This window comes from Culex pipiens, chromosome 2 (genome assembly GCF_016801865.2).
Source record: "Culex pipiens pallens isolate TS chromosome 2, TS_CPP_V2, whole genome shotgun sequence".
In the NCBI taxonomy this organism is placed as follows: Eukaryota; Metazoa; Arthropoda; class Insecta; order Diptera; family Culicidae; genus Culex; species Culex pipiens.
The window spans coordinates 115,898,827-115,970,915 of NC_068938.1; the positions used below are offsets into that span (position 1 = coordinate 115,898,827).

The window sequence follows — 72,089 nt, forward strand, 5'->3', positions numbered from 1 at the left end:
TTTTTAGTGTTGTCCATATCCATACCTACAACTTTGCCCAAGACACCAAATCGATCAAAAAATTCCTTCAAAAGATACAGATTTTTGAATTTTCACATATCATAGTTGTATGGACAGCTGCTTTGTATGGAAAATTATATGTACGAACTAATGTTGCAAAATGGCTTCTTCGGGCATACCGAAGGCACCAAAAAAGTTTCAGCAGGATTAAAAAATACAAAAATTAAAATTAAAGAAAAAATACCGATTTCGTAGAGATCTGCTCAACTGTGTATGTATTTATTTTTTTATTCATTTATTTATTTATTTATTTATTCAATTAAGTAACGTAAGACTTCATGTCTTTTAAAATGTTACAATGTTTCAAACTGAGTGAGGTGGTTTTTGTGTTAGCTTCTTGCTAATTTTGCGTTGCTCTCATTCCCTAACTAATTAGTCTAAACGATTGTCTAAACGATTGACGATATTAGACTAGTTCATAATTTAAAAAATAATTAAATCAAGCCAGAGCAAAGTTTTTTTACTGCCTTTGGGGCCTTAAAACAACCCCCTTAAATTTGAAACCGATTGACTGCGTCCAAGAAAGTATGGAGCTATCTTGCTCCTTTCAAAGATGCAGCGTCCTCAAAACTGGTCTAAAATGTATTATTTGCTCAAAAATCGCGTTTAGACCAGTTTTGTTTGTTTGTTTATTTATTAGTAGCTAAAGAGAAACCCTTTTAAGTTGCTACTTTCGCATTTGTCCCAGAACGACTGATGAACCCTTTACTGCCCATTTTTTTCTCAGCTTTTCAAAAATATATATTACATTTTTAAAAACATTGGCAATGTCACATAAAACAAGTAAAACTTCAAACCCTAAAATTTCAAGAGTTCTTCTTTCCTATGTTTTTTATGAGTTCTTCTATCCAATGCTTTTCAAAGATCAAAAATCGGTTGAAAAATTGAATTAACGCTATTGTTGGTTTAAAAAGTTTTGTGGAAAACAAAAATGATACAATTCAAAATGTAAAAATAAAGGTTATTCAAGAAAAATTAAAATGCAATGCGCAAAGTGTTGATGCAACCAATCACAGCAACCGAAATCCTTGTTCTGAAAAATCGACCATCTCGAGCCACCCTAGTATGTATATTCGAGTGTAACAAAAATTAATTTACGGCGGGCATTTGGGCGCTTGTTTCGGTAGGCGTAGGGGAGAGTGGGGAGACTTGATCCCCGGGGACACTTGATTCCAAGCCTGTATCTCATCAGCATGTGGGTAAAACAATTAGCTTTGTTCTAGAGAGTTGTGCAAAATTAACTAAAACTCATTGTAGAAAACAAAGATAAAAATTGAAAAAATGTTTAGATTGAGTTACACACATTTTTCTAAAACGAGCTGCCAAAAACTTCCAAGAGATCTTTTTTCTTTGTTTTAGTATGTATAGAAAACACTCAAAAATTATTCAAAAAAATATTTTTTATACATGAATTGTTTGATAAACTTATCAACTCCAAAACCCTTACGCATTTGATGTTAAATTTATCGTCATACTATTTTTACAATCAATTGTTTAAAAAAGTGCGTTTAGGGAGACTTGATCCCTGCATTTTTACAGTCACTGGAATCAGCCTCAAGATTAATTAATTGGGCTGGGTTTTCATACATAGTTTCCTTTAGTATAGTTGTACATAACTAACTGCAGTTTGAACCTTTTTTCAAAAGTTTTGTAAACAAAAATTTCCAGCTTTTGTAAACATGCTTAATTTTGGTCTAAAAAATAATATTTTAAGTTTTCAAATATTTTACATACTAAACTTGTTATATTTTGAACACAAACGTACAGGTTTTATGTTAAATTGCTGTAACTTATAGAAAATTAAAAGTTTGGATGAATAAGAAACATTTTGCTTAAGATTTCTTCAAAATGTTGAAAGAGGGATCAAGTTACCCCTAACATTTTTAAAATGCCGGTTTAAAATATTTTTTTAAAACGCTTGGCATGATTCGAAGAGTTCATCTGATGAAATACCCTTATAAGCCAAACATATATGAATGTTTAAGCTTTCAATTCATGCAAAAAGTTTATAGTTTTGTGATAAATTGACAGAGTTATGTGCGATACAAAAAAAGGGGATCAAGTCTCCCCACTCTCCCCTACTGAGCCAGAATCCAAAATATGAGCTTGATTTGCCTCAACAGGAGCTGGACATTGCACTTGAAATTTAAATGGGATTCAACCCGAAAAAAAATATTTTTAATAAATATTTATCTGGGTGATGAATAGAGAGAATGCGTAACGTAATTTTTGAATGATCTCACTTTGTTTACATCTACAAAATAGGAGGCTGTTCGAGCACAAGCATGACTTTTTTCTTACTGATAAATGGTTTTTTTTATAATCAGTGGTATGTGTTTTATTTTGTCTCGTTTGGACATTTTTTTGCTGGTAAATTGTGTGTGTTTTCAAGTTTCGATCGGTTAGAAAAGGTTTTACTTTTTTACGGGTGACGAAGAACTGCGGCTAGAGTGTCATTCTGCGATGTTGCAGATGTCTGATTTTGGAATCCTGCAGCTCTTTCTGGTCCAACGAAAAAACATCGCTAATTATAGCGAAGCTGATCCAACAAACAGAGTAGATTTTCACTAAACCAGTAGGTTTTCAAACGGAATCAAACAATTAAGACAACTTATAGATGGATTCAACCGCATCGACTCCATAATTATAAAAATGACGATCTTGCTTTCAACTTTCTTAAAATTTCTTGACTTCAACTCCAGGCCACAATCTTTTCATTCTTGCAAAAAAACGAAACAATCTTAATGATCGATTACAATACTCTCTACATTTGGCGAATAGTAAATTGGTTCCACTTTGACAGTTCAAAATTGAGGCCTTTTTGCGAACCACTATTCAGCACCCAGATATTTATGTTTGAAGCACTTTGGCAACGCGTGTTTACTTTCAACATCATTGGCGTGTAAGCCAAGTTGCGCAAGTTTTGGTATGTATAACATTGAAGTTTTGAGCACCGTGGAGCTCGGCAAAAGCCTTCAAATATCATTTTTTTAATTGTTTTGCTGGGGCCAATTTTTTCAAAAAAAAAAACTAAACGTTTTTCCGTTCCGTTTTTCTACCTTTTATGTGTAGGAAAAACTTCTCTCGCGTTATGATTCGGTCATATCTCGATTTAGTTTCACTTCAAATGATATTTTATTTGCGAAATTCTAAATGACTATTTGGCGGACATTCAGAGGTTTGTTCCGGTGGGCATTTTTTCGAAAAATTGGTCCCAGCAAAATCAAATGACGTCTCGGGCGTCGCAAGGTGCGACGCATATCTTTTTTGTCGGAGACGATTTTTTGAAAAAAATGCCATAAATTGAAGGTCTGTACCGAGCTCCAGGGTGCTCCAAACTTCAATGTTATATATAGGGGCAGGGGGCAGAATGGCCCGCCTAAGTAAAATGCGCCAAAAACCATAGAAAAACATACAAATTTATGAATTCGATGTAGTAGGCTTATGCTTTGGGATGTTCCCTTCATTGTTGTATACTTTTGGCTGATGAACATTGTTTTTCGACTACTTTTCAAGGGTGCGGGTCAGAATGGACCACCCTGTGGGACAGAATGGGCCACCTTAGAAAACAAGCCATTTTGTTTAATACAACATTGAAGGGAGATAATAAATGAGTTAAGGGACCTTTATAATATAGTTTCCATGAAGTTAGACTACTTTTATGAAAAAAGTCACTTACCAAAACAATCATTTTTGAAAATAGTTTTAGTATGTTGAAATAAGACACTAATTTTAAAAATAAACATCAAAACAACCAAAAAATCAAGAATTGTCATTTTCGAAAAAAAAATACTTTTTTCACGTGTAAAATCCCATTTAAAATTCAAATGCAAGGCGCCTGCTCCTGTTGCGTCCAATCAAGCCCATATTTGGGATTTGGGCTCAGTATGCCCACCGGAACAAACCCTTGAATGCCCGCCAAAAAGTTATTTTTGTTACACTCCAATAATATACTTACAGACGTTGACGTTAATTATTTACAAAGTCAGAAATGATATTGCATCGAACGCCTTCAACCCAAAACGTTGTGCCCACAGTCTGATTGACATCGACGATTTGACCATGCAATCCCTGTAGATTATCGAGCTAACCGACCTAGGGGGAAAAAACTTGCGAAACGTTCCATGTTCATCGGTGTGTTCGACGCAGTATCGTGCTTGACCCTTTAATTTTCTTTGCCGGGATTCACCCTCATAACACAAATTACATTGCAGGACGATGAAGCAATTTGAAGAATTTGAGATGTACGAAAGAATTAAAAAAAAACAAAAACCGTCTTCAATTATTCATATTGAACTGTTTATTTTGTGCATATGTAAGGCCAATACAAATTTTATTTAAATGTTATAATCAAATTTGTAATGGTCTTATTAAGTTTCGAATGGCATAAATACTTTTGGTAAAATAACGTTCATAGTCCCTGAAATACAAACCATTCCCTTTACGTCCTTTGCTATGTTGACTCATTGAACTGTGAATTTATTTAAGTAAAAATTTAGCTAAATTGAAAGCTAAAGCCGGTCGCAATAACTCATAGCCCTAAGGACATCTAGAAAAAAAGGTGACTAGCCTAAGTCCTCATCTCACGTGTCCGCGATAATTCCGTAAAAAGGATAAGCAAAGATGAGATCACATACAGTAAAAGTTGACGTACATCGAGTAGCAGAAAATTAGGTTAGTACATCTCATCTGGTCACTGAAAAAGACGAATAAATTTCCAGCGCCAAAATCATCTGGCACCACCACTGCTGGCTACCTCGCGTGATGGGGAAGAGCTCGGGTCGGCACTTCCTTCGGCAAACTTTTCCCTTTGAGCGTTGATTTCGTTCACAATGTTGATCACCAGCGGGTGGGAAAATTTTCCCTTTGTAGAATCGAAAAACTCCTGATGCTTCATAGGACAGTTGTCTCGCTTTTCATACTCGAAAGCTTGCATCACCATGTCGAGACGGTCCAGATCTTTAACAAACTTAGCCTCGGCAGTTTTACCTGCTTCGTATTCCTGAAATTAAAGAAACAGAGGGAAGGAAATGTAAACTCAAGCATTGTTCAATGTTTACTCAAGAATTTAATTTACCTTGCATCTAGATCATCCCTGCTCATCGTTTTTGGGTCAATTTTCACATTTTAGATCGTCGAAATATGAATTGTCCATTTTTGCATGGTTTATTTGATTGCGGTTATCCGCGCTCCATATAAAGTTTTTTTTTGCATGGAAAATTGTCCACGTGGTTTATAGATGAGAACCTGAGAACCGATTCCATCAAATAAACCATGAAAAAAATAACAATTGTTATTTAGGCGATCAAAAATTTGAAAATTGAGCCAAAAAGTTTGGGCAGGCCTGATCTAGATAGATTTTCTTTAGAAGAAATAAGTCAATAATATTAATTTGATTTAAAAAAAATTGCTAAAAACAATTTTTTAAGCGTAATATTTAAACTTAAGAGACAATCATGCTGCCTCATACTTCCTAAATTAATAAAAATGTTTGCCCTCTTGTCAAAATAAAATTGTTCGCTCTACAGCATTACCTTGGCGTTCCCTTATTGCGGGATCTACTCTAAACAAGGTGTTGGAAGGCTTGAAACGGTGAGGCAATCCAAACCACTTTTTATACCGAACCTCCCATCCGCCTTGGGATTCGAACTGACATCTACTTCTCCGTCCGACGGAGACGTGATCAGACGAATCTCGTCTCGAAAAATGTCTCCGGGCCGTATTTCGAGTAAATCCGTAGTAACAGTTCAATAGGGCGAATCTGCGGTTGTAAACAAGCAGTTTATCCCTTTTGCACAAATGACAGTTCACGTAAAGTAAGAGGGGGATACAAACGCAGATTCGCCTTATTGAACTGTTACTGCCGAAATGCTATTATGCCGTTCTCCGCATAATTGTCCCATCTGTTCGTATTCACCCTATACGTCCCTATTTTTAACGATTCTTCCTTACAACGATGGCACTTTTCCACTCTTGCACTTAAAAAACCAGATGGCAGCACGATGTAACGCCACGTCCCTATTGGAAATACTGTTACGGAGAGCGAGTTGTGGCGCTTTAACTATAATAGTGTCCAGGGCATTCGTGGAAATACAATGTGCCATCCCAGAGGGTCCCGGAGTACCAAATCAAACCTTATTATTAAGGGAGCGTTCTTTTAATATCTTAGAAATAAGGTGCAGGTGTTTATGTACTACATGACCAATATTACAAAGAACTTTGTATAACACTCTGGAAAATTATTCTATTTTTATTTATATTTTTTTATTCTTTGCCAATTTATTTAATCCTGAATAATTAACTCTAATGTAATGTTTTCAATTATTGGCACCTCTTTGGAAATAAATTGCCAAAACAACCAAATATTACCAAAACAAGTAGGGTTCGGAAAATGTCCAACAGTTCCACGAAAGCAGGGTGGTGGTGGTAGTTAATTTATTGTCATTCGCTGCCTACGAAAGCAGGAGTCAAGGCAAAATTGGCTAAGTGCTCTCATCCAATCAGCAGCCGTGATTTTTCCTGTATTCATTTTTTATGTTCATCTTAACTTTTGAATACTTTAAAAAAGTTTTATCCACTACTAGTCTACTTCCCCTTTCGTTTGGTGGATAAAGCATGCAGGTTGCTTGATTGGGGTGGAAGATATAAGCGCTTAAACAATCACACAAATCGTTACACTTTCGCTTCGCGAAATTTTGGATTGACACACGTACAAAGTGCTTTGTCAAAATCCATATAATTTATACTCGGGTTTGAGCATGAGCATGAGAGCATGAGAGACCACCCATGGTTGTCCTTCTCCGTTGCTGAACAGGACCGTAATATCCCATCAGCACAACCGGTCACACGCTTCAACGATCAAATGATGTTTCCCTTATCAACAGCATGCATGAATGCGCTGAAAAGATAAAACATCACGATCATCAAAACTAGAACCGGTGCGAATAGGAAACAGTCGTTGGCCACCAACGGCGCCCGCCATGTCAGTTTGTAGATCTCGAGGGGATGGGACGGGAATGTTAGTTAGCACAGGCTGCTACCAAGGGTGGGTTCTATACGATATCCACACCCCCGCGTGTGCCGGAAAACTACTTCTACTTGGGATTTTGTTAGTGGGAAGGGTAATGGCCAGGATTCATCATAGAGGATGATGATGTGGCCCAATAATCAATAAATTTTGTTGAATAGGGTGATGTATTATGCATTCTCAAGGAAAACAATCGGATGATGCGGATGAGACCATTCCCGGTTATTTGGTGTTGAGTTTAGCATAAATGATTCAATCTTAGACAGCCGGCTGTGGAAAGATAGAATCAAAATTATGTGTGTTTAAAAGGTGAAATATTAAACTCAGCGTTACATATTTACGTAGAGTTGACCTGAGACTATTTATACTTTTAAATTATTATAAGATGAGCGACCAATTAATGACTGATGAGTTATGATGTTATCTGAAGGACTTAAACAATCGCGTTGAAACAATATTTGTCGCCACGATTCGCGGGAAACGAATGGTCGAATTGAATGATAATTTATATTTTGCTAACGCAATTTAAAACGAATCTTCCCGTGAAACAATTGCAAATCATAGAACAAAGATACCCGGCTGTGATGTGTATCAATTGCACGTTGTATAAAAGGCTCCGAAAAACACGTTGCCGAGTAACCGCGAGGTCCCGCTACTCACAATCGAATCAAAAAATTCAAAAACGCGCGCTAATTGTCTATCCTAAATGTTAGCGTGTCTTTCGATAAACGATTCTATAGAAATGATTTTTTTTACCGTGAAAATTTAACACATTGTTTGAAAAATAATTGCACAATTTACCCGACGCCGTACCTTCTGATCAACGATGATATAGGAAGGGCTTTTAAAATCACAAAACAATTAATGTAATCTTAATACACGAAAGACGCAACTGATTTTAAAAAAAAAACAATTACGAAGAATTTGTTCGCGTATTTTTATCACTAATTATGAAGTTGATCTGAAAAACCTGGAAATAAATTGATTAATATATATCAAGCTCATTCATACCAACTCTTACACACAACTTGTTATACCTGTAAACTTATATACTTTAAAAATAGTTAATCAAACATCAGATCATAGGAACATGAGATTTTTTATGACATATTAAAAAATATTCAATTAAATAGATGATTGTGGCCACAGTTAAAATCATTTAAAATATTCATAACAGTTTGCTAATTGATCAAAATTTAATAAACGAAAAGTTGTATGATTTCTGATATCATAGGCAGTTTAAAGTGCACTGATAATCAACATTACACACTGTTCAGTTCACTTTTACACACTTGTATGGGATCCATATAATTTATACTCGGGTTTGAGTAAATATGTATAAGCCGAACTAGTTTAAGTTAACTCTGTCGATTGAAACGACTTCAGAGAGCCCATCACAAAAAGACCATGACAAAAAATTGGCCATTACTGACATTGACTTTCAAAAGTGGAGCTACGTTTTCATTCGAACGGGTGTTTCTAGGATTGTAACATTTTACTTCGCCCAAACCAGGTTCCGTTCAAGAACCTGTCTGACAATTTCATACAAACCCAGATAAAAACAAAATTTCATTCGATTTAAGTTGAAAAGCCAAAATGTTAACCACTTCTACTATTGTGCACTGCACACAAATATCTATTGCAATCAAACAAAATAGATCCAATAAATACTCTTTATCGTTATCTTTGTCGCACAAGGCCCGTCATCGTATCTATTTGATTTGAATATCACGATGACAAGGTATAACGTCTGCCACCGAGAATATGGTGGCAACTATAATATCTTTTCAATATTTATAATGGTAATTCATTATTATCAAAAACATCTTTGGTCACGAGGGCAAATAGCGATTGCACAGGGAACAAACTATTCAAACATTGCGATCGAAGTGGAAATTACGAAACAGAAAAAACACCCTATAAGGTTTTATATGCTAAAATGTTACTTACGTTGAACAGTTCCAACAGTTTGTCTTTGGAGGGTCCAAGCAGCTCCGAGATTTCCGACATGGCCGAAAACTCCCGCAGCAGTTTTTCCTCCCTCGAAATGCCACAGTAGGGCGTGATGTCACCAACGATGCTTTCGGCAAGGTCATGTACCAAAGCTAAAACAAAGAGTTCGCATAAATATCGATAAAACTTTTCAACGCAAAAATCAATGAACCTAGTTCCATGACGCGAATCCTGTCCAAGCCCTGGCTGCCGTCCAGCAAAAACGACATCATCCCCATTCGGTACATGTGACCAGATATACTTTCGCAATCCTTAACATTTCGCAGCACCCAGCCTGTTCGTTTCATATGCTGTGTAAACAGAGAAAAAATAAATGATTTACTTTAGTTAAAAAATGATCATATGATTGAGCCATCCCCGAGTAACAGCTGTTCGTGACGTATGAATCATCTCAAGGTTAGAGATAATGTACTGAAGTGGTCAGTTTGGCAAGGCTATTAGATTTTGCAAAACAATTACGTAAGCAATTACCACAATCCAGAATATTTTCATGATTCATAGTGATAACTTCCCTTTGACTCAGCTTATATTGGAAAAAAGAGAAAATTGCACAGAAAATCACTGCTCACTCACCTTGAGATTCCCCACCAACTCCAAAAACTTCACATAATCGCCGTACTTGTTCCGCACCTGTTCCGGCTCGTCACCTCCAGCTTGGCCATTCATCGAGAGCTGCTGCACTACTCCGTTTACGTGAGTTTCCCGCGACATTACTAATTTGGATAATTTCGAGCACAGATTAAACGACTGCTTTTTGAGCTTGGTCGATAACCTATAAATAGTAAGCATCTTTATGCTCAAAGTTTATGTGCAACTTTTTGCCATTACTCTGACAGATGCCTGAATGACAGCAGCTCCGTTATTGGATTGCAAGCTCTCGCGCAGAAACTTTGCTGTGGTCGAAAAACTGTTGCTTGTATTCGTGACGGCTGGTAAATTTTATGAACGAACCCCCCTCTAGCGTAAACGTCCACGGGTAGACATGGAATAGAGTTGTCTACGTGCGCATGTATTGCGTGTTTGTACACGAAGGGTTTTTAGGTTAAAATTTGTACCCGACAGCAAAAACAAATGGTAAGCTAGTGTGCGTGAGATGAGGCTTAGATAGCTCTATACTGTATAGAACGAAACTGTTATACAGGCTGTTTAACGAGATAAACGGTTGAGTTTACTGTTAAAACATTCTGTCTAGCAAAAAAATCAATGCAATAGAACACTAACAATTATCTATTGATCGCTTTGACTAAGTCTTCACTATTTTTTCTAATACCAAACTAAAGAAGTAAATTAAAATTCATGTAATTGTATTGAGAAACACATTTTATTTACCTATTTTACAAGAAGTCGCACATATCATATTTTCATTTTATTTACCTGCTCAAACATATCTAGAGTTTTCTTTTAAAAGGACCTATAAGCTATTGTCTTTCATATGTTTATATGACCTTTAAAAAACAACTCTAGATATTTGCAACATCTCGAAACGAAGTTTATGTTTTAGCTGTTGGAAACTTTTTCTAGTGATACAAAGCTTTCGCCGCCCTGAGCCATTATGTGTTAGAATGCAGATATTTTTTATGTTTATGCCTTAAGTGTCGGTTATCAGAAAATTTTGTTTATATTTTCCATGCACGTATATTTTGGTCTAGCCCACCATGCAGTGGAAGCTCATGGTATTTTATCATAATCAAGTTACTCAAACATAAGAGAATATTGTGCTAATGCAAACTTGTCATTTATATAAAATTAACAAATTAATAAAGTGATAAGTTATTCACAGCAAGTGATATCTCAACAATGAAGAATTGTCTTCAATTTTCCTCAGGTTCGATGAAAACATATCGTCAGCTGTGTGCTATCTTGTGACAACGACCATTTAGTACTATTCGAGAAAATCGATTTTCAAAGATTGATAATAAATATTTTCAAAACTATGAATGGTAGAGACAAACTTTTTGAAGCAATCGGTTCGTATACTATTGCTTAACAAACTCTCCAAGTTTCAACTAATTTGGTTACACCAGTTAAAAGATACAGTAAATTATGTGATCAAAAATCTGAAAAGCACGTATCACAAGTGTGTTTCGAAAGTAAAATTGTACTACGTGTCACAAGTGTGCACAGAATTCCCATACAAACTAAAATATACTTAAATCAATAGTTTAACCGACTTAATCAGTATATTTCCAAAAACAAAAGATTGCATTGCCAGAAAATGTGTATCAACATAAATTTGTGAAAAACAAGAAAATTTTTCTACATTTTCCAACAACATGTATGACACACAAGTGTGCACGATCATTTTGATGATAAATTGGTCTATGTCACAAGTGTGTATTGCGATATCCGGGAAACGGAAGCGAGTTTCCAAAATCTAGAGAGCCTATATGTAGGTCCCTACCAAAATCGGGTTAAAGCATCTTGTAGTGTTTGTTAAGTATAGCAAAACGTCATCATTAACTCATTTTTGACCAAAATGGTATATGTCACAAGATAGCACACAGCTGACGATATGTCACCATAACAGTCATTTCGAACTAAAATTCTTTGTCGCAAAGTGACATCTATCTATCGTACATCAAAGTAACTCAGAATAAAAACATAAACAAACCAACACATTTGCATTTCATTCATGTATCAAACATCTCAGCTGCTTTGCTGAAATTTCATAACAAGTCGTAGTCTAGTGATAGACAACTGTACCATCAACATCAGATATTCTTTCATTAATATGTACAAAATTTCAAGAAAACTTCTTTGTGATAAAATCGTTGGAATCCATCAAATCAGGTACCGAAATCGCCCTGTGCAGGATTGTTATAAGTCAAGTTAATGGCTTCTACTTTCCCTTTTTTAAGATATGCGCATCAAACAACTCATTATGAGATCCTTAAGTTGAAGTCGACATGCACACCAAAAGAAATTCGAGAAGCATTCATTAGGCTGTCCAAAGAGGTTTGATGCCCTTATTGATAGCCACAATTTGTTTATCCGGGTCTTTTTTGCAACATCCACAGCTTCATCCGGACGCAAATGTTAGCAACGCGAAACGAGCGAGCAGCGACAAGTCCTTCATTCAGCTGCTGGAAGCCTACAAAGTACTCAGTAAGCCGGACAGTAGAGCCAGCTACGACTACGAACTATCCCTGCGAGAAAGACCGTACGGGCAACAGGTTCGGTACAAGTGAGTTTGTATAACATTGAAGGTGATCTTGGGCAGAGTCCAAAATTGGCTACCAATGCAATCGTGGCAATTCTATTGATTTGCCGGTAATTTTGGTGCCGTTTTGAATAAAATATTGAAATGTGTCAGACAAAAATACTCAACTCCGTGACTCGATTATCCAAAGCATCATTTTTAAATTCGGCAATTCGGTAATTTCGGAATACACCCTTCCGGCAGCAGCTGAAGATTCATGCAGTCCCACGTCGCATGTTCGGGTGTAGACCTACGGATTATCCAAAGCATCATTTTTAAAGGTTTCAAAATAATCGAGTATGAAGAGAATGCATGAAAGAAAAGTATGATTTACTTTTCGATTCCCATTGCAGTGCCGATGAAACAAAGTAGAGGAAATCTGGAGCGACATTTGAAAAGGGCGCATAAGCATTTTGACAGCTAGAACTATTTCGCACATTCCGAAACAACAGGTAACTATTTAACAAAACCTGCAGCGTTAGAGGGTAGCTGGGAAGGTCAGTTATTGTTTAACACTTCGAGTTTTGTGAAAATTTACTTGTTGTCTTGGAATTTTCCAAAACGTTTCAGCTGTCAAAATGCTTCCGCCCTTTTCTCGTGTTGCTCCAGAAATATAGCCATTTTAATCTTTCTAAGCCGTTCTACCATTTCTCATCACTTTGCCGTTTTCCGCTATTAAATCAACATTTTCAGATGTATCAACAATTGAGAGTTGCTTGCTCACTTTTATTTGAGCTATTCATTACTTAGGAACAGTCAAGTCATTTCATGAAAGCTGTAATTCATGATCAAAGTGTTGATAGGCCGATAATAGAAATAGGCTGAAAAATGGTATAGTTCCTTTGTTGGCCATTTCGTCATTCGAGAATTAAAGGAAAGGTAAATAGTTTCTCAAAGAAACTGCAAAATAGTAGTTTATACAATATGGTTGCCTCTCACCCAGTCGGCTTGGATTCGATCCCAGACGGTCCCGGTGGCATTTTTCGAGACGAGATTTGTCTGACCACGCCTTCCGTCGGACGGGGAAATAAATGTTGGCCCCGGTCTAACCTAGAGAGTTAGGTCGTTAGCTCAATCCAGGTGTAGGAGTCGTCTCCCTGGGTCCTGCCTCGGTGGAGTCGCTGGTAGGCAGTTGAACTAATAATCCAAAGGTCGTCAGTTCGAATCCTGGGAGTGGATGGAAGCTTAAGTGTAAAAAGAGGTTTGCAATTGCCTCAACAATCAAGCGCCAAGGCAATGCTGTAGAGCGAATAATTTGATTTGATTTTTGACAACTTTTTGCAAAAAGGACTGAAAAAATCATGTTTTGAAATGAGTTTCTTACAACTTTTTTTGCAATTCCGAAAAACGCTTTTTAATGGAACGAGCATTTTGTGATTATTCTCGGAATTACCAGTACCATTGGGGTATGGCGATTGTCCACGAACCATACAAAAGGTATTTTTTGTATGTACAATTCCAAAAAAGTGTCCACGTGATAATTAAGTAGCTACACGACGGAATTGCAAAAAAAAAATATTTTGAGGAGTCTTCAAAAAATCTAAGGCTATTCTATCTATCGCAAAATAGTACTTTTCAAGATTGTTTTGATTTTTGACACAGCAAACGGTAAATTCACCAAATACGTTAGCTTTTCACTAAAAATCCCATTCAAAGGGTATTTTCCGGAATTTAAAAAAAGTTGAATTATACTCGAAGTTGAACTTGATGTATTTTCGACAAATGTACGACAAGTGCTGTTTTTTTTAAATTAGCAAATCATTTCATTAACTGCCAATTTAAGAGGTTCACCATATTATGATATAGGGGAACAGCATCTAACTCCATAAACTCTCTAATCGTCGCCATCGTGCTAACTTGTCGTACGTGCATTTTGGGCCAAATTGAGTTAAGAACGCCATTTTGTGCAGCTCACAATGCCTCACCTTTTGACCTTCACAGTTTCCCAAAATTTGATTTCAATCCTGAGATATTCAACAAAAACCGAAAAAAACTCCGTGCATTTTTGTAACTTTAGGTACATATGAAAGTAGTTTCAATCTTGACGTGCTATCTTGTCACTCCATGAAAATTGATGTAAGTGCGACAAAAGGCCAAAGGGATTTCAGGCCAGGAAAGTCAGGATGCGTTTGTCGCACGTACAAGCTAGACTACCGTAAACATTTGCAATTATAACTCAAGACTCCAGCAACCAACTTCAACCAAACTTTTGGACAATGCACAGAATGGTGAGCCAAACAAAACGTGTTTGTTTTTGTTTACATTGCGTGCTCTCGTTTTTGAATATTCAAGGTCAAACATTAAAACGCGGATCAGAAGTGCGGTGCTTCGGTGAACGCGCAGTCCTGTTTTTTCGTGATAATTTTCGTCTCTTTTGTGTCGCTCTTTGTGTGCATGGGGTGATTGGGCATAATAATTGAATAATGCCATCAGAAGTGCGGTGCTTCGGTGGACGCGCAGTCCTGTTTTTTGTGATAATTTTCGTCTCTTTTGTGTCGCTCTTTGTGTCGCTCTTTGTGTGCATGGGGTGATTGGGCATAATAATTGAATAATGCCATCAAAAGTGCAGTGCTTCTTGGGACGCGCAGTTCTGTTTTTTCGTGATAATTTTTGTCTCTTTTGTGTTGCTATTTGTGTGCATGGGGTGACTGGTTTTATGTGAGTAGGTTTTATGTGATTAGGTTTTATTTTTTATGTTATTTTCTTTCTCTCCATTTCCTCAGTTTGATTTGCGATGCCTTTCCGTCGGGTCGTGTTTTTTTTTTTCGCGTTCGTCGTCGGTGTGTTTTTTGTTTTTTTTTCGCGTGCGTGTATGTGTGTAAAAGTGCGGCTGGTTCTGGTTGTCATCGATGACAATTGAGCCAGTCTTATTTGCGATGCCTTTCGGTCGGGTCGCAGGGTTTTTTCGCGTTCGACGTCGGTGTGCAATAACAACAAAACCTTATCATACCATTTCAGCTCGATAAACATCGTAACTCGTCGTTCGCTTCGTTAATCAGTACCCCACTAAACATGAATCATGTAAAACTCGTAAAAACATCTCAATTAAAAAGTCAGACTGTTAAATTCTTCATTAATTACAAATAATTTTGGTTCTATCTTTCCACAGCCGGCTGTCTAAGATAAATCCATTTCAATTAAAAGTTAACAGCCGATAAACGGGAAATGACTCATCCGCAGCATCCGATTGCTTGCCTTGAGATTAAAACATAATACCTTTCAACAAACACTATGATTTTGGGTCGCATCATCATCTTCTATGGTGAATCCTGACCAAACACCCTATCCTACTAACAAATTTTCAGGTTCCTGGCGCTTGTGGGGTGTAAGCACAGAGTAAATCAGCTGCCCTAGTAGCAACCTGCGCTAACTAACATTCCCGTCCCTTAAAATCGAGATCTACAAACTGACATGGCGGGCGCCGTTGGTGGCCAATGACTGTTACCTATTCGCAACTGATCTAGCTTTAGCAATCATGGTGTTTTATCTTTTCAGCGCATTCATACATGCTGTTGATAAGGGAAACACCACTAGATCGTCGAAGCCTATAATGAGTAGTGCTGAAAGGATATTACGGTTCTGTTCAGCAACGGAGGGGCAACCATGGGTGATCTCTCATGCTCATGCTCATGCTCATTCAAGGTCAAACATTAAAACGCGTTTTTCTCGGAACGTCAAAATGGCGGGTGCGACAAGATAGCACGACGACGTCGTAATGTCGTAATGTTACTGTTGTACTGTTACTGTTGTACTGCCCATAATTGAAAATTCGGCTGAATTCCGAGAAAAACGCATTTAGTGTTTGTCGCCAAATCTCCGTCAAGGAAATTTCCCATTAATGAGGCATATTAGCCGTTTGGTTTTTCGCATCGGCAGTCAAATCTAAACACTATTTTAGTGAAATTCATGTTTCAGAAGATGCTTTAGAACATCCTCTGCCACCTGGTGCTAATAACTCGTTTTTGCCAAAAGTGGATATTAGCCGTTTTTTCAATGGTGGGCAGTGTAGTGTAGCCTAACTTTTATATTGAAGTGCTGAATACAAAGATCTTATTACCGACTATATTATTTGCTGTTTTTCACTTAATCTACTTTCCTACCTATTTGTCCTAGTTTTCGCTATCCCAAATTTTGCTCCCAGAGCATCCAGTATCATTTAACGATGACACAATTAAACCGTAATTGATTACCCCTAACGGATCACTGCACGGCGTAATTGGAATCATTTTCAGTTCAGTGGTTAATCAATTTGGCCCCGGGTGGTTTCAATCGTGTGCCACAAATTTCAAACCGTTTCTCGTTTCGTATCCTTGCTTTGCCGCAAAACTTCACTCATACTTTTTTGTTGTTTGCTCTCTTTTAACCCTCTCCAGCGCGTGGCAACCCCCCAATCCAGCCCACTACGCGACACCGGATCCGGATTCGTTCTATGGAATCAAAGGCATTAAAAAGGTCAGCAATAGGACAATTGTCTTCTATTGTGGCATTTTCATGCTTGTTGGAATTATTTTGCAAGCAATCGCAATCAGGTAATAGCAAGTGAATTTATGTTCAAACGCAGTTGATTAAACGTTCCGTTGTTCTTATAGCAAATCCTTCACTTTCAAACGCAAACAGTTGGACGATTTTTCGCGCAAAAATGCCCTCCAGCATGCGGAAGTTCGCGCTGAAGCGGAATCGTTGGGAAACGATGCGCAGCTGGAAAGGATGAAAGCCACGTTGAAAAAAGAAGTTATCTGGTAACAATAAATCTACCTCAAACAACGTGTACATAGTTTCTTGTGTAGAATGTAAATATACTGGAAATGTAAATAAACAAATGTCTATGATTTGTACACTCTTACGGGTTAATTAGGAGTTTTCTAATTAATTACTGACCTCCGACCGAACCATGTACACAGAAAAAAAAGTTGAATTTTGAAATGTTGAAAATTTGGTAGGCTGAATATTACCTCTTTTTTGAATAATATTACATAAAAAATGTGTAAAAATGTGAACCTGATGAATATTTATCAAAAACTAATGAAAATTCATCATTTTCTGGGATAAAATTAATATTTTTTTTGACACAAAATCTGTCATCATTTCCTGATGAATATTACCATCATTTTTTTTCTGAGTAGCCAAGAAGTAACGCTTCCACTAGCGTGGTTCACAGGTATATGACAAAGATTTAAGTGTTTAATTTCGAGTGCCACAAGCAATATGACCCTAGAAGCTAGCCGGAAATTATGAGCGCATTTGGTGAAGGTTTAGTTGTACCACCCTTGGACCAACACAAATAATGATCATTTCTGGTCCGCATTCATTTTTTTTGTATTTTCACAATCTTGTCAACCATTTTGTTTTTTTTTTAACTGTGAGTACAGGTTTTTGTATGACAGTTGCAACATAAGATTCTAGTATGGGCAGTTAATATTTTTTATTGACAATGCTCATCTTTCTTTACTCTCTAGTTCGTAAGAAAGGCTCTATCTCACCTATCGGGTGGATTGAATCGAGTTTTTATAGCTAAAATGATGCATATTATCCTATATTATCATACATAAATGATATACCCATGCTCTGATGTAATATGACCAACATTATCGAAGCAACTGAATCTGCTGTATACATTACAGTTCTTAATTCGAAGGTTGTTTTGTAACTTTTTTCCCCTTCTCTCGCTCAATTCGATCACCTTTGTACCAGTAATTACTTACCACCATTAAATTTTCTAGCTTTATCTCCCATATATCAGCTTAAGCTAATTTACTAGACCGATGTTTTGCCAAAACAACCTAAAAAATGAAAGAAAACAAATGCCTGACCATCACAAAAAATGCTTGATTCACACTTTCCTCCACATACAATTTGAGCCAAACATTTCATTAGGGCACAAAACTAAAACGTTAACATTCAGGATTATTCCACTATTCCATTCATTAGTACACTCCCTACATGCCCTCCAAGAATCGGATTGATAGCAAACCATTCCCCATTGGAAAAATGAAAAACACAAAAGGGCACATAACAATGTTCACTGCAAACCAAAAAAAAGTCCAATTGGGCCTTTTCTTTTTTGTTAGTTTTTCGTAGTTGAAGAACTTTATGTGTTATAAAGTGAACTTTTCATACATTCTTAACACTAATTCACTTAAAAATTACACTTAGTAAGGGCCCATTATGAGCAATAGTTGGAAAAAAAGAGCCTTATAACGAAATTGTTTTAAAGTTATTAGTTGTATTGCGAAAACCAACATAAATTAAATAGCATTAAAGCAGAGATGAGGATAATTATGTGTTTTATCGTATTATTAGTTGAAATACCATTATTGAAGCTTCTTTTTGCCTTCCTCACTGAGGAAAGGCTATAAAATTACTCGAAAAATGAACATCTCAATTAGACCTCCTAGACCCACCTTCATGTTTACCTATCGACTCAGAATCAAATTCTGAGCAAATGTCCGTATGTGGTGGGATGTTGATAAAAAAAATGTCACTCGATTATCTCGACATTGACTGATCCGATTAAATAGGAATTAAAGCTAGTGGCCCCCTTTTTGCCAAATTTTTTTTTGAATCGCGGTTTTTGGTATTGTGTTCTAATGAAATGTTTGGCTCGAATTGTTCATAAATTGAGTGAGATCCGTTCCAGCCTGAGAGGCCTCACAATAATTTGCTTAGTCGAAAGATTCCCGTGTTGATCTGTTCTGAACAGAACCCATACGGCTGGAGTTGACTTAATGGCACGGACTGGATTGGGTAGTCAACAATTTTGTGTGGAGGAAAATCGGTATGAAGCGGTAGTGATCATGCTGCTAAAATCTAAAAAAAATACAATGGATCAAACTTGGATCAAACATGTTTTAAGGAATAAATATTTTCACATTTATTTCGACATTCATTGCTTGTGCTTACAGTTATGCAAAATGTATTTTTCAATATCAATAAGTTACACATATATTCCCAAATATAAATAATAGTACGGTTTTGTCAGTTTCTCTAATTTAAATTAATAGGATCAGCTATGCTTTCGTTTCCATAATATCACATCTTGCATAACACTGCAGAATGACAATATCAGTTTAGCGATATTATTTTAAACAGCGACCTTTAATATGTCCTCAATTGACATTGCATACTGCTAATATTGTAAAAAGTGCGTAGCTAACATTTAAATGCATTTTTTACGTCTTGCAACTTCTTCCATCAAAGGCCCTAATATAGTTGTGCACTATCAAACTAAACCAAAAGACTACTTTAATTGATTAATGCTTTTGTCACAATTGATTTGTTCAGTTCAATTTTGTACTTCAGTTGATTCTCTTAGTCAGAATTCGAACCGCCACATGTGGCTTGGCCGGATCGAACACTTGTTCGCCGTTGACCAGATAGTCCTGATAGGGTAGATTGTACACCTCCTGAAAGTCCATTTTCTCCATGACCCGTGCCGAGAAGTGACTGCTACACAACACGTGCACCAATTTAATGTTGTTATCCTTCACGTACTGCATGGTTCGATCAGTAAGCTTTCCAGCGATTCCCAATCCTCGGTAGTTACTATCTACGGACATGATTTTAATATCCAACAAACGATCAACGTCCTGGTACAGATCGAAAATGTTGAAGTTTTCATCCACATGGTCCATCAGTGCCATGATCTTCTTGAACTTGGGATGAGCACAAACATCTGCCAGCTTCGCCGGAGGTTCGTCAGTTTCCTTCTGCAATAAGATAATGTCTATAAATAAACGCCACTTGAACGCACGGATGATTTGATGAACTTACCGGACGGTTGATCAAGCCGTTGATGTTAACTCCCACGATTTCTCCTCGAGAGTTTACTGCTTTGAACGAGCAATGCTCGTGAAGACTTTTGGTGGAGTATTTCTCAAGTTCCTTACATTCACCCAGATCAACGAAGGTGTTCAAAGGCTCGTCCTAAAAAAAATAACAAATTAATCTTCAGGAAGCATGAGCTAAATTCATTCAACTTAAAAATCTTTAAATAGGGATATAATTTCAAGTAAAGTGAATTTCATCTTTCTTTGAAATCTCAGTTGCGAGATTGCATGCTTAAGTTTCCCACTGAGATTTTCCACCGAGGCGATAAATTTATTCCAGACTTAATCTCTTCAGCATGCATAATTTGATACATGCTCATGAATTATTCAGGAGGCATCGCACCTCCAATATCTCCTGGGAAAATCCTGCTGGTTTTCCTTCCTTGTACCTATGTACAATGTTACTGAATCTCGGTTTTATGACTACAGTTAGAACTCGTGCAATATGGAGCCAAAAAGATTTCAATTAAATTAACCGGAGCTGTGCCAGTCCTGACTGTATTCTTCCCTACACCTGTATCCACACAAGCACGCCGGTGCCGGTTAGTGGTTTCAACAAGACCGCCGCTAATGAGCACCGATGATTGCCGTTCGAATGGAAGGAAGAAGTCGTGCAAGTTAATGCCATGGGGAGGTAGAAACAGGAAAATCCTGGCCCAGCGTCTTTTATCTCACCTTGAAGAAAAACTTTTTGAGCATTTTCAGGACCTCCTCGGCGTCGTCCTCCGTAATTAACTCAATCGAGATGTTGGTGTCAATCTCGTCCGTCGGGCTGCTGACAAGTTCGGCCGAGTCCAGCTTGGCTAGGGAAGACTTTTCCGTTGTTCCCGAAATGCCGGTCGACATCTTGGAAGCCATACGACCGAGAGGGGGCAGCAGCTCCGAAAGCTGTTGGAAGGGAAAATCAAATTATATTTCTCACACTCCTCGGTTTTGATTTGCTTGGTTCTTTTGTGAACGTTTTTCTAGTTTAGTGGGAAAGAAACGTGTTAAAAAATATAATCGAAGCCATGCAAACTCAAGGGAACTAGTAAGTAGCACATATTCTTTAAGTATAGATTAGTTTGGAACAATTCTAGTTTTAATACAATATATGTTTCAATCAAGTCTAACAGAATGGGGTTTAGTGATGTATGATTATCTTCTAACTAATAATAATAGCAATAAAGTCATGGTTTGAAATTCAAGTGGACATACATCATCAAAAGTATATCACTGATTACCATATCGTCAATACTCTTTGATATCGTTTTTGCTATAGCTAGCAAAAAAACCCTTACTTTAAAAATATAACCAGGATTTCATAAATAAATAAAATTAATTGAATTGAAAAAAATACTTCTTGTGCTTGGAATCCCGGACATTGACAAAGCTGATTCGTAATCCGGACACTGGTTTCAGCATATAAATCACACAAATTTAAACTGAAAATTTAGTGTTTGGCAATCTTTAGGTCTAAAACAAACTGGTGACATCAAAACAATCGATATTTTGTTTAACAATTTTGTGGCATTTTTTTTTTTTTTTTTTGTGTTTACTACAGCCTGGAAAAAAATAAATGAAAGTTCATGTGAAAATTCATCAAATAACACAGTTTTGACAATAATTATGCGAACTTGTATCCAAATTATTTATAAAAATAGATTAGAAGTCTGGGAATTTGAAGCATCACGATTAAATATTTACAGTTAGTTTTTTTTTTTCATTAATTTCATTCAATTTTTAAAGATCATTTAAAAATTAAGTTTTATTTATTTAGCGTATTACAAACAAAGCTAGTCTATTTTCTTAATTTATTGATAATTTAATTTTATTAGGGACCTATTAAGGGAAATGAAAGGTTCTGGGGAAAATTCAAACACCCAAAATCGTTCAAATTTAATGTTGAAAAACTTATAGTTATTCTGTTGGGCTGGCACGTTTCTTGTACCGAACAAACACAAACATAACAAAAACTATCAGATTAATATGAATATCAGTTTTGCAATGTTTATGATTGCTATAAATCTCATATTTTGGCCCAAATTATTTTAAATTGATTCCATCCTTGCATGATCTTCATGATTGATTGAAACCCCGATTTGACAGTTCGATTGGAACCCTGAGAGAAACATTTCGCCTCTCCATAAATTTTATGGAATAGTATCAAACATACTGTATCATTATCTTTTCATTCTCGTCGGGATCCTGAAAAGAATTGCAAATTAAACATAGGTTTGTCTTATTTACAAAAAACCAAACATTGAATTTCACCCATTATATATTTAAAGCCGCAACTGCACCAGCGCAAAGAAATATGACTGATTAGTTAAAGATAGAATCCATCACCATTGAATTTGGAAAAAATCATCTAAACTTTTCTCCATTAAATTAAGAATCTAAAAAAAAGAAGCTGCTAAAGGCTACCGTGAAACTGGGTTACACTGACCTTGATGATATAATTTGGCAGATTTCGGTACTTTGATCTAACTTAAAGCACCATGCTTCTCCATAGAAGTATGTTCCCAATAAATTTACTGAAACGTATGATGCTTTTGGTTCGATCGATTCCGAATGAATTATTTTCCAAAAGTCATATCAGTTTGGGTTAAAATCGTGTGATCTTTCAAAAAACCGAAAATATCCAGTACTTCATTCTAGAAATTTGGAGGAAAATGTGTTTTTCCCCCGAAAACGTAGTCTTATGTGTTAAACACACTTGCCTAACGTCTTTTTCAGCATGCTGTTTTTTATTCAAAAACAAACAAACCATCCACTTCAATGACTCTCATGTCTTTTCTGGTCTCTATTGCAAGTTTCTGATCGAACCAAGGAGTCTAAAGGCTTGAATGAGGAGAGCACCCAAACCTCTTTCTACTCCAAGGAACCTTCCACCCCAGGGTTCGAACTAACGACCTTTGGATTGCGAGTCCAACCGCCGCCAGCGATTCCACCGGAGCAGACTTGGTTTCGCGTGTGTTGGTTGTCCTTATACGGGGGAGACGACTCCTTCACCTTGAATGACTTAACGGAATAACAACCACCAAGGCCGGGACCGAAGTTTTACTTCTCATGCGATGCAAGGCTGGAGCAGATGGGAATCGAACCCATGATCATCCGCTTACAAAGCGGACAGCGTAACCATTACCATTTATGTGCACTTGGGCAGTTTATCATTTTTGGATATGATACCTAAAACGTCCACTCAGTCCACTCGATTATCCGAAGTTCGATTATCTGATGGTTTGTATGGGACTTTAGACAATCGAACCATGGAAATAAAAAAAATGTCTCATACTTTTTATTTAACATTTCATTTAAGTTTTGCGACCTCATTTTAGTCAATTTTGAAATGTTGATTGCCCATTTTGGAATTAAAAATTCTAAATCACTTGCAAGTAGTTTATGAGGCATACACAGCAAAAAATCCGATGTAAAATCGCATTCAAAAACATGTAATATTGTATGAGAAAACGTGTACACAAAAAGCATGTACATAAGAAATACGATGTACAATGTATACGATGTATGGAGAACTTACAGCTACATCAATGTTGATCCAGCTAATATCAAAGATGCGAGATAGCTAAGATGGTTGGGGCGCAGACTTGATAATTTGGATATGACTCTCACAAGATTGATGTTATTTTTGGGGCGTGCAAAATTTCTGATTTTTTCTTCCGTACATGCTTTTTGTGTACACGTTTTCTCATACACTATTACATGCTTTTGCTCGCAAAGTTGATGTGCATACTTTTGCATGCGATTTTACACAGTTTTTTTTTAAATGTGTACTTATCCAGTTGAACTGAACCGACTTTCAACCCTTGTCGGTAAACTGAAACTATTGATTGCGACAAAATTTCAATGAGTAAAGAAGTAGGGGAAAGTGTGGCAAGTGTAACAAGCTAAGGAAATGCTCGTTATAACTCATTAAAAACGTGAAAAATTTGTCGGATTTTTTATAATCATCTTATTCCAGGTCTTGACTAAGACTTTGATAGAACAGGTTTTTAAAAAATCCAGTTTTTGACTGTAAAAAACTGATTTTAAATTTTTTGATTTTCCGTGCGTTCTACTCAACTAGTGGGGCAAGACGAACAACCCGTTGGGGCAAGAGGAACAATGCATGAAACAACATGCTAATTTGCTAACAATTGAACTGTTATCACTTAGATACATCAGATTACAATGATATCACTATATTTTGTTTGGAAATTTTTTGTTAACAATTATTTATCAGTTTTTAAGTACTTTTAAGTATTTCTTTCCCAATAAAATATGTTGTTGCAGCAATTCGTATTTTTTTCCATACTAAAAATCTATATGGTACAATTGCCCCACCTGAACAAGATTTTTTTAAAGCTCTCAACAAAAATAACCAAAAGTTAAATCATACTTTGTAATAGGTGCAAGTCATTGGTAGGGACACTACTGATCTAGGAAAAATTGCATTTTGAAAAAAAATGCCATAAAACGAATCCTATGCCTTATTTTGTACTTTCCAAATATTATAAGAAAACAAAGGTTTTGAAAAAAACTTCATTAAATCTTATGCTCCGTGGCGTTTACGTCGTTTTGGCGGTTATGTGGTAGTAGAATCAGCTAATTGCATTGCTAGCAACAATTCCTCATACTGGAAATAATCAAAATTGTAAAAATTACGGCCGTACGAGCGAATGTTTATTATCGTGCATCTGACAACCAATTTAGCCTATGATTTTTTTAATACCTATGAAAAGAAAAGGAGATTTCAAAGTGATTTTTCAAATTAATTGTAAAAATAAAATTGATGATCATGGAAAAGTCATAAATATAATTCACATGCTTTTTGTGCGAAATTGGCTAGCACACTTTTCATGTCAAAGTTGTCTAGACATTTTAAATTTTAATATCCAACATTTCTCACAAGAGAACTGCCAGTTTACGGTACACCTTTTTTTCATTTCAAAGATACATTTTTTAATAAAACTATTTTAGAAATTTAACACCTCCACCACAATTCCATCGCGATGTCACCAGATCATCAAACCGAAAACCACAGATTGATATCCTTCCGTCCTCCTCCACCACCATCACCAGCAACTTTGGCGCTTCACAGCCAACATTCAATATTGTACTTGCCATCGTGCACGCCTCATCCAGAAGGCAGTCATTTTCACTTTTCTTGACACTGAATTTGCCCAAGTGAGCAATGTGGTTCTGGATTTCGATCTCCATTGCGTCTGGTTTCGGATATCACGAATCGATTCAAACACGACTGATTATACGTAAATGTGATTGATCGCGAATACAAACACAAAAATGATTGGGTGAACTCTAGAAATGACGGGACTACCGAACAGTACAAAAAAATTAAACACTGATGGTGAACTTCGTTTCGTGAACACAGATGGACAAATGCATGCAATCAATTTACGAACTTATGGTTTTCTGATCGTCTCGTTTTACCTGGAAAAGAGAGGGAGAAAATATGTGTTTAATAATCATAGATATCACTAAAGGAAGTGTATTGAAACGATTAAATAAATACAACATAATTTACTAACATAACATTTCATATCGAATGTGTTGTACAATAACTCCAAATTATTTGTTTAACAAATCAGTAACCAAACATTGTTTTCGGAATTATTACATCCCAATTTTTATCGTGACCACCCCAAAATCACTTCATCTTATCGCGTTCCTCATAAGTAAATGGTGTATCGGCCTAGAGGTGGGGAATCGGTAAACACCACACTGCAAAAAGAAATGGTCATCTTTTGCGGTCAACTACCGACGAAACCCTACCCCATGCAAAAAGAAGAGGAGGAGAGCGTTAAGGAGGACACAACTCGCGAATATCTTTATCAAAAAGCGTTCGCGTCTCCATTATGTTGGGGCTCGGCAACGGTCGCTTGGCGCGAAAATTGAGCCGAAAGCAAAAACACAAATTACATAAGATCTCGCTATGGATTTAATTTGCATCAACATAATCTGCTTCCTGTCGCCACCGTTTTGAAGATAGCTGGTGGTTGCTGCTAGACTGTGGTACTCAAGTGTTGCTTTCAGGTTTTCGGTTCGGTGGTATACGATAAACGATTGTTTGGATCTGGGAAAAAATGTAAAATGTTTTGAATTATGTTCACCATGACCCTTGATGATCAACACATTATTTTTCAGGGCACAATGATTTAATAAATTGTAAAAAAACACAAGAAAAAATTGGAGCTCAAGTACATATTTATATTATTTACATGTTAAATTATCTGAGAACTTGATAGTTTCCAAGTAACAAAATTAAAAAAATGTACTTGGGGTACCAAACTTCTAGTACAAATAAAAAATTGTATCCATTGTAACAAAGTCATCGCATAGCACACTGACCAAGAATTTTAATAGATGACCGATTCATTGACTCCTTTTAAAAAAATCGTTAGGCGTCATCCATAAAGCACATATTAAAGTGTAACAAAATTGACTTTTTGGCGGGCATTCAGGGGTTTGTTCCGGTGGGTATACTGAGCCCAAATCCCAAATATGTTCTTGATTGGACGTAACAGGAGCTGGCGCTCCGCCCTTCAATTTTAAATGGGATTTAACCCGTAAAAATACCTTTCTTCAAAAATGTCTATTTTTGAGGCAAACCATCACTGGCGTGTAGGCCAGATCCTTGCGCATCTTTTGGTATATATAACATTGAAGTTTAGAGCACCCTGGAGCCCGGTGCAGACCTTCAAAGTTTGCCATTTTTTCGAAAAATCGGCCCTGGCAAAAAGAAATGGCGTCTCGGGCGTCACGAGGTGCGACGCATATCTTTTTTGCCGGCCCCTGCATGCCCGCCAAAAAGTAATTTTTGTTACATCCTAGTACATATGTCATGCTCTAGGGTCAGAGCATGCGTGACATTGCATGTTATAAGTATGGGACCATCCACAAACTACGTGGACACTTTTTTGGAAACCTCCCCCCTCCCTCCCCTCGTGGACAATTTCCATACAAATATAATCTTTTTAGTATGAAGCGTGGACAATCGCACCTCCCCCCCCCCCCCTTCCTTAAGGTGTCCACGAGGTTTATGGATGGTCCCTGTAGGAAAAACGTGAAAAAGGGGGTAAATTTTGGCAGATTTTACACCCAGAACTGGGCATCGGCATTCGAGAGGATAAAGAGCACGATTCGGTAGTAAAATGGTACTGTGTGCGGACTGAGAGGATAAATCCCGAAATTACCGAGAGTACTTTACTCTTGAGTTCATCTTCAAAAAAAGTTCATCTATAAAAAAAAAAAGAATCGGTACCGAGACTCGAACCCAAGACCTTCGGCATATTGAACCGTGCCTTTGCCGTATGGACCACGGCGGGTCGGTGACTAAGTGGCGGCCATGTGTTCATATAAGCCACTTAATAGGATGAACTGTTCCAATGAACGAATGAACACGCGAGAGGACTATACTCTCGCAAAGTAGCTCTTTCCTCACGTTTCTTTTCGTGAGGACTATCCTCTCGTTCTTTAACTTTGGGTGTAGCGAGACGTACTATATGGACGAAGCCTTATTGTTTTCCGCGTTTCAAGAACATTGAGAACAAACCCTAATGTCTTCACATATATTTGGAAAAGCAACTGGACTTTCAAAAAGCACTCAAAAATAATCAAAAACCAAAAAGGCCGCAATCTTCTTCTACAAATTGTCACAAATTAAAAAACGATCATTGTGCTTGAATTGGTTGAAATTTGAAATTTTCCAGCAATTTATTTGGAAGCAGATCTATAATATTTGGTACATGGCCTTATTTGGTACATAATTTAGGCGTCTGAGGTCAGCAAACGCATTTAAATCATATTTAAACACCCAAAACTGGCAGCGCTAGTCCGAGAGAATGATGGTCTCGAGTCGAGAGAATAGTGGTACCATTCACGGACGCAGAGAACACAGCTCGAGATGGGCGATAGAACTATTCTCTCGTGGTTCATTTGCAAAAAAAGTTCATCCGTCAAACAAAAAACCAAAAGTGTCGACAACGGGAATCGAACCAGAGACCTTTGACAAACCAATCCAATGACTTAGCTGCCTCGGCCACCACAGCTTGGTGACCAAGGAGAAGTCAGAAGTCGATGTATGACACTTGTTGGAGATTTATTGATTCAACTAACGAATGAACTCATTTGTTATGATGGTGTGAGTTGGTACCATTATTCTATTGATTTTGGCACTGAGCCCTCAATAAATTTTGAGAGAACGATTATCTCGATTCTGAATTTTGGGTGAATCATTGAATAATAATTAAAATGAAATCATTCATATAGAAAATCACATTGAAAACTCAAATTGACAAAAGTTAAACATTTGTGTAGTTTCGCTTAGAGTTGGTTGGTGTTTGTTTGAAATTGATTATTAAAGTTTGATAGATGCTCTTAGAAAATGGCACAAATGAGGATTGGATCATTTATTATTAATAAAATTTATTTAATGCGAAATTTGCTCCAAAAGTGTAACTGTCAAAGTCACCCGGAATTTTATGTTCATGATATTATGTATTATAGCCTTTGAAAACATGTTTAGAAAAATGTTCAGCGTGTTGCCAACTCCAGTACATATTTTAAAAGCGAGCAAACCATACCAGATAAATAAGGCCGTTGCAAATATTTTTCAAAGTTTACGTCGCCCCCTCCCCTCTCCACCCTTTTCAAAATCGGTCCGAAAACCCAGTTGGCAACAATTTTTTTAAACTTCAAAAATGGAAATAGAAGTGTTATCAAATAAAACCAATTAAAAATGCATAACCTGTGTTTAAAATCATATTTTGCATGTCTGGGATCGATTAAAAATATTTTGATACTTTGTAAAGTTCCATTGTACAGTATGCATAAAGTTTTTTTTCGGCGAAAAAAGTATTTTGCCAATACTTATATTTTGAAAACTAACGATTGCACAACTACTGAGCAAGTTTAAAATGCATTTGAAAACACTATTTGCAATCAAATACTAATTGCATGGCTTGTAGTTTCAATTCTTGTATTTTATATTTTAAATTGCATGAAAATGAATGAAATAGAACATTACAATAACTCGTCATTGCATTGCACAGTGGTCCAGATCGCAAAAATTATTTTCCGAAAAATGGTGAAATTTTGAAGCTATGGAGTCTTAAGATCTAATCTTCGATTAGTTCAGCGTTGGGTCGATAGACCTGTTGCTGATAAAGTAAAGTAAAGTAAGTAGGAGTCTTAAGAAGAGTTGTTGCTAATGAGAAGGGGCAACTTTCAGTTTGGTCAGAGTGGTTCACGATTAGGGTGATTTTGAAAATCTAACTGTTCAGGAATATTTTTGGGAATTTTTCGTCTACAGGAAAGCGCCAGGTCAAATATGACTAAAACTATTCCTTAAAAGTTAGATTTTTTAAAACACTCTAACCGTGAACCACCCTGATTTTCAACCAATCCAAAAGTAGCTTCATCTCATTTGCGACAACTCTTCTAAAGACACGATAGCTCCAAAAATTCACCTTTTTTCGAAAAAAAAAATTCCCGCTGTGCATTGACCAAATATAATTATCTTTGTGATGAAGATTCAATTTGAGGATCCCGTAAGACCAAGTTTGACTTCCTGAAGGTTCCGTGGTATACTATTCCAGATTCAAAATAATCATAAAATCGAAATTCGACTTCCTCTTGTACACTGAACAATTTTTTAACTTAACACGACAACTATAATGACACCTGTTTGTTGGAATTTCAGAAATCTCTCAAAAATGCACAATAAACAAAACTGCCTCGTACAATAGGACTTCCGAGCTTAACCACGTTTGCTGCGCTTGTACGTGATACATCATCTAATCGTCTAATTGCTCGCTTTTCTCACAAAACACCCTGCAATTTGCATACAAAAGTAACGATTTTAACGCAGCTTCGTCGTTACGATAATCGATCAGCTGTCGATGCACATTGCACTGCCACGTGTGTTATTAATTCAAACAAAACGACGCAATTTTATTGCATTAGTCGTTTTTAATGTCCACAAACAGAAACTGACGATTAAAGTAAAATTTTCACATACACATTACACAGTTTTCCTCGGTTTAGGTGGTGATCCTCGTTTTCCTGAACAGGAGCTATCACCGAATTTGGAGAGGTGGAAAATTCTGCACAATCTTGTACACCAGAGAACGATCCCGTACAACCGGGAGGGGGCTCGATCACGAACTACTCAACAGCACTGCACACACGCGTGTGACCTGTGGAAATTCGCGACGATGGAAGACTAGCAATGAGCTTTCGTTCGGAAGTTCCCTTTTATTTATACATCGAGAATGAACTGTCGCTGCCGCTCCTCGACCGCAGGTGAACTAGACTGCAGGCAGTGCCATTGGAGCCGATGGAGTTGTTCTCCCGTGCTCAGTGCACCAGCACTTCTGGGTCTGGTTCCAATACGTGAGTAGTCCAGTGGAGCAGAATAAATCGGACACATGTGTGTACGTTAGGGTGTGCCGAAATTAAAAATAAAAAGGTTTCCAAGTGCTGCTCCTCAACCGGAAACAGTTCCCCATGCAAATTCAAGCATCTGTGACCAAATGAGCCACATAGATTTATCAAGAATATTTCCCATGTCTTTGATGGGAAATTTCATGTTAACTATTTTTCGTAAAATTGTAAAGTTATTCGATTTGAACCAAAATATTTATGAAAAAAAGACAAACAAAGTAATTTTTAAATGACTATTTTTTACCAACCTTAAAATTGACACAAATTCAACTGGCTGTGGAGCTAGTGCCATTTCTACTGAACACCCTAATGCACGTACAGCTGTGCTGGGAACAGTGTGGTGGCGGTGAGAGACAACAGCCATCCCCATAGAACCAGGTTTTGCTAACATGACTGGTTGATAACACCAAACGGCTGTCGGCAAATGATACTGTTTAAAAAAAGGCATAAACTCAAACAATCAGGAATTTAATATTTTTTTAGATTAAAATAAATGCGATAAAAAATTTCGTCTTGAAAAAAAATATTATTTGTAACTGTGCAAGTTTAATCACTCTTTGGTTTTGGGTTTTTACAAGGCATGAAACCGTCAACAGGTGCTCAACTTATTAACACTATAGTTTTGAGCATGAGCATGGTTGACTGCCAATGAGCTGCTACTCCGTTATTGACAGATCAGCTGAAGTTAAACAATGAATCAAAAATCAGTGGGAGCCAACCATCCGTTCACTGTTTAACCTCTGAAGATCTCTACTTTATTAGTCAATACCGGCGCCCTCCCAAGAAGCCTGCAGTTCAACGAAAGGGAGGAATGTTAGTCCGATAGTTGAAGTTGCAGACTCATCAACATAGTTTTTCGCTATATACTTGTTGATACCGCTTGAAACCGTTGAATCCACAGCATCTCCTTCAAGCATCACGTGATTAATATTTTTTTGGGTTAGTAGGATAAGGTATTGGCTTTTCGATGCCTCCCGAGCTACGACGCTATGGGGAGGACTTTCATAACAGACCCGTCAGCGAGCCTTCCGAGCAACGATGCTATGGGAAGGTCTTTCTGGTTAACACACAAAATCACACACAGTTATTTTGCTCCACTATTATCTCGACGTTCCAAAATATCAGCGCGTCTTTCGATCATTATATAGAAATGGCTTTTTCACCGCAAAAAATAAAACCTTATTCGAAAAATTTGAACACAATCCACCCGACGCCGTGCCTTCCGATCAACGATGATGTAGGAAGGGCTTTAAAAATCACAAAAGAAATCACTTTTCACTCCGAATATTTTTACGACCACGCGCTCCCTTTGTCAATTATGCACTTCAACTTATTAACACTATAGTTTTGCATACAAAATGATAATTTCCACTTGATCCACACCATTTTGTAACAGAAAGTCTTAGTGCTTTAAATGTTATAAACATGTCATAAATACATTCGTTACTACACGAATTATTGAAAAAAAAATCTTTCTGCACAGTTGGTTCATTCATAATTCATCAATTAAAATCATTATCCTCAAAAGATGTTTTAAAAAACTGAACGATTAAGTACTGAACTGAAGTAAAAACTGAACGATGTGTACAGTAAAATGTCCTTTGTTTTTTCCCCCTGATCACGAATCCGAGCTCCATTTTCCGATATCTCGTGACGGAGGGGCGGTACGACCCCTTCCATTTTTGAACATTCGAAAAAGACGTGTTTTTCAATAATTTGCAGCCTGAATTGGTGATGGTGATGGTTTGGAAATTTTATGTGAAAGAGACTTTTATGTAACACGGGGTCTTTATGGGGAGGGGGGTAGTATTTTATGAGAAATAGCAAGAAAACTATCATATACATATAAAAGTATGGCCCGTTCATTTTCGGGGTAAACGAAAATCTTTGGTCGGGAAAAATCAAAGTTATCCTCGTTTGAAGTATTAGAACTTTTTTCCTATGGGGCAAAATTTCGCCTATTTCTTTGTAGTAGTGTTATTATAGTGGACTTGGACATTATTTATGGTTTAGATCATATCATTTCTTATGGGAAATGATGCAGGGAACATTTTTCCTCAAGCACGCAAACTGATAGGACATAAGGGAAAAAAGTTATGAAGGTTTGATTTCAAAATTTGGAAGATTTTCTGATAAAATTGCACACCCTATGCCCCGCAATGTTTTTGATTTTCTGATCATTATTTTGATGAAATCTATTTTGGGAAAGACAGAAAAGTGTAATTGGTTTGGTTTTTGCTCTACCTTAAGTTTCTTTTTTTATTTTTGGATTTTAACCGAATCACCATATTTTTGTGTGTTCTGGTTTTAAAATGTCCTAAATAAACGTTATAATAACTTCAAAAAGCTTACTCTTGATTCTAATATCTCGATTTTGTATAGAAAAGAGCAGAAAACTTCTCAAAAGTGTAATTTTACGTCATTGAAAAAATTGTATTCAAAATATCGCAAGTTTAAAAATAAGGGCTAATTAGATGACACTAAGAAAAACTCATTTTCCACTAAATGTATGCTTTAAGAGGCTGCTGATGAAAATTGATTGTGACAACATGAAAATTATATCAAAATTTTAGTAAATGCATAAAAATTATTTCATTAGGATCATCAAAAACTCAATACGCAGTGTTCATCGTTAGAAAGGGAATTTAATCCAGAAATGTTGGAGAAAGTCTCTTTTCATTTTAAGAAATTGGGCATATTACTACCCGAAAACCAAAAACTTTTTATTTAAGGTCAGACATGCATTGGTGTACAAAAATCCATCGATTTTCAGCGACTTTTGTGACAAAATATCTTATACAATCCAAAGAGAAAAGTCATCAGAAAAAAGTTGCTCTAGACCCCCGACAAAATAACGTCATGATTCGAATTCCCGGACGCTTCGAAACCCGGACACCTCATCTTGTTTTATCAATTATTTGGATATACGTTCCCATTATGAATGTCAAAACTGTGTTATTTGATGAATTCCAACATCAACTTTCATTTAAAGTTTGTTTGAACGCTGTAGTTAATGCCAAAACAATTAAATACAATAATATTAAAAGTTTACCTAAAATTCGAAACGTTTCACTTGAAATATTTCATAGGCGTTCGAAGCACCGGGAAGGTAAAGCAGAAATTTATGGTTTCGATTTCCTTAAATTCTAGTAAATTTTTACATAAACTATCGATTGTTTTGATGTTAACAGCTTATTTGAGACCTAATGAATGCCATTCACTAACATTTCAGTCCAAATCTGTGCGATTCATTAGTAAAATCGAGTGTCCGGCATTCGAAGCAAAAGCTTCGAATCATGACGTTATTTGAGATCACCTTGCAAAATGTGGGAAAGAGCCCTATATTTCATGGTGCATAATATCAGACAAAACAAAGTCTTTATCGTAACTTTGTTCTACAAAACACACCGTCATTGCTTTTGAACGGTTAATATAATAAAATAAAATACAAAAGATATTTATCAGCTACACTTTCACACTATTTGACGGTTAAATCCTCGCCATTCTTGATTCTCAACATGCACTCAAGCCAACCAGGAGCGGGTCAGTGTCTCTCTAGAACCAGCTGACAGAATAGGTAAGACTCTGATCGAAGTGGTTTCCTACAAGTGTCATGCTGACATTGTTTGCTAACGAACAAGGTAGTAGCGAAATATGATATAAAATCGCCAAAATATTATAAAAAAATTGGCATCCACACAGAATTGATTTGTCATCGTGAGAAATGTTTCGAGGTTGAACCTTGAATGGATTTCTACAAATCTCAGCTTACCAAATAGCATTCAGTTGAAAGTGCGGTTCATGAAAAGCTTGGAGCACATGCAAATTTTGCACGTTTGCTTTTTTTGTGCTCACTTTGTGAAAAATATCATATTTCTTGATCCACTTTGAACTTGAAAAAAACGAGTGTGGTATTTTTGGTTATCATTATTTGTCCTTCACTCAGAACTCCTTTCACACTCGGTTAAGATATCATATTCTAGGTTTTCTGACCTGCATCAAGCCTCAACGGTCCTCCATGTGCAAATCATAAGTGATCACCCTTCAACGTAGGTGCCTTTCGGCAATTTTTTACCGAAAACTTGAAACGCGTGTCCTTACCGATCTCGATGTTGATAAATGAATTATTTTACGGTGGCAGCAGTGAAAGTTTTAAATTTTAAAAAAATACTTGTCCAATCCGCACGGTATAAATCCCAGTCAAGATAAACGGTTCAGTCACCTTCCCAGCAATTACAATCAGATCGTCTTACACAGAAATCTGCACATGCTAGGTGTATAGGAGAAGGAGAAGAATCTGTTACTGAGAAAAAAATCTGTCTAAGGTTGAATTTTATAAAGCTTGAATGCTTAATTATAATTAGTTTTGTATGTTGTTATTCAAAATTGTTTTCATTCGTATCGTTCATTTAATAACCCCATATCTCCTATTGTCTTTTTAACAGAAGATATCTGGAAACGTTACGTTTGATGCCTTTGCTGCATAAAAATGCAACCACAACCAGTTGCACAGGATTTTTGCCGACTTTACCTTTCAGGGTAAACGCAGTATGGTATCCAAGTTATGTAGAGTTTGTTATATCCCATAATAATATCTCATTTGTTTCATATTGCAGCTACATACACTTTATAAACATTTTTATGTTTTGTTCAAAAATTATTTTCAGCAATAGCAAATTATCTAAAATAATGTCCACTGGCTTAAAATTACCTAATTTGTATATTCAATTTATTTTTTTCCGTCCTCGCATATTGACATTCACCCTGAGAATTCGTTGCATTACTGGCTGTAATTTCGACCCAAAATAATCAAACTTGAAACAACACCTAGACCTTAAACCTGTTCGCACGCCCATTCGGGAGTCCTGCTCGAAAGAAGTTGCGTTTTACGACCATTTTAGTGCCCAAGCTATGGATGCCGAACTTAAACTCAAGACCATTTTTTTATTGTCCGATGACTTACAACAAATAGCAACACGATTAAATTGAGCACTTTATCAGTTAACTTGTCTTAAGCCGAATCTGTAACGGCTCACGTGTATTGACATAGCAACAAAATAAGTCTTTTCGGCCACATGATAAACCTTTCGCTTTTCTGGAAGTGAAAAAAGATGCCAGTCCAGTACGATACAATTTAAAACTGCAAATATACATTATTTTCAACAAACAACTTTAAACTATTTCTTTGTTTATTTTGCATTGATTAAAATTGTTCAGGGACTCTGATAACTTCAAACCTGTTAGATATAGCTTATCGAACGGATGCATGGCAACTATATAATTTAACTAATTGATAAACAATAAAGCATTCACCGCCTCTCTCGCCTGGGTGTCACACATGGGGCGTTTTACCACACCGTTCCCATACGGACAGGTGGGCGATTGATTCGATCATCGATTGTGCATTATTATATCGACACGAAGTACTAATCACTTCCATGAACCTGGGTGTTGTCATACAGAAACTGTAAGCTGTCAACAGACAGCTGTTTGAAACTGTACAATAAACGGCTTTTAAAAAAAGTAAGGGTAGACTTCGAGTGTGGAAATTGGCTACCATTTTAGCAATAAATTAATTTCGGGGGAATTCGGATAATTAAACCTGGACTGTAAAACATTGAACATAACGATGGCTCTGTGCTCTCTTATACAGTCATCGCACATATTCGGAACACCCATAAATTCGAAACGCTTTTTTGATAATTTGTCAATAGCATGCTAAATGCAGCTTTTCTGTTGACCCTACTATTTTTAGGACCTTCATTTGGACATTTTCTTGCTATTTCACTAGTAAAAGTAGTACGTTTTGAACAAAAAACTTCACTTCAAGACTATTTTATCCAGAGCAGCAAAACATTGCCTCCAAATTGCCTGTTCCATAATTCCATAATCCACAATTGTGGAAATGAATTTTACTGATATTTTCATAAAAAAAACATCACTAAGCTTAATTTTTATTGGTTTCAGTGTGTGAAGTCATTATTTTGTAAGAAATATGTACTCCTGAAAAGAACCAAAGTTTGTTTACATCCATAAGAAAAAAGTGTTCCGAATTCAAGAGTCAATGTTATTCTTTGAAAACTTGATATAACACTACATCAATCGGAAGATCCTAAGAAAAGCTTTCACATGAAGGTAAAATACAAATCATTATGTTCAATCTTTGTTTTCCATGATTTTTTGAACATTGGCCGTTCTGTGAACCGTTCCGAATATGTCGTATGACTGTACTAACAAGATTTTGTGCAGCTCACAATGCTTCGCCCTGAGATGTTCAATAAAAACCGGAAAAACTCCGTGCATTTGTGTCACTTTTCATATGAAAGAAGTTTCAATCTTGTTGTGCTTTCTGGACACACCCTGAAAATTGGTGTAAGTGCGACAACTGGCCAAAGGGATTTCAGGCTAGAACGTATTTGACACAAGTACGAGCTCGACTACACAGAAAAAAAAGTTGAATTTTGGAATGTTGAAAATTTGGTAGGTTGAATATTACCTCTTTTTTGAGTAATATTACATAAAAATGTGTAAAAATGTGAACCTGATGAATATTCATCAAAAACTGATGAAAATTCATCATTTTCTGGGGTTAAATTAATCATTTTTTTTTCACACAAAATCTGTCACCATTTCCTGATGAATATTACCATCATTTTTTTTTTCTGTGCGTAGACATTTGTAATTATAAATCGGGACTCCAGCAACCAAATTCAACCAAACTTCAGGACAATGCACAGAATAGTCAACCAAACAAAACGTGTTTGTTATTGTTTACATTGCGTGCTCTCGTTTTCGTGCGACGTGCGACAAGATAGCACGACAGCGTAGAGTTGACAAAATACATGTCTTAGATTTAGAAGTTTTTCGAAGATAAATAATTGATTCAATCATTCCTTTCTGCGTTTTCACAATTTTTTTTTTTTTAAGAATACAGTATTTTTTATGTTTTTCGTCTGTTAGGACCGAACACACTAGTTATAATTTCCACAAGAAAAAAACATCATAGTAAATTTAAAACAACTAAGAATGACTTTTCAGCAGGTTATCCAAATTCTGTATCAGAACAAATCGGTCAGGGCTGCTGAAAGTAAGGTAAATTTCGGGCACATGATTACACAAATGTGAAACCTGCTACGTTCAGCAAATTGCCCACGAATAACAAATTGCATTTTTTGCACATACACCGACAAAAATCATGAACCGCGTCAAGTATTGATTGATTATAAAAAACAAAAAAAACTACTTAGACAACTTCCAGATCGGAAAGGTGTTCCTCAAATACGTAGTTTATCAACATTTTAAAATCGCCAACATTTTTTATCGACCGGTTCGATTGGCGCGTGCCACACGTCGCGATCGCTTGCTGTGGGAAAAAATCTGCACCGAAGGCACGTGCCGTCTACTAAAGACCACTTTTTGCGAGCATGCACGATTAAGGTAACATAAAAAAGCTGACTCCAAACACCACATACTACCACCGCGGACATAAAGCAGTGCTGGGTCGATCAGGTGCCAACCGCGGCGACAACTCAGCTGGTCTCTCTAATCGCGACTATCGCAAAACTTCCGACGACGACGGCCGCGCAAAACTTGTGTGGGCATGATCAAATGGGATACAATTAGTGTAACGACACGATTAACATTTATCGCGTTTCGGTATCGATACGATATGTATCAAATTGAATGTGACTATATTAAAATTTATGACAGCAACATTTATTAACTTTCACTAGGCCGGATTGTGGGACGAGTGAGCACACAAAGTACTAAGGGGAAAAGCATGTTAGAGGCAACCGCTCTATTTGAGGAAACGCTCATTTTCGCTCGTTCATTACAATGAGCGGCTCTTTTGAACGTCTCTTTCGCTCTTTCTCAAATTGAAAGATTGTTAAAAAATACTAAAAACGAGCAAATTTGTTTGCAAATCATAGATCTTGTCTGTCTTTATGGCATGATATCTACTCGAACCTGTACGTTGGAATGCATGGGTTGGGAGAGCACCCAAACTTAAATTAAGTATTTTGGAGAAATTTGGTATTATTTTTTAAGAAATAGCGTTTATTTCTGGTTAATTTATACAAATGTTGATATCTCATTTTATGAAAATATTCTTCGAGCTCTTTTTTGCATTGTAATTTAATCAAAATAACATATAAAAAAATCTCATGGGCGATTTAGTAGTTTTTTGGTAAAATTATCCAAGTTAAGCATGATGAAATGCAAATGATCAGTTGTGCGATGCCAAGTTTTTATATGCAGTCGACTCTATGGCTATCCATTTTCTCGATATCGATATTGCTCCTGCTGTCATTATTTTTTTTCAGTACCTTCAAGTAGCATGCTTTGATTTTTCGTTCTATAATTTATTACCTCCCGCTCTCAACGGTCCCTTCAATATCGACAACGGAAGATTCCACTGTATTTTGTTAAGAAAAACACTCAGCTTTACTTTTGGAATAATTTCAACGAAAACCAGAAAACTAAAAATATGGCTTTGAAAACAGTTAATTTATTATTAGCAATGTGTATTAGCAATTGAAATTACATTTTCAATCCTAAAAAAAGTAGTTGTACAATTTGTTGAAAATTATATTTTTAAACTTAATTGACCTAAAATAAACATCTTTTAATTTTGGAACGGCTCTTGCAAAAGACCGGAGTTTAAAAAAGAACCGGCTCTTTTGAGCGGCTCTCCCTTTTTATGCCCAACTCTTGTCGATTCCGTTTGAATTCATTACCATGCTTTTCATGTAATCTCTAGAATTTTTTATCAAGCAACTGCAAATTATGGAAAATTAGGTGTTTTTTAAAGAATTTAAAAAATCAATGATAAAGTTGTCTTTTGCTTGATATCAGCAAAAAACAATGTATACTTTCTTCCTTACATTTTACTAAGGCATGAAGTTTGAATAAGAACAAAATAAATGCAAAAAAAAATCAAAAAGTAATCGTTGAACATGAAGGATGCAAACCCAGCTTTTATATAACACACTGCAAATCATTCAAAAAATCAAATTATTCGCTCTACAGCATTGCCTTGGCGTTCTCGATTGTGAGATTCCTACTCGAAACTAAGTGTCCAATAACTTGAGCTTGTTGAGGCAATTACAAACCTCTTTTTACACCTAAGCTCCCATCCATCTCGGGATTCAAACTGACGACCTTTGTCCAACTGACTCCTACACCTGGATTGAGATAACGACCTAACCCTTTAGGTTAGACCGGGGCCAACATTTACTTCCCCGTCCGACGGGGAGAACTTCTGGGATCGAACCCAGGCCGACTGGGTGAGAGGCAACCACGCTTACCCCTACAGTGTAGGCTACACCATGTGTCCCGGCTGCAAATCTTTCAATCTTTCAATGAAACGGAATTTATAAATTTTGGACAGCTGAGATTTTCGCTGCCGGCACTCAAGGATGGTCTAATGCACCTTGAGAAAATTTAATTTGCCGATGCAGGTACACGGAGAAAAAAGAGTTCCCAAAATCGTGAACAAGCGTTCATGAAAATGAGAACCACGAACAAAGTGTTCAAATTTCATGGTACGTTTTTCAAAATCGTACCATGGGATTTGAACACTCTGTTCTAGGTTCTCGTTTCCATGAACGCTTGTTCACGATTTTGGGAACTCTTTTTTCTCCGTGTAATATCTATTGTAATGAGAAATTTCCTTGACGAACACTTAAATGCGTTGTTCGCGAACAATTTGATTTAACATAAGAGCTCAAATTTCTTTCTATTATAGGTAATGCAAACAATTACTCATAACATTTCATTGAAACGGTCATCTCAACAATTGTCTCAAAGATATCCACTCCACACCTATAAAAATTACAAGCAGAAACGATTGAGAACTCCCAGGTGAATATCGTGGCACAAGATCGAACACATTATTCAAATGATTAGACCCGTTTGAACTCTGACCTACGCCATATTTCTATCAGCCCTGCAAACGCCTGCAGTCGATTCGATATCGATGCACTTTGCCTTAATCGTCCGTGAAAACAATCACGTTTTTCTTGTAGCAACGTGAACGTACACTTTTCGACCGTTTCCGTTTATCTAACGTTTAATGCCAACCACCTCCCAGTGTGGTTCAGCGCTTGGCAATTGAAACCGTTTGAACACGCAAACGAGTCCTCCGATTAATCAAATGCACCCCACCTGATCTCTCGCCCAAGTTCCGGTTGAAAATCAATGGGCCAAACCTTCCATAAATTGTCCACCCTACCCAGCTGCCCACGAGATAAGCCTCGGGCTTGCTGACCACTGTACTACATTGAATCAAAATAAATTATTATAGACCTGAAAGCTCTCGATACTGCGCTCCTGAGGGCAGGCATTTTGTTCTCGCTGAAACACTGTTAAAAATGTGTAATCAGAATGTTAATTTGTTTGATAATCGCCAATTTCCACGCTTGTAACAAGTGCCGCGAGGCGATTCTTTCGACCGGCTTAGAACAAAATATGCAACGGTCCCAAGTAGAGCAAGCAGATAAATTTTCCGTTTGTTGCATATTCAGCATCCACGATCTTGTTCACGTTTATGTTCCACGCAAGTGGAAGTCAAGTTCATTGCAACGTGGTGACATGTTCTTTATCCAGTCTCCTTTTTTATTTAATTGGAGCGATAAATTCGTCCCTTCACAATTACCTGAGAGAAAAACGTTAGCTGAACGCGGAACTGATATTGTGCGACCATGCGACACCTGTCAATAGTCCCTCAGATGTCACCGGCGATGTTTTGCCAGCTTCGGAACATTAGTACTACCCACATGATCAAACATCAGCAGTAGCACGCCAGTTCTGGACGACAGCTGCAAGGTTTGCCGCGGTCCAGACAGGCTGTGAACAAATTGGGAACGCTAATAAAATGAACGTGCTCCTGCCTTTCAAATGTCATTAAACTGCTAGATTGTGTCATGTATCATGTTTAGCTTGTTCCAGTAGACAACGAACGCATTTTTTTGTTCGAACTTTTGTTGTACTTTGTTCTCTGCGATTATCGAAATACATTAACGCCTCTTATTTCTGGTTTTCCATCAGCTGCTTAAGTTAGAACTAACTTTATCTTATACAAATGTTACTCACTCTATCCTTATTTGAATGTATGCAACAAAAAAACTATCTTGATTTATCCAGCTCCTCAATCCATGAATTTGAGACGCATGAAGCAAAACTCTATCCTTTGTCTTCATTGATGATCTGAATAATGCCCGAGACGATTTATAAATCTGTTAGATGCTAAAATTGCTTGCTCTACACCTTCGATTTTTCTTGTAGAATGCGTAACGCTTACATCAGTCAATTCAGCAATAAGTTTATCGAGAAAGGTTTATGGCAATAACAGCAATGATTATCACTCCTAAAAAAGGATCACGAAAAACTAGGTTGTTTTCATAAAAAAAAACCCTACTAGACCCATTGTCACCCGATTTGACGGTACTAACTAGACCTACCAGAAATAGTCCAAGGAAAATTTTCTTCCAAGAGAAGTTTCTAGTGCGCTTTATATCTAATCCAATGGAATACAATTGAATTTACTCGTATAATGTAATTCTGCTCGATTATGCTGTGCTGCAGAAGTTTTCTCGTTTAACACGAAGAGCAAAGTCAAGTTAGTGTGCACAGTTGTGGTTCTGTCACAAAACATTGGCCTAGCAGAACGGTGCACCTGTAGAACAAAGATGTGTTTTCTTTCTCAGAATAGCAAAATCTAACAATCTAAATTAGTCAAAGCAAGCATCAAATGAATAATAGACTGAGTGCTTTGAACGAGACATGTGACTTCTAAGTAAATTTGTTCTTTTCATGTTGAGTGAACTTAGAACAAACAAATCGATACAGGATCATTACCGTAGAAAGCTTCAAACCATATGCGACCAACAACTATCAGTACCCCCAGGTCAACCGGGAAACGCTCTAACTGAATTTGCTTGCATGGGAAACAATTTAATTCTCGACAATGATTGTCCCCTCTAACCAGGCTGTGTTTGTTCAAAAAGGGGGGCGGGGGGATCGGACCCGGTTCCGGATTGAATTGCATCTCTCTGTGCATTAGCCATGGGCTGATGAAGGGTATAGATTGTAATTCTAGCATAGAAAAACACATTTTTTGCCAATTTCCATGGGTCATTTAAATTGCTTTCTTGAACATTAAATATCTCATATTTGAATGGGTTTCAAAATTACGTCCTGTTACCGTATTTAGTTGCTAGTTCCATTTGATGTACACTCTGTAGGACATTTGATAGTCGAGTGAGTCGTGTCGTCGGTCGTGCATCGAGATTGTTTAGAATTCCCCTTTTCACCGAACCGGACCGTTCCCGTGCAGATCCGAGAACTGCCTACTAACAAGATGGAACCAACCAGAGTATATTATAAAGAAGGGGAGGGTGGGGAAACTTGGTCCTCTTTTTTATATCTGGAGTTTTTTTTTTTTTTTTTTTAAGTTCCAATAAATCAAAATTTTAATTTTTGGTTTTTGAGTGTTTTTTAATACCCCTGACTCAAGGCGATTTCAAAAACACCCAAAAAGCAAAAAACTGGAAATTTGGTTTATTGGACCTTTTCAAAAAAAACTCCTGGTATCATTATAAGATATTTTTTATTTGGCCGCGCATTTTTTAATCTGTTTTGTGAACGCATTTATCTATTTGGATTAGCTTATTGATTCTTGAAAGTATTTCACATACAACCTGTTCAAACAAGTGCTATATGTTCGGTGAAAATCTCAATAATGCGCTCCAAAAAAAAATTAAAAATCAATTTGACTTAAGAGCAATTCTCTACCAAAACCGGAATTGGATTTTATTTGTATTTTTTTATTTAGCTCAATCTTTGTTGGAGCCTTCCCTATGACAAAAAAAAACAAACAAACCCATACAATTCTCCATACACTTTTGGCAGCTGTCCATACAAAAATGGTACGTAAATATTCGAAAATCTGTAGCTTTTGAATAAATTTTCTAATCAATTTGGTGTCTTCGGCAAGGTTGTAGGTATTGTTAAGAAATAGCCAAAAAATATAAAAAAAATTGCCGATTTTTTAATCATTTTTTTTATATAGAAACTCATTTTGTCAAAATGCTTATTTTTTTTATTTTCGAGTTATTTTACATGTTTTAGAGGACCAAAATCCGCAACTTTTAAGCCATCAAGAAGTATGGTCAAACATTCTTTTGCCGAGTTATGAATTTCAGAAAAAAATAATGAATTTGTAAAAAATCTAAATTTCATACAAAATCAAATCAAATTATTCGCTCTACAGCATTGCTTTGGCGTTCTCGATTGCGAGATTCCTACTCGAAACTAAGTGTCCGAAGGCTTGATTATTGAGGCAATTGCAAACCTCTTTTTACACCTAAGCTTCCATCCACCCCGGGATTCAAACTGACCTACCAGTGACTCCACCGAGGCAGGACCCAGGGAGACGACTCCTACACCTGGACTGAGCTATAGACCTAACCCTTTAGGTTAGACCGGAGCCAACATTTACTTCCCCGTCCGACGGAAGGCGTGGTCAGACAAATCTCGTCTCGAAAAATGCCACCGGGACCGTCTGGGATCGAACCCAAGCCGACTGGGTGAGAGGCAACCACGCTTACCCCTACACCACGATCCCGGACAATTTCATACATAGAATTTTTAATACCAAATTATTTAATGTAAAATTGAAAACAAAGTTGTTGCAAAGTTGGTCGAAATCGGCTGATTTCGTAGAGAATTGCTCTTCATCAAATCGTTGTCTACAATAAAAAAAAAATCTTAACGGTTTTAGTGAATGTTAAACTATGGAACGCACTATTTAGACAATTGAACGTTTATTGAATTTATAAACTTTTTTTTTTCAATTTATTTTTATATTGTTACTTATTGTTTTATCAAAATGATGACGGTACACAGGTTAGATTTTAAGCCTACCCATTCTCCGCTAAATGATAGAGTGGAAGCGTTTGTTAGCAAATCACACACCCCCTAACTCGGTAAAACACTTTGCGCGAGCTCCGGCACTGTATTAGTTGATAGTGCATTTAAATTTAAATTAATTAAGCGCAAAACAGATAAATAACAATGGGCCCAACTGATGTATTTATGGACAACGGCGATACCAGAACATGGAGTAGCGCACCAATCACGACAATCAATTCCTGGCTGGCTGGCCGGCCAGAGCCAAAGGGGAGTGTTGGCTTTTCGAACGAGGTGGCGTGAATTACGAAGAAGGTGACGTTTATACGTAATCGAACGGCCCCAGGGTCGGTGCGCGACACGTTCAAACTATTCCCGGTTGAGCAGCTGGATTCGACAAATTTAATTTACTTCCTGCAATGACGTTCATGAACACCTGTTTGCGCAAACGTGTAGCTTAAAACGGCTCCGTGATTCATTTGACTTATCCCTGGCTTCCGTAAGAGTGGCTGGCAGTACAATGTCTGTTGCAGATTGGTACGCGAAGTGACAATTCTTGTATATGGAAGTAAAATTTATTTTTGAAGCTAAATAATTTTTAGATTATATTACAACAAGGCAGGGAATGGTCAAGAAGATTATGAAATTAAAGTGTTTTCAAATAAAGGTTTTGCAGTCTTTTCAAAAAATGTTTATTTGTAGGAAGATTCTGATGAAATGTGAAATTTCACAGAGGACACCTATAATCCACGGGTTTTAAGCATTCCATGAAATCGTGAAAATTCAATAACAATCCAAATGAAGGCATTAGGCATTACCATGCTTATATTTGTACACAAATTTGTTATTCTTGGAACTAACTTATCGTTATCGGTTATTATCAACGTCGTCAGGCACACAGCGCGTTTGTTTTCACGGCTCTTTTCTACGGCATGCACTCAACTCTCTCAAGGGCTTCCATCAAAGTCGAACCATTTACCTCTTGAATACAACCGTCGCTGATAAGAAAACACGGAGAGAAAATCACATTTATCACAGATAAACCGCACACCGTAAACACGGCACGAACGAACGAAATGCTCCATCTCTAGAAGGATCCAATCTCGATTCGGAAGAACCCCCCTTTCTCCCATCATCTCCCTTTAAAGCCAACATGTGTCCCATCTTCCAAGCACACCGGGATTATGTTTCCATGGCAAGTATCCTTGCTTCTTGTGCCGTGTTGCCGGCTGGCTGGATTGCTGGGAATATGCAAACATCGAATTATGCCAAACCACAAGCCTCCCCCCTACTCCAACTTGAGAGGTGCTTCCGAGCGCGGCGACGACGACGACGGAACGAGGATGACACTCGAAAATCCCACAAAATCCTCGAGACTTGATTCCGAAAAGTCGTTACTTGACATCGTTCGGGGCTTGCTTGCGGTAGCGCGTCGGAAAGTCAAACTCATTAAAAAAGCTCCAAAGTAATCTTTATCTCCGTTGATGATTAATCTGATGTTGGATGATTCTACTTAGTGGTATTTCGGATGATTTTCACTTTGGATGATGAATGACAACTTTTTGAACATTTTTGACAAAAAAATATACATAGATATGTTCATGCATTGACTCTTTGGTCCCAAGACCTTCAAACCACATTTAAAGTTTTCATGCGACCTGTTTAAATATAAGGCTCTAGCCTTGAAACTTTAAACTGAACTATTTTTCTCTAAAAGCCCAATCAATTATCTTTCAATTGGGTTCAAGTCTGAATTCAGTTGAAATGGCGCGGAGCTATGATTTTTTGGAAAATGTGGTATTTGCGAAAGTCGATCATAATGCCAATTTTCGGACCACCCTGACACGGCGTAGGTCACCCTAAGAGCCAAACAAAAAAATACGGGTCTAATTATTTTGGCCAAGGAACCCCCAGTCCAATTTTAAGCCCGAACGGACCACTGTTTTCGTGGCGAATTTCTGTTTATAAAGTCATCCTTCTTGACTTTTGAAAGGTTTATCAAGGTCAAGGTTTAATTTTGAATATTCTCCACGAGCAAATCTATCAGTGTAGCTATCAATGCTACATACTTTGAAATTTTATATTTTTTCCTTGAATCTCAAAAAAAAATTATGGCATTAATGTTAAGAGCCAAACGAAAATTATAGGCATGTTTCCAAGTTTTTGAATAATGAGTCTTTTATAACCCATCAGGCCTGAAAGGGTTAAACAATACTTATTTGTTATCCTCTGATTCAGTGTCAAGTTCAAGGTCAATAATTATAGAACGCGTCTTTTTATGTTACCTTGACAATGTACAAAAAAGTTTTTTAAGTGATGACCCATTTTCGAATTTTTAACCCCTCAAAATCAATCGTGTGATTTTGAATAAAAAATCAGAAAGTTCAGCTAATTTTGCATAAGAATAACCCTTTGTACGATTGTTGTGGCTCGTGCACTGCTTGTATGTAACCAGATACTGCATTTCATCACAAAAATATTTTTTCAAATGTCATATTCTAGCAAAAAAAAATTGGTCAAAATCATCACTTTATCAAAAATTATTTTTTGTAAAATTCTGATAACTCGTGAAGAATAAATTCAAACCCCTGTATAAACATCTTTTTTTTTTTGTTTTGTCTGCTCTACTGCCGTTCTACGCATAATTGTCCCATGTCATTTTTGGACGATTTTGACTTTTTGACATTTTTAGATTAGTTTGTGCTATATTTTAAGAAAAACACATAAAATCTTATACTTTGTTCGGAAACTCATTAAAAACAACACCAAGTCTGTTTGTCCCATCGTTACACTTCTACGCATAATTGTCCCACCAAGTATTTTCATTCACGGAATCATTAGTTTAACGAAGCATTATGTCGTGTTTTCGTATTGTATAGCAAGAGGATCATAAATAAGAGTGATATATTACTAACTGGGGCGATTAGGGACACATAGGGTGGATAGGAACTCACGGGACAATTATGCGTAGAAACACAGAAATCGGTCGAAAAATGTCAACTGCGTTTTTCTCAGTTGCACTTTTTTGAACATGAGACAGTTATGCGTTGAACGGCAGTCTACTGAGTAGAATATTTTTAAACTCTAAAAAATTTCACTGCAAAGTTACAAAAAACACGTAATCATAAAATTGCAAGTCTCACGATTTTTAAGAGTTGCGTCACGGAAAATGGCAGCGATTTTAAAACTTTTTTTTTTATAAAAAAAAAACGTTTTTTTTTCGGAATTTTGAGTACGCCATCAAATCGGGCGTAAAATTTTACAAAAAAGTCCCTTTGACACCAAATTTCTATCCCTTCACGGTTTCAAGCTACAAAACACTGAAAAACGTGTCTGAGTAAAAGTCCAGAAAAATGAAAGAGGTCGTACCGCCCCACTGCCACGAGATATCGAAAAAATGACAACGGATTCGTGATCGGGGGCCAAAAGTACCCCTTGGAGCAAAGTTTCACGAAAATCGAAGAGGGGTCGGGCAACTGCTGTGTGAGTTGGCATTCTTCATATAAAACATCAAAAGGCATTTGTTCTTCAAAAATATATCTAGAGTTTTTTTTTTAAAGGTCCTAAGACATATAAAACACAATAGCTTATAGGACCTTTTAAAAAATCTCTAGACATGATCACATCGGCATCGTAATAACGACATACTTGAAAAAAGCAGACGTTCCTGGCACGATCCACCAGCGAAAAACACTTTAAATCTCAGATGTTCACACGACTTGCTCAACATTGCTTCTTTTTCTTCTGCAGTTGCTGATGATGACGACGCTGCTGCTGAAGGGGGTGGCAAAAGGACGAGTAAAAACGGAATAATAAAATAAGCCGGCAGGATGTTACTTCCGTTTTACTCCATTCAATCCACTCTCCCTCCCCATTCAGTTCCCCATACTCCTCCCCCACGAGCTTGAGTAACGACAACTTTGCCACTGCTGCTGCTGCTGCTGCTGGTTTGTGCCATACAAGTGGATTGTCCGTTGGGGGGATGGGCAATGCTGGTCTGTATGTTTCGCAAACGACACCGAGTTGCTGATTGTTGGGGATTACTGAATGGTGGGGAAAGATGGGGGAGGGCCTGTTCCGAATGCCGAGCATGTACGACGACGAGCTACAAACATTTGTCGTTATTCGGAGGAGATATAAAGACTCGACAAATCACTTTCGCGTCAGCACAAAACGGTCTGTTTATGTTGCAGATTTTCCTAATGATGGCACATTGAACAGGGATGAAAGGCACCCGGGAAATACGATTGGATTTGGATGCTCAAGTCAGGAACTCTTTTCACCACCAGTTGGGCATTCCATTCATTTGAATGAATGTGGGCTTGAGAGATAAGACTATTTCCGATACTTTGAAAGAGTTTCAGCAATTGAAATACATTCTGTTGCCACCTTATTTATTTTTAATAAATTATAATTAATAAGAATAAAGTTTACCTAAAAAATGTGTAAAAATGTAAAGCTTATTAAAATTCAACAGAAACTCATGAAAATTTAACAGTTCATAATGCAATATTAAACATTTTTTGGTACAAAATCTTTCACCATTCCCTGATGATCGTCACTTTTTCTGTGCACTAACTTGGCAACTAATCAACATCTTTTGTGGAAATTATTACCTATAGCTTCTATCAACAAAAAAAAATATATTAAAAACTCACTCGACTTGCGACCACCTGCTAGCAAGTATTCATTGCCTCCGACCATTAATGTTTCGGAATGTGTTTGTCCATTATTGCGTTTTGGTAAACAAACAATTTCCCTGCGCCCGCCAAGTGGATCACTTGCCGCTGAATAAACATGTGTCGGGGTTTCATACAGTCAGTACACGATGTACTACTCACTTAACGGAATAGTATAGCTGTCTGCACTAGATTCATCATCCGCGGTTGCCATCCCTTTGGGTTACCACAGACACAGGATGAGCAGCGGCGGTTGATGCTTACTAAAAATATAACGATCATCGTCACCCACCACCCCACTTGAACACTATGTTGCCAGGCATTTCCTCCTTCTCTGGGTGTTCTCAGTACTTTTCTGAATCAACCAGGTACACTCGGTCGGAAGTCGAGTTAATTGGAGTGCATATTCCTTTTGTCACTGTAGGTAGTTTTTATTGAAAAAGTGTGCAACCACTACTGTGTTGAAAAAATAAAAAAGTTAATCCAGTATGGGAAACCCAACTACTGTCTGTCTGATGAGATGATACCAAATTGCTGAGATTTATTTATAGCTAAATTGAATGGGACTCTTGAGCTGATGGCAGTGGAATACATAGAACGTTCATATATGTTACATTTTTTGCAATGAAACAGTCCAGAACGTGGTTGCTGGTAGGATGTATCTAAGTTTTTATTTTCTGTGTCTTGTCAAGCAGTTTAGTGGGTCTCGTGGCGCAGGGGTAGCGGCTTCGGCTGCCGATCCCGATGATGCTATGAGACGCGGGTTCGATTCCCGCCTTATCCACTGAGCTTCTATCGGATGGTGAAGTAAAACGTCGGTCCCGGTTTCTCCTGTCTCGTCAGAGGCGCTGGAGCAGAAATCCCACGTTAGAGGAAGGCCATGCCCCGGGGGCGTAGTGCCAATAGTTTCGTTTCGTCTTGTCAAGCAAAGGGGAAAACTTTTCAAGAGAAACATGATTGCATGCAGTGTAAATAACTTTCTTTCCCATCCGATTTGACGAAGTGAAGGGCAGCATATGGTCGCTTGTGTACTGTCTTGTGACACGTCTGCCGTAGAAAGATAGGACGTGTCACAAGAAAGCACACACGCGACAATAAACTTTTTGGGGAATTACCTCTAAAATATATTTATTTTTTTCAGATTATTTGTTTAGATCCCTCGTAACAGCTACTCGTCTGAAAATATAAATAACATCCCAACCTCATTCAACTAAATCTCGTTTTTTTAATAACATTACAGATAGAAAAAAATCAAAACCTTCTTGTGGTAAAATGGTATTTAGAAAATAAAACTCAGATAAATTTAAAAAAAATCCTCTTTATCCGGACCCCGCCTCTAGGTGGCCAAAAAATCTCTATTAAAATTCTAGAAAATTGGTTGGAAGTTTAACTTGTTTTTTGCACCTTTGCCACTTTTTTCTAATGTATTTTCTTTTCAACCTTGGCTATATTTTTCACTATCATTTCCTATATTTTGTAAAAACAAGTGTGCAGTTATTTATAAATGTTCCAGACTATGCCTCTACGCATTTTTTGACAATTTAAATGACAATGGTATTGCTCTATAAAAAAAAAGTGAAAAACAAGAAAAATTGGAAAAGTGCCTGTAAATACATGGGAAAATAGTGTTGTTTTTTGCGAGGTGTTTTTCTGTCCGTGGTAACCCCAACGTAGTTGTTTGATTATATCAATTGAGATAGAAGCTTAAGTCACAGCTGAAAGGATCTCCAAAAACTCTGTTTACACCATAAAGAAACTATCTGTATGTTGATAAATTAAGGGGTTCAACATATGTGATCGGCAAAAGAGCCAGAGGTTGGTATGAGCACACACTTATACTTTTTTTAATCTGTTTTCAGGGCATAAAAATGTACATAATCAATTAGGGTTAGTGAAATTTCACGATTTCGCGGACAGCGTGAAATCCGCGAAATTTGACTTTTTCCGCGAAATCCCGTGAAATTTTATGTTTGTGTAAAAATGTAACGATTTTTCCCAAAATAATTTATCAAACTCAAAAAGGAATAAAAATAATCTCATGAACTATTGTAGAATTAAGCGAGTGAATACCCTGGTTTAATTACTTATATATGGTTAGTGATTTTTGACGATTTCGTGGACGGCGTGAAATTCGTAAAATTTATCAATTTTTTCAATTCATTTTTTTTAATAAAAACCTAATCAATATTTCATCCAAAAAGACTATTTAATTAAATTTTATTAGTTTTCAATTAAAAGATCTTAAATATATATGTATGTCAAGTTGATATGAACCATTTGAAGACATGTTCAGATTTTTTAGTTATTTTTAAAAAATAACTAAATTTAATAATATTTTCATTCGCTGTATCTAACACTATTCTGCTATTTTATTTTAAAGGTATAGTTTTGAAAGAAATTAAAAGAATCAAGCTATGTTTTATTCAAAATAAAATGAAGAGTATTATTTCATCTTTGGACTCACATTTTAATAACATATCAATTTTTTTAGGCCTGTTTAATTTTAACGTTGTTTGTTTATTTGGGTGGATGATTCCTGTGAAAGTAAAAAAAATATTTTTTTTTGTTTTCTTTTCTCATTTTGAATTAACATTTCAATTTTGTTAAAAATAATATTATATTTGCAAATTGATTTTAAATTTAGTTTTTGAAAAGTGAGCTAAAACCCTTAAAAAATATGCTCACTGGGCTAAATGTCGCAGAAAATTCAAATTATTTTACTCATTTTGACTGGGCAAGATTGTTATATCTTGCTTTGATATATAATTATATAACAGAAGCAAATTAGCGAAAACATTTAAGCTTTATAAGTCGAATATTAAAAGAGCAGTTCAGTAAATGAGAATACGCGTGCCCTACTTTTTGTTTCAAGAGCTCATCCATAAACCAGGAGGATTTTTTTTTTGAAAATTAGGAGAATTTATTTTTGTGTCGCATTCATTAAGTGAAGATATTTTTTTTTTTTTTTTTTTTTTATCAGTTCGTTTATTTAGTTGGCTCAAACGGAAAACCCTTTACGGAGCCGGGTATCATTGTACAGTTATAAGAAAAATAAATTACAAAATCATATAGTAATGAATGCACTAACTAGTGGATATCTTTTAACAACATCGTTCATTAAGTATTTCAATTGAGGCATTATAAGTTGCAAAAAAGCTCTCCAATGTTGGTCAACGTCGAAGGAACAGCACAGCACGTCGATAAGTTTGTCGAAACTGATCAGTCCTGCGTTGTTTGTTGTTCGAGGCGCTGAAGTTGAAGATCTGGATTGGCTGGCTTTTTTCGGCTTTCGTGATAAATTCGTTGATATTGGTTCACTATCCGCAGCGGTGTTGGTGGTTACATGTTCGATGTGGTTCGGTTGTAGGAGAGTCTTTGCGGCAGAGTTTGGTTCTGCAGGTAGTTGTTTCGTGGCTTCATTGTACGCGTGTTTGTACAACTTCTTGAGATTTCGTTTCACTGTATTGGTTTTCGCGATGAAAATTGGACAGTTGGAGATTATTTGATGGTATTGTCCACATCTAAAGCAACAATTGTGTGTCTCCGAACAATCGGCTTCTGTGTGGTTCCCCATACATTTGCAGCAACGGGCACTGTTCGAGCAGTGCTTTACTGTGTGACCGTACTGCTTACAATTTGTACAATACATCACTTTAGGAAAATATGGTCTAATCGGCAGAACTATGTTTTGATATTGTACAAAGTCTGGCAGAACGGTTCCATAAAATGTAATACGTAGTCCAGACGATGGTAGATAACATTCTTCGGTTTTCGAAAATTTTGCTAATCGGCTACAAAACTTGATGTTTACAGGCTTGAGCCGAGGATCGTTGAATTTTCCGATGCCTTTGTCTTTCATAGTAGAAGGAGTTATGTCATCAGCATAAACTACTCCGTCTACTTCAACTAGGTGAGGCGGTATGAAAACATGATGTGTTTTTCTAAAGTACTTGTCATTCACTAATCCGTCAGCTTCATGTCTGTTAGTTAATGAAACTCGGATTTTCATGGGATTTTCACTTCTAATTTCTTCAATTGAACGATAACGTTGATTGAGATCGTCAGCAAGAGGCAGCAAACGGAGGGGATCTTGCTGCTTTTTTATGTAAACGTAAAATGGTCCAGATGATGAAATCGGGTACGTCCGTATTTTTTCTACTGAAGGTCGTTTCTCCGTAAAAGAAGATTTGTTGGTCCTTTGTTTGTCACTGTTGGCCATTTTGATCACAAGATCGCGAGGTTACTCCTTCGAGCAAGTGTGAGTATCAACCGTTCGCTCGACTGCTGAGCGTCAACTGGAAGATATTTTTAGTTTATTGAAGAATATTATATAATGGAGCATAAAAAGTAGTTTTTGTGATTTAAACTTAGAATTTTCAGAGTTATTTTAACATTTTTCAAGTTCCGCGAAATTTGCGTGAAATTTGGTGTTTTGAAATTGAGCTCCCCGTGAAATTTGCATTTTTCGAGCGTGAAAAATCACTAAGCCTAATTATCATCTATTAACCAAACAAATTTGAAGACATTTGGTTGTATCATTACCAAGACATAGCTATCTATTTGGAGTTAGCAGTTTAAAAAACGGATGCCTTGACAAAATCGATTTTCAAAAAGTTTAATGAAAAAAAATAAAAATATTTTTTATGATGTTCAAATAAAAAAAATTCAGTTTTTGAATTTTGTATTTTTTAAAAAAGCAAAATTTAAAAATCGGGCTTCACGAGATATGTCTTGAGAGTCTTCACCACAAATTTCAGCCAATTTGGTCCATCTCATTTCAGTATTACGTCATGATTTGAAATCCGGACACTTAGTAACATATCATTTTTGTTATAGGTGGCAAAAAATCATATAACTAGTTGGAAATGACGACATATCATCAGGATGTAGTATAAACAGTCAGTTTTTTAAGAATGCATGCGAAACATGAATTTTAAAACAATTTTTCATCAGAATTTTAAAATTAAATGACTTTGTGTGCTTCGAATCCCGGATTGTGATAAAAGCTGATTCGAAATCCGGACACATTTGCATCGAATTCCGGACACTCGATTTTGCATATGAATCGCACAAATTTGGACTGAAATGTTAGTGAATGGCATTCTTTAGGTCTCAAATGAAGTGCTAACATCAATACAATCGATCTTTTATGTAAAAATTTGCTAGAATTTAAGGAAATCAAAGCTATACATTTCTGCTTTGCATTCTTGATGCTTGGGACGCCTTTGAAATATATCAGTGAAATGTTTCACATTTTTGTTAAACTTATTATTTTATTTTATTGTTTTAGCGTTAACTACAGAGTTCAAACAAACTTTAAATGAAAGTTGATGTTAGAATTCATCAAATAACACAGTTTTGGCATTCATAATGCGAACTTATGTTCACATAATTAATACAACAAGATGAGGTGTCCAGGATTGGAAGCCTCCGGAATTTCGAATTATGACATTAATTATGACAGTTCGCTGTATGGATGTCAAATTTTTTAGCTTAAATCGTCTCTTTCTCAGTTTGATCTTCAGGAAGCTTTCAGGAGTGATTGAAATGAAAATTATAGAGAAATAATTTTGGATTTGAAGGGCTCAGTTTGGGTAAACTCTAAACATCTTAGTAAATGCACTCTGGCCGTTGCAAATCTTTTTCAAAATTTATGTAAGGTAGAAAAAAAGTTTTAATGGGATCGAAGTAGCCGTGCGCGAGATCGGATGTGAAAATTTTATGGTGCTAAAAATTGTGACAGCTCATGCGTTTCCCGATTAATTCCCTTAAAACAATTTACTTCCTTTCGTGTTAAACTACGAAGATTCGGTCCACATTTTTGGTGATGGCAAGTACCAGTGATTGCCAAATATGCTCGACCAAGTTGAAAGGAAAGAACGGCAGGATCACCAGTCCATCAGTTGGTTGTAATCATGAAGATTCCATCGTTCCTGTCCCAGATGCTCTTCCAGCAGCTAGAATTTACCGTCCGTCATTAGCTGATCAGCCGAGCTCCTGTGGTCTAATGGTTACAGGTTTTGCTTTACGAGCGGAAGATCGTGGTTTCAAACCCACATGGCTTGGCACATCCTTTCCCCTGTACTCTTCACATGTATAAGGACCAACTGTTCTCTGTATAATTGCCCTACAGAGCTCCACGGCCCGATCGCAAAAAGTGCTTTGAAGGGACGAGTTTTCCAGAAACCAGAACTTAAGGGCTAGCTGGGTATAAGTAAACGTAAAATGTGCACTTCGGTTCTAGCGATACATTTGGACAGTACAGAGTGGAAAAGGCAGAGCCAAAGGGGATTGAAAAAACATTCAAACCTCTTCGGCGGCGAAGTTACGGCAGTGGATCGCTCGACACAGTCGCTCAACACAGTCGCTCAACAATAGCGTGTGTGCGTGTCCCATCTGCCTAATAACAGAAGAAGCCTTTGTGATTCTATAAATAGAATTGCAAGTCCGCAATAGATCTAATTCCTGGTCGCAGTGGATAGTGACATCAAACAAAAATAAAAATAGCTGATCAAGTCCAGAAGTCTCAAAAGTATTGCGAATCAAGTGGCATTTTTTTGATAGCTTGAGCTGAAGAATCCTAATTTGGTGAGATCATTCCTTTTCATTAATCATTATTTAACAGATGATTTTTCCTTATAAATACGATATTATATTCTATTAGTTAAATGATATATCCCTATAACCCTTCCCTTTCTCCAAACCAAATTTTCTCCCCCCCCCCCTCTCGCCCTCACTCCATCCCCCCCCCCCCAAATTTACACTTACACACCCAACCACAACTGATTTGGAGCGTTTGGTACGGTATGTCCACGCATCCTTCCTCCCCTGTTGATTCTGTGAAATGTGCTCCGTTCACAGAATCTGTCTCTGCGGTTAATGCAACGCAGTAGGCCTGGCCGTTTTAATTTTTGCAATACGTCTTCGGGGTTACTCAAGTGTACTGCAATAATTAATATTGACAAGAAAGAACTTGGGGCGTAATCTAATCACAAGTTCTTCCAGGATGCTTTCTTCGGACTGGCTGCGCTTGTGTTCGATTAGATTAGATTAGATTAGGTAGAAAAAAAGTTTTAATGTGATAAACTGCCCCTGGTCACATAAATGTCCCATATGCATTTTCATCGCTTTTGAGTTAACTCGTACTTTGTCTAGAAATCAGGAGGAAATCCATTTTTTCGCGAAAAATTAACACGTAGCCTTATGTGTGGGACAAACTAAAAGGACAAATCATTCTTGGGGAAAGATATAAATGACATTTTTGGGCTATGTTTTTACGGCGTTAACTTTAACATTTAGTGAAAATGAGAATCCCCCACAACTTTTTGTAAAAAAATTGAATCGCTTCACCGGGTCAAAACCAACTGCTCCAAAATTTGGGTATTATTCACAGCTTCATACAACTTTACAGGCAACTGCAAAACACCTGACACTAGCAAATATTGTCCCTATACTTTGTGTAACCACAGGGCAAAACTGATTGCTGTGGTTATTTTTCTTAGCACTCATGTCGTCGTAAACAAGCGAAACGAAGCTCGAGCTAGAACTTCACTAAACGAAACCAGATGAGCTACTAGCAAGTGACCTACCGTTTTTATATTTATTTCACTGCAGAGATAGCGCACTAATCTTTTGCTGACCGCGAATAATCTTCTTTCACCGCAGCCACTCGAATCGCGATAATTCCAATCACTACAAAGCCGTCTGCTGAACGATGAATGGGAATTTTGTTGCTTTTTTCTCAAAACAGCGTGATTTAAAATTAGCGCGGGCAATTTTTTTTCTCGCGATAAATTCTAGGCCACTAATTTTCAAGTACACCTTTGAGCCAAACCAAATCACCACATCCTTCACCGTAGACGACGTCGCATCAACTGAAACTGCTGCTGACTGGGAAGATTCACCAAAACGGCTGGCTGGTGTTCTGCTATCACAGTCGCTTCGGGAAAGCGCCAATCCTCCCCCGAACGTGCAAAAGTTGGACGAGAGCAAAGTACAACAAAAAAAAAGTTACAGTACACGAGGAAATCTTTTGCTATCTACCTTATCACTTGTCGTTTATCTCTTCTTTCGCTTTTTTTTCTTGGCTTCTTTTTACCCTGTTGTAGCCACACACCTGTGAACGACGACGACGACGACGACGACGAACCACCTTCAACTTGAAAATCTTCCCCTAGGTCGTTTGTCCCGGTCCCGTCCCGTTCGGGCGCTCATCCACAACTGGGTAAACTCGTAAATACTACATCACAACGTGGTTACCACAGCAAACACGCTGACAAAACAACCGCCACTTTTCGGTTTGGGAAAAGTAAGCCCCCAGCCCCTTTCGCCACCTTTTCCCGTCCCCCTAGAGTTTTCCTTTGCACACTAACCAAAAGGAAGGAAAACATATACCTACTTGCGCTCGCCTACTCTTACCCCTCCAAACCAGGAATGGAACGACGGTGGAAAAAGGAAAGATGGAAAGTAGCACGCGACACAAACGCGTAGTAGGCATTGCTAAGTAGAAATTTGTCACTCTTTCTCGTTCTCAACTGCTCAGGACGAATGTGTGGCGCGCGCGTTCGGAAGTATGGAAGAAGAAACAGAGAAATTTGTAGTGCACGGAAACAAACAAATCTAGAGTTTTTTTAAGGTCCTGTAAACATATGAAATACATTAGCTTATTGGATCTCTTCAAACAAAACTCTTGAAATGTGGCTTATTTTTTTTTGTTTTTATGTTAATAAAAGACTAATTTTCCAAACTACTACCATTATACTATATTATAACCCAAAGTTCAACTATCCATAAGTTGGTATGCAACTTCGAATAATCGTATCATTACCAATTTTTCGTATTTTTTATTTTCTTGCGACATAAAATTCGAGTTCTGCGACAACATTTTAGTTAAATGTGAGTTGTTGATCAAATAACCAAATGAGCAGTTATCTACGAAATCGGTCTATTATCTTCTATTTTAATTTTTGTATTTTTTAATCCGGCTGAAACTTTTTGGTGCCTTCGGTAAGCCCAAAGAAGCCATATTGCATCATTAGTTTGCCCATATAATTTTCCATACAAATTTGGCAGTTGTCCATACAAAAATGATGTATGAAAATTCAAAAATCTGTATCTTTCGAAGGAATTTTTTGATCGATTTGGTATCTTCGGCAAAGTTGTAGGTATGGATACTTTGTCACTAAAACTTGATTTGCAAAAAAACACTATTTTTTCATTTTTTTATATGTTTAAATATTTTATTTGAAAAGATCGGAAAATTTCATATTCATGTTTCATATTATTCAACATTGAAAATCGGACCATTAGTTACTGAGATATCGACATTAGAAAATGGTGGGTTGTTTGGGACTCGGAAAACATCATTTTTTTTTTAAAACCTTTGCATGGCAATATCTAAGCAACTAAGGGTCATATCAACAATGTTCCATAAAGCAAAATATAGAGAATTTTTTAGCTTTTCAAAAAAAAAAATTCAAAAGTGGGCAAACATGTGCTTTAATTTCAAAAAATGAAAAATTGCGACTATTTTCAAAAAAGTCACCTAAAAATGGATGTAACTTGAAAACGGTGCACTTTATCAAAATTTCACTGAAGTACATCGAAAAATTAAGTTGAAAATAATTTGCGACCAATATTCCGATTTTTTGAAAAAATCAGTATTGATTAAAAAAATCATAACTCAGTTAAAGACTTTTTGCACAACCTGAGAATTTCTGAAAAGTTGGCATTTGATGTCATCTAAAACATATAAAAAAATAAAAAAAATAAAAAAAATGTTTTTTTGCAAATCAAGCTTTAGTAACAAAAAGTTAAATAAAAAATCACCAAAAAAATTTTTAACCTTGTAAAAAATTTTTCCAGTATAGTCCGTAGTCCGTACCTATAACTTTGCTGAAGACACCAAATCGATCAAAAAATTCCTTCGAAAGATACAGATTTTTGAATTTTCATAAATCATTTTTGTATGGAAAAAAAAAAACGAAACTATTGGCACTACGCCCCCCGGGGCATGGCCTTCCTCTAACGTGGGATTTCTGCTCCAGCGCCTCTGACGAGACAGGAGAAACCGGGACCGACGTTTAACTTCACCATCCGATAGAAGCTCAGTGGATAAGGCGGGAATCGAACCCGCGTCTCATAGCATCATCGGGATCGGCAGCCGAAGCCGCTACCCCTGCGCCACGAGACCCACACATTTTTGTATGGACAGCTGTCAAATTTGTATGGAAAATTATATGGACAAACTAATGATGCAAAATGGCTTCTTTGGGCATACCAAAGGCACCGAAAAAGTTTCAGCCGGAATAAACAATACAAAAAAAATCGAATGACCGAAATCTGAGAGAACTGCTCAAGTGCATTTTCAATCAAAAATAAGACATCGACAGGTTTTTTTTCGTGACCACATTATCCAAAGATTTGATTATCGGAAGATATTTTTTTACATGGTTTTCGGATAATCGAGTCTGTATTGTACTCTTTTTTAAATATGCTTCCCAAATTAGAAAAGAAATATACAAAAATTAAAACCAAGAATTATACAAACATTCAAGAATTCAAGAATTACGCAATCACGCAGAAAAATAAGGCATATTTGAATTAACAAAACGTTATGTTGAATCAACGCTAAACGTAAAGTAACTCTTTCATAACAACAAAAGACATTTGTGAAGATAAGAATAGTCAAGGAAACAAATTTTCATTCTCGCACAGGCTTATCGTACATAATAGGTTTCGGCGTGCTATCTTGAATTTCATGTCTTACTTTTTTTCTTTATTTTCTTTGGGACAAAAGCACTTGGATTACTTTAGTACAGTTATCTCACCTATATATTAGGATGGCTCGAGATGGTCGATTTTCAGAACATGTTATTTGATTGCTTTTAGGCCCCTGAACAACTCCCTTAAATTTGGGAGCGATTGGTTGCGTCCACACTTTGCGCATTGCATTTCAATTTTGTATGGGAATTAGTATATAGAAACCTGCTGTTTTACATTTTGATTTTTATCATTTTTATTTTCCACTAAATTATATTCTCTAAAACTATCCTGCAGAAAATATTGTGCAATCTGGCTCCTGTCAAAGGAAACAACGTGCTCAAAACTGGTCTAAAACGAAATTTCCAAGCAAAAACCCCAAATAGCATCAACAAACTTTGTTCTGATTTGATTTGAACATTTTTTTCAATTTTCACCTCCGTGTACGCACGAGAGCAAGCAGCAGTGAAGTTGACAAATAATGGTAATATTCATCAGGAAATGGTAACAGATTTAGTGTCAAAAAAGTATAATATTACATTTGAAAATGATGAATTTTAATCAGTTTCTGGTAAATATTCATCATGTTCAAATTTTTACACAGGTAATATTACTCAAAAAAGAGATAATATTCTACCAACCAAATTTTCAACATTCCAAAATTCAACTTTTTTTGCTGTGTAAAATTTAGATGGGTAATTCTCTACCAACTCACACGAAATCGGGAAAAGTTGCCCCGACCCCTCTTCGATTTGCGTGAAACTTTGTCCTAAGGGGTAACTTTTGTCCCTGATCACGAAACCGAGGTCCGTTTTTTGATATCTCGTGACGGAGGGGCGGTACGACCCCTTCCATTTTTGAACATGCGAAAAAAGAGGTGTTTTTCAACTATTTGCAGCCTGAAACGGTGATGAGATAGAAATTTGGTGTCAAAGGGACTTTTATGTAAAATTAGACGCCCGATTTGATGGCGTACTCAGAATTCCGAAAAAACGTATTTTTCATCGAAAAAAACACTAAAAAAGTTTTAAAAATTCTCCCATTTTCCGTTACTCGACTGTAAAAAATTTTGGAACATGGCATTTTATGGGAAATTTAATGTACTTTTCGAATCTACATTGTCCCAGAAGGGTCATTTTTTCATTTAGAACAAAAATTTTCATTTTAAAATTTCGTGTTTTTTCTAACTTTGCAGGGTTATTTTTTAGAGTCTAACAATATTCTACAAAGTTGTAGAGCAGACAATTACAAAAATTTTAATATATAGACATAAGGGGTTTGCTTATAAACATCACGAGTTATCGCGATTTTACGAAAAAAAGTTTTGAAAAAGTTACTTTTCGCGTTTCTTCTTAGTTTCGTCGTCCGTGTCTGTCGCGGGTGACCATGAATGGCCATGATCGATGACGACCAAATTTTTGTAATTGTCTGCTCTACAACTTTGTGGAACATTGTTACACTCTAAAAAATAACCCGGCAAAGTTAGAAAAAACACGAAATTTTAAAATGAAAAATTTTGTTCTAAACAAAATAATGACCCTTCTGGGACAATGAAGATTCGAAAAGTACATTAAATTTCCCATAAAATGACATGTTCCAAAAATTTTTACAGTCGAGTAACGGAAAATGGGAGAATTTTTAAAACTTTTTTAGTGTTTTTTTCGATGAAAAAAAACGTTTTTTCGGAATTTTGCGTACGCTATCAAATTGGGCGTCTAATTTTACACAAAAGTCCCTTTGACACCAAATTTCTATCTCATCACCGTTTCAGGCTGCAAATTATTGAAAAACACCTCTTTTTTCACATGTTCAAAAATGGAAGGGGTCGTACCGCCCCTCCGTCACGAGATATCAAAAAACGGACCTCGGATTCGTGATCAGGGACAAAAGTTACCCCTTAGGACAAAGTTTCACGCAAATCGAAGAGGGGTCGGGGCAACTGCTGTGTGAGTTGGCGGAGAATTACCCAGATAGTTTGAAATAAGTATTTAGTTGTAAATATGACTCAAGTTTATTTACCGTCATCAATTTCAGCATAATGTCCGAGCCAATCTCACTACTGACCCAATGTCACCCCTGATGACAGTACATCTCTTAGAAAGAGGTGTTCCGATTTTGTGGAATTCAAGGGTTAATGTGTTTCTTTGAAAAATCACTTGTAACGTTTAAATTTGTTTTCGGTCAAAACATTAATCGAAAAGGTCACGTGAAAATATTTGAATTGAAGGATAAAGCTTTTTTAAATTTTTTGAACTTTGAACAATCCCGATAGGCAGTTCCCCTCTCCAAACCACCTTTCAAAAGTCGCTTGGGTTCTCCACACTTTTGCCACTAGTAAACGAAAGAAAACCTCCCTACCAAATTTCCCTGGGACTGTAAGGGCGTAGCCTTGGAACACAGTGTGGAAATTTACGTTCTCAGATATTCTCTTTTATCCGAAACCTCTCGTAAAAGTTCACGGCCGCGAACAAATCGATTTAGTTTCGAAGAATTTGGTGCTAATTAGCAAAGTGTCGAAGTGAAACTTATCGAAAAGTGAATCGAGAAACTCTGGCGAACACTGAAGAGCATCGCGGAAAAAGAACTTAAAGTGTCGAAACAATAAGAACTAAGAGTGTCGAAACGAATGTGAACAAAAATCGAAAAAAATGCAAAAAAACGAGAACCGATCCAGCTTCGAACAAAAGTGAACCACATCGACCATAACCCTGCAATTGAACAATCCCTAGACAGTTCAGAATTTGTGGGATGACTGTAATACATCGATTAACATAACCAAACCAAAAAAGTTTTTTAACGGCAGTTCTCGTTATGCCAATTGAACCCAATGGCACCTTTCCGTGCACTTTTAATCACATAGTCAGTTCACCAAAACGCGCGCGCTTTTCCAATGCTTCCACGATGCGACTTCATCCATCACCCCGCCGACGAAGAAGGGAACAACGACAAACAGAAACTAAATGCCGCCGATTCTCGACCATACTTCTGACCAACGCTCCCAGCAACTATCAAAGTGGGCCAAAAATAATGCAAAACATCCCGCACCCCATTCATTACACCGGACGACGACGGCCACCCTTTGGAGCGTATGGAAAAGCTCAACCAAACATCGCATCGTAGCAACCAATGCTGCTATATGTTCTGTCTCGCTTTTTCAACCACTACTCTCGCTGCTGAGCGCTCATGCTACCACCCCCTCCTCACAAAGCAGCATGGCTTTTAATCGCAATCGTCGCTGCCGGCAGCAGCTTCGGAAAGTTCCCGAGTGGTGCAATGTACCAGGAAACATTTTTTTTTCTCTGAACTTTCTTTTATATTTTGTAAAGTAATTTGAATTTATATATGTACGATTGATTTCGAGTTTGAAATGATTCTCAATGAAATTTGAAAGATTTTTAATATGTTATATGAAACCGAGTAAATTATTCGAAAATTTAAAATTATACAGACGGCGATCCCAGACGGTCCCGGTGGCATTTTTCGAGATGAAATTTGTCTGACCACGCCTTCCGTTGGACGGGGAAGTAAATGTTGGCCCCGGTCTAACCTAGAGGTTAGGTCGTTTGCTCAATCCAGGCGTAGGAGTCGTCTTCCTGGGTCCTGCCTCAGTGGAGTCGCTGGTAGGCAGTTGGACTAACAATCCAAAGGTAGTCAGTTTGAATCCCGTGGTGGATGGAAGCTTAGGTGTAAAAAGAAGTTTGCAATTGCCTCAACAATCAAGCCTTCGGACACCTAGTTTCGAGTTGAAATCTCACAATCAAGAACGCCAAGGCTATGTTGAAGAGCGAAAAATTTGTTAAATTTCCCGAAGACTTTTGATAGCAAAGTCGGGTTTGTAAGGCCGTTGCAAATATTTTTCAAAGTTTATGTCGCCCCTCCTTCAAAGTTGTTTCCAAAAATCAGGGGGCAAAAATATATTTTTTCAAAAAACTTCTAAATTTTAAAGGAAGTAGAAGTCTAACCAACTGAAAACAATTAGAAATGCATTTTCCTGCGTTTTAAATCATATTTAACATGTCTGGGATCGATCTAAAATACTAAACTTTGAAGACCGATTCTTCGGCTCCTTTTCAAAAAAAAATCCCAATTTTTTTCAGCGTTTTGGCTGTAGTGGCAAAATAAAAGAAGAAACCCCCCAATGTTATTACATATTTGGAAAGATAATTGATTTTCCTATGAAGAAATAACATGCAGAATGAACCATTTAGTACCTGTGCTTCCCCTGAAATAAAAATGTAGCGTGACGGGACAACATCGTAAAACTGGACTTTTAAAAGGCACTCTGCCAAAATCGCTACAGTTTTGCCAGTTTGATTTTTAAAAGCTTTTGCTTTTCTACACATTATCACAAATTAAAAAACGAATCTTTTGCTCCTTGAACTGAACGAAGTGGTTGAAATTTGAGTTTTTGCCAGCCATTTCTTTTCGTGACGGGACAACGAAAGGAGCAGATTTATGAAAAAACTCCTCTCCCATTCAATGGTTTGCAGACCATATTTGGTCAACATTTTTGGCTTTTGAGGTAAGAAAACACATTTAAAGCACATTGCAGTTATTGCATCATAATAAAAATGGAATCATTCATATTAAAAATCACATTGAAAATTGAAAAAAGTGACATTTTGGTGTACCTTCGCTAAGAATCGGTCTGAAAAATATTTGCAACGGCCTAAATGATTATCAAAATGGAATAATTAACTTAGACTTCAAGGTTTTCAGGGTCTGCTAATAATACAGATTACAATTTCATACAGCTGGTCAGTTCGCGGAATGAGTACAAAATAAGAATAGATGATAAGAATGGTGACCACATTACTCACTCATACACAGTCCATGGCCAAACAATTAGACACTTCTTATCGCAAAATAAGAAACCCTTAGTCAAACAAATACTTCAATTTTATCAAACATTGTTACGAGGTGGTCTTGAACTACTCATTATAACTGTTATCTTATCATTATCAAATCGAAAGAAATTAATTTAAGCTGGCAAAATTATCTGCTGTTATCGGCATAGTTTTCTAACAAAAAAAAAGATCCGGTACATAAATATACACAAGTGATCATATTTTCAGGCAGGCTGAATCTCTAAACTATTTGACACGTTTGGAAGGTAGTTTGATTACCCATCCAACGATATGTCGAATGACGGATCCGAACATAGTTTTCATATTGATAACGGCGAAGTCAAACATTAAAATTTGATCATTAGTGCGGTGCCTGTCGGGACGCGCAGTTTTGTTTTTTTTTCGTGTTATTTTTCGTCTCTTTTGTGTCGCTGTTCGAGTGCATGGGGTAGGGTACGTTATCCATTAGTGGACCCCTTTCCTATAGTGGACCTTCTGAAGAGTTTTTGATGAAAAAATCAATAAAATCCCAATTTCAAGCGTGTTTTTGTCTGCAAATCTTTTATTTGGCATGTTCAGCATCATTTAAAACAATGTTGACTGTGGCATTGAATTGCCCTTTTTGCCAAAATAAGTGTTTTGAGTTCGACATCTGAAATCAGACATGGCCACTTTCACAACAAAACAGCTTTTCTATTTTATGATTGAATTAACTATCCAATCATTTTTTTTTTTTGACTGGTTATTTAACTTCAGTAAGTCGAAATAATGTAAGTTGAAGGAACTATACTAAAATAAAGCGAAGAGCTACTCATTTTCAAGCAAAAATTAGGGGGGTCCAATGTAGGACAACGAAAATCCTAACTTTTCCAAAAGTGGAAACCTGTTAATTTAACCTTAAAAAATGAAGAATTCTGTGTATTTAAGCAAAAGTTTTTCTTAAACATACAATAAATGCATGTTGTAATCAACCCGATTCAGTATCAAAAATACTGAAGCCGTAAGAATTCATAATTAATAAAAAACTATAGTTAATTTTACTTAACTGAAGCATCATAATTAAAGTTTGAAATGTAAAAAAATATTTTTTTGAAAATAAACATGCGTAGTTTTATCAGCAATCGTAAACAAATCTATTGTTTTGTTTCGGTCAACTATTTATGTACCGTCAGTGGGGGTGACATTGGGTCTGGGGGGTGAGATTGGGTCAAAGTGATTTTTTACGGATTTTACCATTTCTCAGATTCTTTTCAATGAAACTGAATTCTGTTAAAAGGGTTGTGTAGGGGACATCTTAAGATGACTTCGCTGAAAAAAAATCGTTCCTAGAACATATCCTGTTATTTTGGCAGATGTCTAAAGTTGGGGTACGTTTTTGGCCAAAAATGACCTCTCGAAAAATCATTATTCTAATATTTTTGTTAGAATTGCTCGAAAACTACCCAAGTGTTTGAAAATCTCCACTTCAAACATTGTAGCGTGTCAATACGATTCCCTCGAACAAGAAACGCTGTTGGATGACTTGTTTTTACCATATCTTTGTATTTCAGCATCATTTTAGTTTCATTTGACCCAATGTCACCCCCTCTAAGGGGTGAGATTGGGTCAATTTTCAAACAATTGGCATTTAAGGTAGTGTTCATCAAAATCGACCATATTTTGGGAAAATGTTAGTAAACTATCTAAGAACAAATCTACGTTAAAAGATTTTCGATGTTATTTAAATTGTTTTTGTTATTAAGAAATTTCGAGAGGTGTTTCGTTTTTTGACCCATAGTCACCCCCACTGACGGTAATTAATATGGAAAATGTAACAGTTTTCCTATAGTGGACCCGGGTCCACAATCGGATTATGGACCCGGGCCCACTATAGGATAAGAGGGTCTATAACAGGCAATTTTTTTTTCAAATGGCTATTTTTCTGCTCAAAAACAAATTACTGATGAAACAAATAGTCAAAATTGTTCAAAAGACTTCAGATTTCATTGTTTTGAGCAAAAGGTTATGAAAAAGTGCTTAAAATATTGGAAAAATTGTGAAAAATGCGCGTCGGTTCTACTAGGGGGTCCACTAATGGTTAAAATACCCTAATTGATCATTAAAATTTTATATTATAGAAAATTTATTGAATCCACTAAAAATATGATTTTCAATCACTCCAAAAAGTTTCATAAAGATATTACATGATTAAACTGATTTAGAGACGATTTTAAGCCCATCATTTTGCCGTGCGCAAAGCGGACTGTCAAACCTTCTGAGCAATTTTCACGAAACATTGAGTTGATTTACGGGTGCCACGATAGCTCACAAGGGGTGCCACGATATCTCACAAAAATATTTTAATCTTTTTAAAAATAAGTTTTTTGAAAATCGGCCTTCGTCATGCACACAGGACCGGTTTAACGAGTCTTCACCAAAATTTTGAGCCGAAACAGATTTTAAATTAAATTAAATGTGTGCTCACACCAACCTCAGACTTTTTTCTCGATTTACGTGTATGTAACCCTTAAATAATGGCATCATTAGTGCGGTGCCTGTGGGACGCGCAGTTCTGTTTTTTCTCCATCTTCTTTTTTTTTGTGTTGTTCTCTTTTTATAGTTTGCGATACAAACGTAACGATTTTTTTGAGACTAGCAAGTCGTATTGCTGGATTAAGCCCTTCCTACATCACCGTTGATCGGAAGGCATGCCGACGAAAAATTTCTGGAGAATCACGGACGAATTAATACTATATTCAAATCCCTAGATAGCTATCATTCCGCAGCCAGCTGCCTAAGATTTTACATTTTCAACCGATGAACAAATTGCTTATAGAGTTTACTACGTGCGCATGTACTGCGTGTACGTACACGAAAAAAGTGAAGTTAAATTTTGTCCGGCCAGCAAAATCAAATGGTGCGCTAGTGAGCGTACGCGAAACGTCATAAAGCTCTACGGTCGCATCACAGTAAATCCTGACCTCATACCCCATTTCTCCGTGTCTTACCACTGGTCGTGGCCGGCGTCGGTATTGATTAGCATTATAGGGACTTTTGGAAATTGCGAATAGGTGACGATTGGTTCCTACTCTTCATCTGTGATCCACGGAGCAATTTTTGGGGGTCCTGGTCAATAACAAAGTAGCATCTACGGGTAGACACCAATGCTAATGCTAATGCTAATGATTAACGCGAAATCAAATATCACTTAAGTAGTTTTAACTTGAGACAGAATTGCCAGATCGGCTTTTTTATATAGATAGTTTTATTTAGAAAGGTCTTACAATGACCATTCCAACGAGTTTGGGTTGATTTCTGGCCACTTATTCCACACCACTTTCATTCACTCCATTCATCTAAACCACGTCAATTTTACTATAAACGCGGCAGGGTGTCCCCTTGGTCGTTCGCTGTGAGTTGTGAATTGCCTGCATCTCTTCTGATGGCTGGGATGAGGGCATGCTTATTACTTACTCGCCGCTTCATACCTTTAGTGACGTGATGGGAGCAATGGCGTCTATACGAAGTATTCCGAAGCTCTTAAATTCGCGCAAAAAAAACTTATGCACTTGGTTTTGCAGATTATGGAGTAAAAGATGCACGAATTGTTCACCTAGCGCTCACATTCGATTCCGTGAACAAGATGCCTGCGTGTATGGAGGTCATACGTACCTTAGTGAGGAAAGCAAACAAGATTCGTATTTCTTGACGATTGGGGTCCATCCTTTTGATTGGAAAATCTATAAAGGGACTTCGGGGATATTTTCATTAAAATGACACAAAAACAAAAATTAATGAATTGGTTAATAAGTATATTTCACCGTGTTTCAAATATGAGTACAGTTTGTGAGTGGAATTGTAAACAGTGAGCTATCATCTTTGTTAAAAATTACGAATAAATATAATTGTAACTAAACTGAATAGATTATTTTTATTAAACTTGGTTTTACATCAGTACGCATCCCGAACCTTGTTCGGACGACTCCTCGTTAATGGACATTGCTGCAACGGAACTTCGGTCGCTGCTCTTTCCCGCTGCCATCTTTCTAATATTCTCTACCTCCAAATCCGAGACGGACCGCACAAATCCACCCGGGTGCCTCGGAATATTGGAGGCGGAGGTGCTGGTGCTTGCACTGTTACCCGTACTGCCAACGCTGGCCAGTCTATCACGCTTGTTGTAGCTTATTTCCAACACGGTATTGCTCTTTTTCTCCAGCAAGTGCCTCGCCCGTCCGTCAACCTTGTCGGTTGCTATCTGCGGGTGGTGGCCACGAACTGCAGGATCTGGGTTAGTTGAATGAACCGGTCCCGTTGCTGCTTCCGGTATCGCACTCAAATCCGTGCTGTTCTGGCCGGGAGGAAGCTTGTATTGCACACTGGTGTTGGTTGTCGCGGTGAGCGATGGGATTGCCTCCTGTTGGATCACAAACTTGTCGAGTACGGACAGTTGCGGCTGCAGCGCAATCATAAACGGCCGATATCCCAGACACTCGTTAAAGCTCCACCTGGTCATATCCTTGAGACCGTTCCGAAGTTGACGGCACACAACCAATGATTTCGATCGGATCGCAGCATTTGTTATTCTACACACCGATGCCACATCCAGCAGTAAAACGGACAACAACAGCGAGAATTCGTAACAATTTGCTTCGGTAAAAATTTGTAACAAATAACGCATCTTGATTTCCAGCTTGTGTTGCTCTCTCTTGGAGCTGCCGTTGTTTTTGGAAATATTTTCCATCGCTCTGTTGAAACTATCTTCGATTTCCTGATTCAACGAGCTGCATCCATCTTCCGCCCAGTTGGCTATAACGTGGTCTGACCGCACGCTAATGTTATCATTCAACGGGGACAGATTTGCTTCCTTCGTGTCGATGTAGGGTAGACTTTCTCCCGGGACGATTTCTTCTCCGGTGACATTGGTCAGCGGATCTCTCGCGGTTTTAACATCCGTCGAACTCTCAACAATCGCTCCCTCCGGAATTCTGTTCATCGACAAACTGTTATAGCCGGAATCTTCCGTCCGTTGAGCAGTATCAAATGTGGACTTGTTGGAAATATTGGACGCGGGAGATTCCGGCTGGTTCAAGCAGGTTCCACTGATCAGGTTCAAATCCAAGCACGGCTTTTGCCAGTCCAACTCGTCGTGCAACGCCTTCAGGGCCGTCACAAAGTCCTCGATCCGGGCGGCACGATCCTTTTCCCGCGTGAGCCAACCCACCAGATGGAAGTCCAACGTGGCACTCATGCGGCCCAGATCTTCCAGTTTTTTCATCTGGAGAAACCGACGCGCGTGCCTCTGTAGAATCACGTCAATGAAAAAGTCCTCTGCACTGGAGTCTCTGCAAAAAATGAGGGTAAGATTGTGATACAAGAAGCGATCAAACCAAAACTTACTTTTCCTTAGGAGTATTTGGCACACTTTTCTTTCGTTTTTGTACTAGGGTGGTGTCGACGGGGCTGCTGGTCGAGTTGCTGAATATGATATTCTTTTCCTTGTTCACAATCGTTGCATTGTTGACCGGTTCGACCGTTTTGGGATTGACCGTGGTGGAGAAGCTTCGCCCGCGGGTCATGCTGCTTCCCAGGATGAGACTCAAATCTTCGGCGTTCGGCGAGACGGGCGGTCCAGCCGCATTCATGCCAAACTTGTTACCAAACACGTACGACGACCTTGGGGATTCCACGTCGTTGGGATCGATTGCGCGCAGGAAGCGCACCAAGTCTTTGGCCAGAGGCCAATTGCGTTGCTCCAGCGCCGTGTCCAGCAGTAGGGTTGCATACTGGCGACTTACGGCCGATGGTTCCAGATTCTGGAGGATGATCAAGTAGCTAGCCGCTGTTTGCAGTTGCTTTGAAGCCATGCACTGCTGGAACAGTTCCTTCGGCTTGCCGGCGCTGGAGAAAAGATACGGCCAAAGCGCGATCTCCGTTTTCCGAGCGCACTGGACTACCGTCTCGAGATAAACGGGAAACTCCTGAATAAACTCCAGAACGCTGGGCAAAAGTGCGTCCGGGATCGGATCCTTGCTGGTGGCTTCCTCCTCGAGCACTTCATGTAGAAGCAGCTCCAGCGAGTGAGGGAAATACGGAAGAGCCGTACAAGTTCGTGCAATTTCCCACGCATTGTAGCCCAGATTTCGGCGGATTAGTTGGCGCAGGATTTGATGGAGATAGACTTGACTCGTTCGCTTAAGCGCGCTGTACGGCATCGAAAAATAAACCGTTGGATCGCTGGTGTACAAAACCGTATCATTCTCCGCTCCGAGAATGATCGCGTCCTCAAACAATATCACCAGCGGATAAATCTTCAGCGTAAACGACAACATGATCCTCTTGCTCATGAAAGTGTGCCGATGGCTGCGCGTTCCAGTTTCGCCATTCCGTGGAAACACCGGCAACCAAACGCGCATTCCGTGGCCACCGCAGTACAACCAAAGAGATTCTTTGATGTGAGTTTTGTTCGAGTCCGACACCCAGATGCACTCCACCGACGAGGCCAAACAGGTCGACGCTAGCTGCGAGGTGGCGTTCCCGATGTAATCGGTCTGAACCATCAGCACCCGGCCGGACACGTTCAAAATCAGCGTTTCGGATAGGGTGTTGTCGTAACTGCTCTTGGTGCCAACCTCGTTGCGCAAGTTTGTCATCAACACCGAAATTACACAGGCCGGATGGATGCAAACGTTCTTGATGTCGTAAATGTGCATCTTTTCCAGCTCGATTTGATGGTTGTCGTCTTTCAGCAGGGAGAATATAGTCACGTGGCCATCAGCAGTGAATACAATCTGCGATAAAAAAAAAATAAGCGGTAATTACTAGTTGAACAATTGGGAAAATAATTAGCGTCACTAACCAGTTGATCTTTGAATAGGTTTATCAACATTACCGGAGCGTTCATCTTGGTAATACTGGCGAAGCGATTGTCCAACTTATTTTCCTTGGAGTAGATTCGCAACTCATCGTGGAACCCAATCAATGAGTAGCATCCTAGAAAAAGAAAAACGAAATAATTAAGTTGAAATAAATCTATCAATGCCGTTGTTCAACGGAACTCTAGATCGTTGAAGAACTGCTTTTGACTTCAATTTTATTGGTTAAACTCCCACACTTTCCAGATCTTCCCCCAATCAGTTTAACAACATTGCACGTAGCGCCCCCTCCGCCACATTCCAAACGGTACCAATTTGAACACCAAATTCACCAGATTTGGTTGTTTGGGTCGGTTGGCATTCATCCAACGCGTCCGGCATTCTTGCAACGTGTCAGTCTAGGCGAATTTCCGAGTTGTTGGCATGCCGTAGTTTTGTGCCAGCTCGTAGTTCAGCCTTCTCCTCCATA

At 37.4% G+C, this 72,089-nt stretch overlaps 4 protein-coding genes across 8 annotated transcripts in view; 1 reads left to right on the top strand and 3 right to left on the bottom strand.

The window, feature by feature from the left end:
- Positions 1 to 4,337: 4,337 nt before the first annotated feature.
- LOC120425445 (5'-deoxynucleotidase HDDC2) lies at positions 4,338 to 9,968 on the bottom strand. The gene is made up of 4 exons (XM_039589978.2): positions 9,674 to 9,968; positions 9,252 to 9,390; positions 9,038 to 9,192; positions 4,338 to 5,062 (listed from the first exon to the last, which is right to left on the bottom strand). The coding sequence occupies exons 1-4, from the start codon at positions 9,887 to 9,889 to the stop codon at positions 4,790 to 4,792; spliced, it is 783 nt and encodes a 260-aa protein (XP_039445912.1). The 5' UTR covers positions 9,890 to 9,968; the 3' UTR covers positions 4,338 to 4,789.
- Positions 9,969 to 11,712: 1,744 nt separating this feature from the next.
- Positions 11,713 to 17,150, top strand: LOC120425446 (dnaJ-like protein 60). Its single transcript, XM_039589979.2, has 5 exons — positions 11,713 to 11,890; positions 11,959 to 12,055; positions 12,118 to 12,284; positions 16,673 to 16,828; positions 16,889 to 17,150. Exons 1-5 carry the CDS (start codon positions 11,832 to 11,834, stop codon positions 17,040 to 17,042), a joined length of 633 nt encoding a protein of 210 aa, XP_039445913.1. The 5' UTR covers positions 11,713 to 11,831; the 3' UTR covers positions 17,043 to 17,150.
- Positions 17,151 to 19,155: 2,005 nt separating this feature from the next.
- LOC120425442 (arylalkylamine N-acetyltransferase 1) lies at positions 19,156 to 57,252 on the bottom strand. 5 transcript variants are annotated; one of them, XM_039589973.2, is made up of 5 exons: positions 56,748 to 57,252; positions 25,229 to 25,555; positions 20,801 to 21,013; positions 20,070 to 20,222; positions 19,156 to 20,005 (listed from the first exon to the last, which is right to left on the bottom strand). In XM_039589973.2, the coding sequence occupies exons 2-5, from the start codon at positions 25,322 to 25,324 to the stop codon at positions 19,595 to 19,597; spliced, it is 873 nt and encodes a 290-aa protein (XP_039445907.1). In that variant the 5' UTR covers positions 25,325 to 25,555; positions 56,748 to 57,252; the 3' UTR covers positions 19,156 to 19,594. The 5 variants fall into 5 exon arrangements, with proteins under 5 accessions (XP_039445907.1, XP_039445906.1, XP_039445909.1 ...); XM_039589972.2 differs by lacking the exon at positions 56,748 to 57,252 and adding an exon at positions 30,144 to 30,414; XM_039589975.2 differs by lacking the exon at positions 56,748 to 57,252 and adding an exon at positions 30,144 to 30,410 and having other exon boundaries at positions 25,528 to 25,555.
- Positions 57,253 to 68,536: 11,284 nt separating this feature from the next.
- Positions 68,537 to 72,089, bottom strand: part of LOC120425448 (guanine nucleotide exchange factor subunit Rich) — a 9,298-nt gene continuing 5,745 nt past the window's right edge. Inside the window, exons 10-12 of the mRNA XM_039589980.2 lie at positions 71,605 to 71,738; positions 70,146 to 71,536; positions 68,537 to 70,090 (exon numbers count right to left, since the gene is read on the bottom strand). Of these exons, the coding sequence (XP_039445914.1) occupies positions 68,692 to 70,090; positions 70,146 to 71,536; positions 71,605 to 71,738 (2,924 nt within the window). The 3' untranslated portion in view covers positions 68,537 to 68,691. The remainder of the gene's footprint in view (positions 70,091 to 70,145; positions 71,537 to 71,604; positions 71,739 to 72,089) is intronic.

Coding starts and splice junctions, on each gene's coding strand:
- LOC120425445 (XM_039589978.2), bottom strand. CDS start 9,889: ATGCTTACTATTTATAGGTTATCGACCAAGCTCAAAAAGCAGTCGTTT. Junction 9,391..9,673: donor AGTTGGTGGGGAATCTCAAG/GTGAGTGAGCAG, acceptor CTGTTTACACAG/CATATGAAACGAACAGGCTG. Junction 9,193..9,251: donor GATTCGCGTCATGGAACTAG/GTTCATTGATTT, acceptor TCTTTGTTTTAG/CTTTGGTACATGACCTTGCC.
- LOC120425446 (XM_039589979.2), top strand. CDS start 11,832: ATGTACAAAATTTCAAGAAAACTTCTTTGTGATAAAATCGTTGGAATC. Junction 12,285..16,672: donor GGGCAACAGGTTCGGTACAA/GTGAGTTTGTAT, acceptor AACCCTCTCCAG/CGCGTGGCAACCCCCCAATC. Junction 16,829..16,888: donor TTGCAAGCAATCGCAATCAG/GTAATAGCAAGT, acceptor TTGTTCTTATAG/CAAATCCTTCACTTTCAAAC.
- LOC120425442 (XM_039589973.2), bottom strand. CDS start 25,324: ATGGAGATCGAAATCCAGAACCACATTGCTCACTTGGGCAAATTCAGT. Junction 21,014..25,228: donor TGGATGAGGCGTGCACGATG/GCAAGTACAATA, acceptor CCCTTCCAACAG/CTTTCGGAGCTGCTGCCCCC. Junction 20,006..20,069: donor ACGGCTTGATCAACCGTCCG/GTAAGTTCATCA, acceptor ATCTTATTGCAG/AAGGAAACTGACGAACCTCC.